The following is a 72,089-nucleotide window of genomic DNA, read 5'->3' as shown; positions in this document are numbered from 1 at the left end:
TATTTATAACATCCAATTGAAAAACGCAAAATTATATTTACAAAAATATTTTTTGTCATGCATCCGATTTCACCGGATAGATGCACACGCTTGATGAAGCTAGTTTGTCTAGCGAAATTTTGAGTATATCTATAAAAAATCTAATAGAACTTTTTTAATGTATCAGTTAGCGTGTTTAAGTTATATTCTTAGACATTCATATATATATTTCTGTGACTGCATCTTACTATCCTTTGCGATAGATATTTAGCTATTCTGCAATCAATACCAGCTTCATGCCTAATATAATATGTACTGTGTTACAATTCTAGATTCTACTGACGAGGAAAGGTAACACTAGGCCATCGAAAGCTGAATTATTAGTTAAGTCTAGGTAGCCGAGTGGACTAGAGCGCTGGACACAGTGCAGGCGGTTTTGTCTCGATATCCCAATCGCATGAGTTCGAATCCCGGCGAGGGAAGAACAAAAATTTGCTTCCCCAAATGTGCCGATTTAACATTGTTGTGCTGATATTTAGAGTAATTATGAATATATATATATATGTTTGTGCTGTATTTAAAACCCTTTGACAAGAAATTTGTTTTGCATGCACACGTATAAAAATTGCGGTTTTTATCCAACGCAATCATAGGTTTGAACGTTGTTTTCAATTTAGACTTGTATATATATAGAAGTCTATAAAAAGGACCAACCAGCAAATTTACTATGTACCGGATCGTCTAGAATAGACGATACTGTGCAGATAAGGAAAAAATTATATAAGTCTAGAGATTTGCACAACGGTACTAGTATAAGATGGTATTATACGAAGATGTTGTTATTAAATCGTGTAGACAAATATTTCGGCTTAACAAATAGCCTTCCTCAGTGTCAATAATTTTAACAATACTGATTATATGTATAAAAATAGCCCAGTAATACAGGTAAGTTTTGGTCTATTGATTTAATCCAAAATCCTGAACATCATAATATAAAACAAAACTCAATACTCAAATATACGTGACTGTGTATATTTACATCCCAAAATGAGTGAAAAATAAAACTTAGTATTTTTTTATTGATGCCGTTTGGATGATGTACATTTAGTTCCTTTATCCAAAAGCTTTCCCGACCCTGTCGCTGGGCATCACTCCAGTGAATGTTCTGTTCAATCACTAGGATCTTCATGCGGTTAAAGTCATCAAGTTTGTGACCAGACTGTCTGAAATGCTGAGAAACTGGGAGAAGTGGCTTCTTAGAGATATCACTCCTATGGCCATTTAGGCGTTTGTGGAAAGGCTGCTTTGACTCACCAACATATTGGAGGCCACAAACCAAACATTCTAGAATGTTAATAACATTCATACTTTTGCAGTTAACATTGCAAAATATCCTATAGTTATTTTCGGTTGCCTTACTGTGAAAAGTTGATGAGTGATGCATCTGTAGGCAGCATTTGCAGCGTTTTTCATCACACGAACGACATTCTCCAGAAGTACTTCTATTATCAGACACTTCAGCCCGCACCAGCAGGTTCCGCAGACTATTGGGTTGCCTAAAAGCTATCATGGGAGGTTCGGGAAAAATCTTGGATAGTTTGGAATTCTTTTCAACTGTTTTCCAATGCTCACGAATGACACTGAAGCTGTTTTTGAGAGATGGGTGGTAAGTAAGAACACATGGAGTCCTTTTATTTTTCTTTTTATATTTGTATTCTAACAGTTTACTCCTTGGAATAGTTTCCGCTTTCTGAAAACCTTTTTGGATAGTTCTGTGTTTGTAGCCCCTTCTCTTCAAGCGGGTTTCGAGTTGACGTAGTTGTTTTTTAGTTGTTTCTGTGTTGGAACATATTCGCTTGACTCTGAGTGCCTGACTGTACGGGGTGCTCTTAGTACAATGAGCAGGATGGCAACTTTTAGCGGACAGATATTGTTGAGTGTCAGTAGGCTTAGAATATAGATCAGTGGATATGATGCCATCTGTGAGCGAGCTGGAGGTATCGAGGAAGGTGATTTTGGATTTAGATTTCTCATGAGTAAATTTGATACTTGGATGTATGTTGTTGGCATGAGTGATGAATGTATCTAAATCCTCGTCACTTTTATTCCATTTCATATCCACATCATCTATAAATCTAAACCAGGAAATGTGTTTTTCGATGGAAGATTCAAGGAGTTGTTTTTCTAATTTGCCCATAAATATGTTGGCATATGATGGAGCCATTTTGTTGCCCATAGCAGTTCCATTAACTTGCAGATAATGATCTCCATCAAAAGTGAAGTTGTTGTTTTTAAGTACCAGCGTGAGCATTTTGACCAGGCATTCAGTAGGTGGAAATTTCACTGGTCAGGAATTCCAAACTTCATTACATGCATCAATGTCATCTGCATGTGGAATATTCGTGTAGAGGGAGGTGACGTCCATAGAGACAAGTGTCGTGTCGGAGGGGAGTGGATTTAAGGCCTGCAATTTTCCAAGATAATCGGTAGTATCTTTGATGTGAGATGGTAAGTCTTCAACATGTTGACGAAGATGGAAGTCAACGAATTCCGATATTTGTCCACACGATTTAATAACAACATCTTCGTATAATACCATCTTATACTAGTATCGTAGTGCAAATCTCTAGACTTATATATACATATATAAGTACTTTTCACTTCCACAAATGTCCACCCAGTAAATGTATTGTCCACTTCACCTACACTCAGTATTTGTTTGTTTTATCAATGAATATATCATTTTCCAAGATGAATGTTAAGATTTTCACGACAATTGCATTCTGTAATTTCAAACTATTTTTGTCTTCTTTTATTACACAGGAGTGTGCGAGGGTAACTCTTTATTGGTAATTATGAGAATTCATCACAACATTAAAACATATACTTAAGCTTGTCTTATAATACAATTTCCGAAACAGAAAAATTTACAAATTAATTATAAACACAAGTTTATCCGTGTCTTATATTTCTTCATGTTTTAAATTAACATCATCTGAATCAACATTTAAAACTTGCATCTCATTATTTTCCAAAATGAACGGCGAAAATCTTTATTTGTATAAGCATAGATAATAGGGTTAAGGGTCGAGTTTATGTATGTCATCCAAAACATCACCGTATATAATAACGGTGGTACTAGATCAGGATGGAACGCGTATATATCCCAGGTGACATAAAACGGAAACCAAAATATAAGATAACTTAAAACTACATATGACAAGGTGATGAAAATTTTTCTCTCTGATTTGTTATACTTTACTTCATCTGTGGTGTCTTTTGTATCATTGGTCCATCGATTTTCACGTTGCATTCTCTGCGAAGTTTGAGATGATGACGTTGACGTCTGCTGATCTGAAGCAAGGGGTCGATAATCTTGTGAACTGCTTACAAATACAATCTGGTTATTTGTTACGTTTTTGTCATGTGACTTTGTGGTATCGTTTGATAATTTATTTTGCGTGTTTATCGTGGGATCTTGTATTTTACTATTGATACTGCTGACTGTGGTGTTATTTGTGTAGTCTTCATTTCTGGTAGACCTGACGTTCACGTGGTTCTTAGGTTTAATTTTTCCTCTTTTCCTCATTACAGCCAAAACTTTGATGTAAGAAATCACCATAAGGGAGCATGGTAAATAATGACCGATCACATCAACTACAATTATAAACTCCCTGTTTTCATTTGGTTCCCAAATACATGAATATTCTTCGTTATGATTCAGTCTATCTCCAATGAACGGTGGAGTCCATATCGTAAACACACAAACCCTGAAATGAAAAAAAGTCCATGAAAAAGCGATCTTAAATAGTATTTTTCATTTCCTATGAACAAGAATGATTTGTTTTATGGAACATTCTATCTTTAGGATATCCACATCTTTCCCTGTAAACTGATATCAAGGACTATATTTCAATATAAGCCGAAATTTGAAAAAGATTCAAATGTAGCGTTTTACTGAATTGGTGAATCTTTTGTTCATTCTTTTTTGTTTTATTCTTTTTGAAAAAAAGCATTTGTGGTATGTGAGTCTTTTTTATGAATTCATTATAATTCATTATAACATAAACGGTACCAATTTTTCTGCACCAGATGCGCATTTCGACAATCAATGTCTCTTCAGTGATGCTCGAGGCCAAAATATTTGAAAATCCAAAGCTTATTAAAAATATGAAGAGCTATAGGCTAAAAAGGACCAAAAAGTATAGCAAAAGCTGGGCAAGGAATCAGAGCTTTGCATGAGGGAGATACATTCCTTAGTTTTAAATAATTTCCAAAATTTTTAACAGCATATTTTGATAACATAAAATCCGTATTTTCATGCCAGTACCAAAGTACTGGCTACTGGGCTGGTGATACCCTCGGGGACTATCAGTCCACCAGCAAAACATATGCTTATAAATTCTAACTTATTCCAAGAATCTGGACATGCAAAGGCGATTAGTATGCCAAAGGTTGGTTTACCAGTATAAAACTCAATAATCGTCAGTAACTTGAGCTCACTATATGCAAGGGCATTTGACAATGAAGAAAAAACTGTATTCCATGAAATATTCTTAGTTTGGTCAAATATTTGCTAAAGCCAAACGATCAAAATCTGGGACGTCCAACTGTAGATCATTTAAGTCATTAAGTTCATAGACATATCACAGCTAGTGAGTGTACTATGGTTTTTGTCAAATTTTGATATAAAATGGCGAGATTCAGAATTGCTTGTGGAAATGTACGTAGATACGATAAATGTTACCAACACCATACATTGTGTACTTATAACTTTTCATACAAAATGTATCTAATATTTACTTCTTTGATTCAAATGTGTTGATGACTTTTCTTTTTTTCTTTCTTTGCTTCTTTATTTCTTTGTTTCTTTGTTTCTTTATTCATTTCTTGATTTTATTCATTTGTCTATTTATTTATTTATTTATTTATAAAAGGGACAAAAGGTCAACCTTTCAAAGTTTATGGTTTATAATAGTTTTATAATTGTTTTGGAGATCGTGGTAACATTTGTGTACATCTTTGAAATGACGTCTTGTATATAAAAATGGTATAGCAACAAAAAGAATATTCTTATTCATTATGGCAAAACTTGCGGAAGTGAAGAAATAAAATTGATTTGTGGACATTCGAAGCAGATAATAAATTTTATACAAAATATCGCCAGTAGTAATTGATACGTTAGTAGCCGTTAAAAGGAAAACATTTATTTAATTGTCGGGCTTCGTATACGTGCAGAACCTCAGATTACAAATATATGCAATATTATGAGGAGGATACGGCTAGAACAGAGGTTCATTATAATGCCATAAAAGTATACAACATCAACGATAAAGATAAATACTAGAGGACAGTCACACTTAAACCTAAAAAACTAGATTGTCATAATCAGTTTTAGTATAAAAAATTCTTGACGATCTTCTGTAATCCTATTCACCATCAGAAGTATATAACTAGGTCTTTCCACTTTTGCATGGAAAGAACTTTAACATGGAAAGACCTTTTGAGTGTGTTCTGATTGTTTTTACTATTAGGTCTTTCCACTTTTCCGTGGAAAATATTTTGGTTCTGTTCTGATTTTTTTTCTTCCGCCTATTTTTTTCTTGTGCTGTGTTGTTTCAAAAGATGTCGCTTAGATATTTTGTATATGATATCGTACAGTTTATACACCTTTAAAACTGACCCTTTTAAACCGAACACTTTTCTTTGTGAGAATTATCTCCCCGAATACTGTTTTTCTTGTTATGACTACTCCTTCGCAACCGTAAAAGAAAGCGACACATTTATTTTTCCAAATTTATCGTTATATCCTCAGCATGTTAATACGTTTGATTTTGACTGAAGAATAAGTGACATATAATTGTAACTGGAAAACTATAAGTTATAGAGACCTAAGGTCTTTTGATTTGAGGTCCTTGATGTATGACCTTGAAATTGAGGTCAAGGTCAAAGTTTAATTTGACGTTCTAGATTTTGACCTTTGCTAAAACTCATTACTACATGATAAAGTCATAGGGTCTTTTACATTGGGTTGCAGACATATGACCTTGAAGAAGGTCACCTTCGGTTATAAACGTTAAATAGCCATTTTCAATTATTTTTCAAAATTGATCGATACATCCTTAGAATGTCGAAAAAATTTGTCAGAAGCGATCCGGAGACTCTATATGAGAATTATCTCGCCTTATGCATTTGCTATAAATTGTATGTATTTGTAACTGGTAACTTTATTGATAGAAACCTAGGGTTATTTGATTTGAGGTCTTTTGTTCACCAAAAGAAAAATGAGGTCATGGTCAAATGTCACAATCATGTTCTAAATTTTGATTTTGGCTTATTATTGCTTCTCCTCAGAAACCTTATAAGATACCGACAAAATGTGTTTACTAAAGTGTTAGTTTTGACATGTCGTAACATCTATATTTGGTTAAAAGGGTGCGTCGATGACATTTAATAGGAGTTTCCTCCCTTCTTATGTCTAAAATTAGCTATATTGGGATATAACTTATTAACTATATATAAAAGGAACTTAGGGTCATTCGATTCGAGGTCCTTTCTTTGTGACCTTGATAATTAGGCCAAGGTCAAAAGTAAGTTGAAGTTCTAGATTTTGACCGTTGCTATAAATTCATATTTATGCGTAATAAAGCTGTAGGGTCTTTTGCATTAGGTTGGTAGACATATGACCTTGAAAAGGTCAGCAGAAAGTTACCTTTTATAAACAGGAAGTAGCTATTTCCTGCACTGATTTCATTTAAACGCACCTAGAACAATATATTTTTAGAATCAGTGTGAAGTGACCTATCAGATGGTACCAGAAGTGACATTTTTTAAAACCGGAGTTGGCATTTTATCTCCCTTATTTCAAGCAAAAGTAAATAGAAACAACATATTTTTGGTATCAGTGTGAATAAAGCTACCATATGAGACTTAAAAAAAACATTTTCTAAACCGAGGGTAGCAAATTATCTCCTTATTTCAGATATAAGTATGCAAAAACCATATATCTTTTTAACCAGTATGAAGAAACCTATGATTGGATGCCAATAGTATCTTTGAGTAAACCGCAACTGGTGCATAAAAACTGGTACCGTTAATGTTATTTGTTAATAATTATTTAGAAACTTAATGTTTACTCAACATTTACCCTCAATTATTATCTGAACAATTGGTTTTCAATAAAAATGCCTTTATGAGAAAATTTCTGTAGGGCTGCTATTATGAAACTCGTCAACGATAATTCTTACAAAAAATGTCGGATCGTTATGAAGAACGATGAAATATTAAAATATCTAAATGCACATATGACTCAATCTTAAAAAGTGTACAACAACGGAAAGAAACAGGGTTTTAAAAAATAAGAACATAGATTTAAAACACAATTCAATCATCAGTGTCAAATAACCCGGATGTCAAGTTGATTAAATATTCAAAATGAAAACAAAATCTTATAACAATTTTGTTTTTCTTTGATTTTTTTCAATGTTCATATTTTCAACATTCGGTTTCAATATTCAACATTAACATTTTTTACATTCGATTTATAATAAAGGTAAACATTCGTTTTTCAACATTCAACATTCGATTTCTATATTCAACAATTTATTTTTTTTTTCAACATTCGATTTCAACTCGTATCGTGTTTCGTCAACAGGAAATATTTTTGATTCGTCAAAAATCCTAATGCCTTCCTTTAGTCTTCCGTTTCATCATTTTTACCTTTTAGAAACTATGAAAGTAATAAACATCAAACGATTTAATTCAAACAAAAGAAGAAACTGTTGCGTGATGTATATCCGCACAATAAATCTCATTACACTCTACAAGTAAATCGTTCTTTTCAAGTTCATAAAACTTGAATCAAGTGAATTTGCATTAATTCGAAAGCTTTTAAAATCAACTCGGATGTTTTTTTTTCTATTAATCATTATGTTAATTGCGCTCGGTAAGCAATAAGAATACTGTGTATAGAATAACTGTCTTGCTTTTTATCTTCTTACTAAACAGAAAGATGAGAGCGAAAAAAAGATTAAGTTTCATATCAAATCCCTGAAAACTTTTTGTGTTTATTTCTATTATTATCTGTGAATAAAGGAAATGTCGGATAAACACCAAGGAGACAGCAACGTAACAACAGTTCACATCAAAATACATTAAGAGGGCCACAGTTCGACTTTCGAAAATGGACGAGTGACCACACATTTTTCATTGTCTTAAAATTTGTAATTCAGATTTTATTTGGTTGAGATTTTCAAGAGTTTTTGTGATTTGTATATTTTCTTCCAATTTTTGAATTTCATTTACCAAAGCATTTTCCAATTTATTTGTTTCTTTCTTTTTATATGATGCAAAGGAAATTGTTTTACTTCTAAATTCGGTCATTAGTGTTTCTAAGAACAGTTTCTCATTTATTGTGAATTGAATATCTAAGCAATCCACTTGATCTAGGGTGTCTCTATTGTATACTAAGGTTACATATTGATCCTTTGTCTGTTTTCTTTTTTTCTTTGACAGTTTCAATATATTCTATATCATATAGTAAACTATTTTTAAATTTCAATAAACGCTTCCCAATATTGAAATCACTTATTTTAAAGTGTAAAACTATTGGTGAATGATCAGATCTATAGCCGTTTTGAATTTCTACTTCTTTTAACTTTTGATAGAAACTCCGAGATACAAGAAAAAAATCAAGCCTATATAGCTAGCTTGCTTCAGAGGATTAATTTTTCTCCACGTAAATCGCTTCTTACCTGGGTAGAATTCTCGAAATGGATCGATAAGATCATAAGTTTCAATAAGTTCAAAGACTTTTTCTCTTGCTCGCGGATTATTTATATTTAGATAGTTGTAAGTATCTAATGCCTGATTTTAGACATTATGTGCGTTCAAAAATACAATGGACAGAAGAAGGAGAAAGATCCTCCAAATATTTCCTAATTTAGAAACTAAGAATTTTTTTAGTCAATAATGAAGGTCTTTGTATAAACAAACAAGAACAGATTTTAATGGAAGCCAAAAACTTCCATAAGGACATATATTCAAAAAAGATACAGTAGAAAATGTTGATCCCAATAAGGAAATTCCATATTTAGATGTTCCAAAATTAACAAATGAAATAAGGAATACCATAGAAGGGGGAAATTTCTTCTTCAGAATGAACAGCAGCTGTTAAAAGAATGAAAAATAAAAAAGTCTAGAGGATCAGATGGATGCACCATTGAGTTTTTTAAATTCTTTTGGATAGATTGAGGCGAATTTGTTCTACGGTCAATCAACTATGGGTATAATATGGATGAAATGTCAGTATCTCAAAATAAGGGGAATAATCAAGACAATATATGAAAAACTGGCGACCTAAGTCTATTAAACACAATATATAAACTTGGGTCTAGCTGTATTGCAGAACGATTGAAGTTTATCTTGTCACTTCTTATAAATAATGATCAAAGAGGGTTTATTCCTGGAAGAGATATTGGTGAAAACACGTCTTATTGTCTAGATAAATTTATGATATTTTATTGTATACAGAGGAAAATTACATACCTGGTATTCTCCTCCTTGTTGATTTCGAAAAGGCGTTTGACTCAATTTCCTGGAGTTTTATCAAAAGCGTATTGGACTTTTTCAATTTCAGACCATCTATTAAACATTGGATCATTACTTTTTATACTAAAATTAAATATGCAGTAACTGAAAATTGCCATCTCTCAGAATTTTTTGAGATTCAAACAGTGACCTGGTGACGGCAAGGTCTTTTTGAATGCTTTTTCATGTTTAAATCGGATTTAAATATAATGCGAACTGGAACCTTACGTGAGGAGAAATTCACGCTAAAGTAGGACATTTCCTAGATGAGGGGTCTGTAGAAGCTACACTTAGAGAACGGTAATTATTTATTAGCTGAGGGGGTGTGTTAAAATTTTTCACATTAAACATTTTTGTTGGCAACTCCCCACCACCCTCCCCCCTAATTTTTATGAACCACATAAAGACCCCTTAGAACATAGTTTCAAACGTCAGACCCCCCCCCCCCCAACAAAAATCCCTATCGATTGTGGGGAGAAATTCTCACTATAGTAGGACATTTCCAAGATGAGGGATCTGTAGAAGCTAAACTTAATATAATTTGCTTGAGAGCAACAAAAACAGCGGAAGGAGGATTTGACCCGAAGACAAAGGTACAGAGGTAGTGCATGTAGGTATAAAGTTGAAAGGAAAAGGGATTACCATTTGATTTTGGGGAGGAGGATTTTGAAAATGAATATCGTATCCACTGAATAGAATAAGCATGCGGATAGCAACAGATGAAAATGAATAGACAATCCGCAAAAATATCAAATGGTCATCTAGGCCAAATAATTATCACGTCTTGAACATGTTAAAAGACCATTTTAATTTTTTTTTCTGTGACGCCTTCCTTTGGACTAATGGTATTCTAATTATTTGTCAATTTGTTATACCTTGCATAAATGTTATCTAATGTATGGACCAAGTATGTGTTTTCGTATGAAATGATGGAAGATTTTATTGACAACGGAATAAATAATTCTGTAGCCTATAATTGAATGCACCGAACATTGAATGAATTCATTAGAGATTTAAAAGTATTCTGATTTTTTTTAAGCTTAAAAAAATATTTATTTTGCAAAGATTGTTGAAAAATCTCTAAATTGTATCATTAAGACTCTTTTAATATTTAAATTTAACTAGGTTTTATTAACATTTCAATTTTCACCGCATGAGTGAATTGAAAACAAGCTAAATTGTCTACATCTCAACTTTAATTGCGACATTCTTGTATACTTATAAAAAATAATGACCAAATCAAAGGAATCACTATAGATGACTTAGAGTATCTCATTTCACAATATTCTTATACTTGATGGATCACCAGAATCTTTGAATGCATCTCTCCGTACTCTAGATAAATATGCAGATTTTTCAGGCCTTTAAATAAATTTAAACAAGATCAAGGTTGCTTGGATTGGGAAGAAAAAGTTTAACCAAGAAACTATGTGTGTGAAGTGGGGATTGGAGTGGGGTTCCAGCAGATTTACACTTCTTGGGATAAATTTCTCCGTGGATCTTAATGAAATTGAAATTTTAAACTATGATCCCAGGATGAAAAAAATCGAAAATACTTTAAAAACTTGGACAAACCAAATACTCTCCCCAATTCGAAAAATAACAGTGATAAAAACACTTATAAAATTAAACCATTTATTCCTATTCATTATTATACCCAGTCTAAATAATGCAAAGCTTAAATATCTTACTGACAAAATATTTTCCTTTATCTGGGATAACAAACCAGATAAAGTTAAAAGAGACACTTTATCCAAACCACACTTTGCAGGAGGTCTAAAAATGATAAACATTGAAAACTACATAAAAGGTTTAAAATTAACTTGGATAAGAATAATTAATAGAAATAATTCAAAACTAGTGTAACTATTCCTCGTTTTAGAAAATTAGATTTTTTTGGAAATGCAATTTCTTGGCCCTTATAAAAAGCAGAAAAATCCATTTTGGAAAGAAGTATTTAATGCTTGGAATGATATTCAAAATATACAAAATAATTCTCAAATTACCACATTCAATATATGGAAGAATGGTGAAATATAGATTGGTAATCAATCAGTTTTATATAAAGATTGGACTAAAATAGAAATTTGACTGATAAATGACTTGTAAGATGAATGTGGAAATTTCATGACTTTTGATTATTTAAAAATGTATACAATATCAAAAACTAATTTCCTTACATATCAAGGCTTAATTTCTGCAATAAAAAGTATTTAAATGAATATAATATACGCCCCAATGATTTAGTGAGAGAAAACGGTAAAGTTTTGCTTTCAGTTATAAAATTATTTTTTTAAATCCCTGAGAGGTTTAAAAGATATGTATAATATTTTAAGTAGTAAAAAGTCAAACCTTAAACAGAAATGATAACAAAAATGGTCCTTAATTCTAATTACAAACTACAATTGGAAAATATCCATATATTGCCCTTTTATATTACCAAGAATTCAAAACTGCAGTGGTTTCTATTCAGAATAATACATCGAATTCTAGGCACGAATGAACTTCGATTTAAAATAAATTTAAATTGAAAAATACAAATAAGTGTAGTTTTGGTTGTGGAGAGGTAGAAACAATAGAACATATATTCTGGATTTGTCTGTATATATCGAAATTATGGGAAGACCTTAACTCCTGGATATTTGAGAAGATAGAAATAGAACTATCTTTAAATAAAGATTTGGTTTTATTTGGTATTCTAACGAAAAAGGATAAAAATGACATAAGAAACTTGCTAATTCTGTTAACAAAATTCTATATTAATAGAAGCAAATTATCATTGGAACAAACCAATATGATATCGCTAAAAAATTATTTAAAAGAAAACTTATTAATAGAAAAATATATTTTTTATAAAAATAAATGACTCAGTAGGGGGGAGAACTGCTGTAACCCCTGGACTCTTTTATTGTCATAACAACAAAGATAAACAATAGACACCATATGTTGTATAAATTATGAATATGGACTATCTATCTGAGCAACCTTTGTCTTGCAATCATACTCTGCAATGTATCAAACTATTTCAGCTGTGTCTATTTTTATATGTTGTATATCTTCTGTGTTTATATTATATTATGCAGAAAATTTGTATAACTTACTATTATGTTCATGTGCAAATAAAAAGAAACTTCATTATAAAAAAAAAATAAAACATTGCTTCAACTTGAGAAAAAAAATGGACGAGTGCCTCAAACTGAAATTTAAACAAGCTGTAATTTTATTAAATTCAACAAAGAAGACCAAAAATAATTCTTAATAAAAAGAAAACACAACGCGGTACAAGCAGCTGCTGACAGGATTTTCGATTTCATAATCACGTGACGGGGTCGGCTAAAAAAAAAAAAGTTAATGTTTTCATCCTTTTTCTTTTATCGCAAACTCCGGAATATCGAACGATACATATAACAACGTTCAATTACTGTCTAAAGAGCCGAATGAACGACCGAAAGCGTTTACAGTTTAGCTAACAATATCATTTGTTTGTGTTATTCAGTTTTTTAATTTTTAATTAATGTTGAAATCGATTGTTGAATGTTGAAAAACGAATGATGAATATTAAAATCAAATGTTAAATGTTAAAATCGAATGTTGAAATATAAAAATAAGATGTGGTATGATTGCCAATGAGGCAACTCTCCACAAAAAGTTTAAATATTGAATATATACTGTCATAAATCGAATTTTGAAATCGAATGTTGAACCGATTATTGAATGTTGAAATCAAATGTTGAATGTTGAAAAAACGAATGTTGATTGATTGATGGTTGCTTGACGTCCAGTGGCAAATATTTCATGTTTAGGACAGAACAAATTAATAATAAATACAATATGTAGGTCCTGTAAAAGGGCTTTCTGTGATAAAGGCACGTGGATAAAGGTCGGGGAAATTTGACTGCCACTTGAAAATGAGGGTATATTAGATAGGGACAGAAAATTTGACTTACAACAGTTCACCCACGACACTCTTTCTACACGGATTTAACGTTTCCATTTTGACCGGACGTAGCTGCGTACTTGTACACCCTGCACAGACAAACGGACGGCCAATTGAGCAGGGTTTTAATGCCGATCGGAAGACGATCTAAGCACGGTGACCATATTTCTAATCCCCAGTCACTCTTGTGGGCCGTTGAATGTTGAAAAACGAATGTTAAATATTGAAGTTGAATGTTGAATATAAAAAAAACGAATATTGAAAATTTGAATATTGAATGTTTAAATCGAATGTTGTTAAATATGAACATTAAAAATAAAAAAAAAATAATAAGAATTGAAAAAAAGGAATTTATAAAGAAGAAAAAAAATATGACTGTTGAATGTTGAATTTTCAATATTGAACCAACTTGGCATCCGTTCAAATAACACAAAAACAAAGCATAGATTCAAAAAGTGAGGATAATACCACAAACTGAATTTCTATGCAAGAAATTGAAGCAAAAACACCAAATACATATTAAGGTATATCCCAAAATATTCAAAGTTCATGCTGTACTCAAAAAGGAAAATAACCTCAGAATCCCGAGATTTCACTTGGAACATGAATTTCCAAACCCATAAAATATGCCACACTACGACTTAAAACTGATAAAACAAAATCCAAAGTAACCATATTTAGAACCCTTATGTTCAATAATGTATCATCCGTGGAAAATAAAGAGCATCTTGGCTTAAATATAAATGGCGTAATATAACAGAGTCAGCAGACAATTCAGCGCTATGTTGATAAACACATGTAATCCAAAAGGCGAAATGACAGCTTTTCAATAAAATATTGGCAAAAAAATAAATAGGACATGTGGTATCATTGGCAACGTGATGAAAATTCCCCCAGAAATCAAAAGAGGATATCTGACCCTTCTTTTAAATCCCCCAGAACTCAAAGGACGAGGATGTCTGACCCTTCTCTTGAAATCCCCCAGAACTCAAAGGACGAGGATGTCTGACCCTTCTCTTTAAATCCCCCAGAACTCAAAGGACGAGGATGTCTGACCCTTTTCTTTAAATCCCCCCAATAACCAAAGGACAAGGATGTCTGACCCTTCTCTTTAAATTCCCCAGAACTCAAAGGACGAGGATGTCAGACCCTTCTCTTTAAATCCCCCAGAAACCAAGGGACGAGGATGTCAGACCCTTTTCTTTAAATCCCCAAGGACTCAAAGGACAAGGATGTCAGACCCTTTTCTTTAAATTCCCAAGAAACCAAAGGACGAGGATGTCAGACCCTTTTCTTTAAATCCCCCAAAAACCAAAGGACGAGGATGTCTGACCCTTCTCTTTAAATCCCCCAGAACTCAAAGGACGAAGATGTCTGACCCTTCTCTTTAAATCCCCCAGAAACCAAAGGACGAGGATGTCAGACCCTTTTCTTTAAATCCCCCAGAACTTAAAGGACGAGGATGTCAGACCCTTTTCTTTAAATCCCCCAGAAACCAAGGGACAAGGATGTCTGACCCTTCTCTTTTAAATTCCCCAGAACTCATAGGACGAGGATGTCTGACCCTTTTCTTTAAATCCCCTAAAAACCAAAGGACGAGGATGTCAGACCCTTTTCTTTAAATCCCCCAGAAACCAAAGGACGAGGATGTCAGACCATTTTCTTTAAATCTCCCAGAAACCAAAGGACAAGGATGTCAGACCCTTTTCTTTAAATCCCCGAGAAACCAAAGGACGAGGATGTCAGACCCTTTTCTTTAAATCCCCCCAGAACTCAAAGGACGAGGATGTCAGACCCTTTTCTTTAAATCCCCGAGAAACCAAAGGACGAGGATGTCTGACCCTTTTCTTTAAATCTCCCAGAACTCAAAGGACGAGGATGTCAGACCCTTTTCTTTAAATCCCCCAGATAACCAAAGGACGAGGATGTCAGACCCTTCTCTTTAAATCCCCCAGATTCAAAGGACGAGGATGTCTGACCCTTCTCTTTGACTCGATAAAAGACAAATCATTGTATTTCAATAGCATGTGTGTAAAGTGTTGATAGGAGATGGCACATTTGAATACATTACGCTAGAGCAGTCAAAACCACAACACCTACTGTGGCTTGAAATACACAAAGTTACTAGTCCAGCTAGGCTTAGTCCTTGACGCCCGACTTTAATTGTTTCGTGTGAAGTTACCTCTCTCTTCATCTCCAATGGACACGTACACAACTGAATATTGAGTACAGCTGAACACTGATTTCAAGTTATTTAAGATTAATACTACTGTTATAGTTGAAATGAAGGGAACGTGACTTTCCTTAGACTTCAATGAAAACCTGTGTCCAAATGTTTCATGCCAAAGTATGCCAGTGGTTAGCACATAATGCGTTTTTGTTTTAATAGAATCTCGAAATCATCATTCTTATAGAATTTAAAAGATTTGGCATTAAGTTGGCAGAGCAGAAGAAATATAAAAGTAGATCAATTTAAGCGGCAAGTGTCTCGGTCAGTCGGTACAAAATTAGAATTTTTATAAGGAATCCACCATGGAGTATTGCTTCCAAGGTTGTATCAAATTTACGCGTTAGTTTCAAAGATGATCAAAATGAAAACTGTCAATCGACGGATGAACGGACGAACAACGGAAGCAAAACTGGAAAATGTACAGATGTATGCTTCTCCTTGGTATTTGATAAGTTTTGAATATATTGAAACTGTTCAACTATTCATCGTTAACGACTGAAAATAGGGTAATTATTCGCTTATGTATAACGAAACGGAAATGCACAACCAACAATAGCATTAACGGTAATAAATTTAAACATTAAATGCATTAGGGTATTGTTTCTTGATAAAGTAAATGCGTAAGTAGATTATGTCGCTGATGTATAAATAAATGCGTAACTATGCACATGAAATGGAATTTAGGTTTCTCACTACTTTTCAGTCGTTATCGAATACAAAGCATGTCAAGTGCCCACGTTATTTAGTATACAGCTATATCTCATAGTATAAGTCTAGTATAAATACAAAAAAAAGTTGGGTATTATATTTTTATTGAAGTCTATGAATTGATAACCCATTCAAGTTGTCTAGACATAGATATTTATGAATTTTTAGATTTTCTTGGTTTTTTTAGATATGTGTATAGTGTTATTTTACATATAAGCCTTAAAGTTAAAAAATACTCTAAAAGGCGATTTCATAAAACCCAGTGCCGAACGTTTGAATCAATGTCAATTACTGTGTTCCGATTTTCTTGTCGGACATGGGTACGGACAATATATTGCCTTATCACGTTGTTTGACCGATCCTGTGATGGTCTATCTTTGTACCTTCTAGTACCTTATGGGCTTCCCCGGGAGTGATCACAGTTTAAAACATAGTTCACCCTAGAGGTCCAACTTAACAAGTCAAAGTAAGATAATGCACAAATGACCCGATAGTGGACGAAAGTATACATATTAAAAAAACGGATAAAAATTTCCGGCTAATTAATTGGTTCTTCAGGCGCACGTTTCGTCTACATAAGACTCACCAGTGACGCTCGAATCAAAAACAGTTGGAAGGCAAAATCAGTAAAGAAGTTGAGGAGCACTGAAAACAAAAATTCCAAGGCAATGTATGCTTGGGATCAAGTTAATGCAAACTAAAGAGTAAATGCATACTTACCATACAATGGCTATCATAATGATCGTCTTCTTAATTGTTGAATTATTTCGGTAATGGATGGGCCATGTCACCGACCAGAATCTGTCAATTGAAATGGCGGTCAAGGTGAATACCGAGGCAAAAGTCATGGCATAGTCGGCATATATCCAAAAGGCACACATGGCTGGTCCAAAAGGCCAGTATCCTAAAACTGTATCTATCGTGTAAAATGTCATGGCTGTTATAGCTACTAAAAAGTCCGTTATTGCTAGATTGAATATAAAATAGTTGAAAGCTTCCTTTCGTAGCTTTGATTCTTTTATGAAAGCTAGCAAAACTATTAAGTTTCCTATAATTGTCACGAGAACTAAAGTTGTGAGTGTAATGATAATGGTTATATTTTTACTAGAAGGAAGAAATTCTGGAAGGTCCTCAGTTTTATTGCTCATATTTGTGTAATCCTTCCTTTCCAGTTGCGGGCAGCTTTCTTTATCTTACTTGCTTGGCTCAAAGCCATTTTCAATTCTTTTCAATCCGTCCATTCATTAAAATGTAATTATGTAGTTTACAGTTTTATAATTTTTTTTCAATAACAAGCTGGTATGTTGATCCTCCTATGAGTTCAGTGAATCAGGTATCTTCTGTCTTTTAAGATCCTTACATTGATCGATTCTGTTCCGGAACTATTTTCCCTTACTCCATTATTGTAGAGTAGTATGCGGATCGGAGATAGAACTGCCGGGGAGTATGATTGTGATGCTGTGTTATTATTGGTTTTCAAGATAATGAGTGAAATAATAAAAGTTCGGAAATACTTTATACCTAAGCTGATTGATCTAGTCGACTAGTATTCAATATCCTTCCAAAGGATGTTTAATTTCGTAATTAGTTTCTTTGAAAATGTCGTAATTTCCCATCTGAAATAACATTTTTTTATTATTGAAGGAACTTTTAACTCGAAGCAATATTTTCAAAACGAAAATTTCATATGTTTTCCATAAGATGATGCCATTGGTATAAATATTATAATTATATAACTTTTATTTCCATAAAGTCATTGGAAATAGTAAGAAGGTAATAAAACAAGAAACAAATCATGTTTTGACAAAAATAGTCAATTAATAGTAAGTTGTCACTATAACAGAAGAAAAAAAAACAACATTTAAATCAATTTCCAAAACAATGAATATTCCTTGTGTTTAGGAACAGCGATAGACACATAGTTTAGTTTATATCAATTTTTATTTGCTCAAAGATACAAAAAGGATCGGACACAAGTTTAACTAACTTATGAAGTCTTCTCCTTTACATAATATTACAATAACAATTATACAGAGCATGCACAGTTCAGTATATATATATTAAAGGTAATAGTAAAATGAGGCATTTGCACAGTCTGAGAAAAAAAAAAAAGCCAAACACAATTAACAAGAAAAATGAAAGAGAATTGAGAGAAAAAAAAAGAAAAAATATAAATATAAGAAAAAAAGAAAAAATAAGAAATCACAAATATAAAAAAAAATGAATAAATGAAATTCTGTGGACACGGTGTTTTTGTTTATTCATATCTTATTTGATTATACTACAAGGAATCTTTTTGATTTTTTTATATATTCAAAGACTTCTTTAAAGATTTCACAGTTTTCCTCGTATGTTAAAGTTTGGCTACCCTCAGTGAGCAACTGTAGATTTATTGTCACATTATTACGATAGACATATTGGTGCTTTAAATTATGAGTATTTACATGTATTTTGTTTGATAAACTGTTATATTCCCAACAGTGTATTCATTGAAATTCTTATTCTCTAAAGTACTAACATAATATTCAATAGTTCTGGAAATAAGTTGTTTGAAAAATAAGAAGGTGTGGTATGATAGCCAATGGGACGCCTCTCCAACAACTCTATTCCGACATATGTTAAGAATGAAATGCAGCAAACCACTTTGATTATGACATAGTATTTATTTACTCAGCTTCGATCTTGATTTCAATAACTTCAGGCCTTCTATCATATAGTATCAATCTAAAGAAGGATCAAGATACTAAGAAGTAGTAGAGGGGGCTATAAAACATTAAGATTATAAGTCGAAGAAAAACACATAAAAACTTAGCCGTAAGAAAAATACAAGCAACAATCCCCAAGGCAATGCACACAAAAAACTAAAGATTGTGCAAATTGAAACTGAGTATACAAACAGATGCTCCATTGGCGGCAGTTAGTTCCTACTCGGCAATTGACAACTGTCATGTAACTTATATTAAAATCCATTGATTATTCATAAACAGTAATGGTGCATCATGCAGCGGATGAGTAAATATATTTTTTGTGTAACTTATCGAATGATCGAGAATAAAATGGTATACTAGATTAACTTTTTCAAATGTAAGTATATTTGCAAGTCCATCAACATCATCAATGACTGTCTTGGTATCATTTCAGTGTTTAGGCTTTAAATAATTAGGTGATGGCAGATATTTTGCCATCTCTATTAAAGAAGGGGTTTGATCAGAGCCATTATTTGGCCCCTTAAATTGCAAAAATGGTAAAATTACTTTAGCCTTTCCAAATTATGTTAATTCTATTGATAAATGAACAAATGAATATAATCTGGACACTTTAGTGCAGAAAATTCACTTGTAATGTCACTCTTATGTCATAAACATATTTGAGCTAAAATTACAATTTTACGCACAGTTTTTGGACAAATTAGATATGAGCAGCAGCCTTACCAAAAAAGATATTTTACACACATTTACATCAATGTAAAGTACATATTGTAAAAAAAATATATTTTTGTGAAAAGCTGTTGCTAAATTTTAATGACAAGATCTCAAAATGAGGCTATTTTGGTAATGACAAGATATCAAAATGAGGCTATTTTTGGCAGTTTATCCAGTTTTACAATAAATCTAAGACGTTTGAAGTCTAATGCAAATATTAAAGACAAAAAATCAAAATATTTTAATACTGGTGTATGGCAGACAAATGTCTTATGAACATCTCCATACTGGTGTATGACAGACAAATGTCTTATGAACATCTCAATACTGGTGTATGGCAGACTAATGTCTTATGAACATCTCAATACTGGTGTATGGCAGACTTATGTCTTATATACATCTTAATACTGGTGTATGGCAGACTAATGTCTTACGAACATCTCAATACTGGTGTATGGCAGACTTATGTCTTATATACATCTTAATACTGGTGTATGGCAGACTTATGTCTTATGAACATCTCAATACTGGTGTATGGCAGACTTATGTCTTATGAACATCTCAATACTGGTGTATGGCAGACTTATGGCTTATATACATCTTGATACTGGTGTATGGCAGACTTATGTCTTATGAACATCTTAATGATATTATTTGGTAGATTTATGATGCTTTTTGCTTTTCCAATTCAAGGGGCAAAACAAGTGGCCTTATCATACCTTCTCCTTTGCACCCGACGTGCCTATTGTAAAGACACTTGTGTATTTGTGCAAGCTGTAGGCTGCCAATAAGATGTGTGTTGTTGCCTATCAGGTAAGTGTATGTGTGATTGTAAAGACACTTGTGTATTTGTGCAAGCTGTAGGCTGCCACTAAGATGTGTGTTGTTGCCTATCAGGTAAGTGTATGTGTGATTGTAAAGACACTTGTGTATTTGTGCAAGCTGTAGGCTGCCACTAAGATGTGTGTTGTTGCCTTTCAGGTAAGTGTATATGTGATAGCGTTGATGCATTGTTGTTTCATTGACGAATAACATTTATCTATTATTATTTATCATTGTATGTACTTTATAAATATGTTATTATTATTTTGAGGACTCTCAGGAAGATTAGTTTTAACTAATGGGTTTATCCTCTTGAAATAAGGATTATTTATAATTTATTTATTTTATTTATGTATCTATTATGCAAAGTGTCGTTTGTCTCTTGTCGTTTACTTTCGCGTTTGCCTTCCTTCGACATACCTTTCTATTGCGTCCTGGTTTTTTACTGTTTATTGACGTGACATATTATAACTTTCAGAAGAGAAAATTACAGATAAGAAACGTCTGCCCGAGAAACCAAATAAAAGTTATTTTACAATTACTAATATCCTTTGATTGATCCCAAGATTATACATAAAGAACTACATCGCAAGCTCAGTATGGAACAATACTTGAGCGTTTTAATATTAATGAATTTTCATAAAAAAACGGTATTTTCGAGTGATACTTTCGCTAAACATATTATGTATCATATTTTTTTTATTTTTTTTCCTTGGGTTGCTGTTTCATTTACGCATGCCCCACATCTCCTTTAATTCAGACATATTTCTATTAGTTACAATAATGTGTTGTATGCAAATATCTGATTTCTGAAATTTCATTTAAGCAAATACACAGACAAAAAAGGTAATCAAAAATGTTACCACAGATAGTGGTAAATGGGATCAAAAACAAACTTTAAACAACTTCATCCCTCGGCCCAACTTCAATGCCAGTGAATATGAACCTACACTCTACATATATATTCATGTTTATTTTTTTATTGGTGTTTTTAAAAAATCCTTTTCATAACGTTTAAGCTTCTGGCGTTGCTGCTCCTAAACTAGATAATAAGTGGCTGCTTAGATGATTAACAAACTGTCCACCAGCTTGGGAGGCAAGTGCAGTTCCGTGTTGTACAACATTTACTAAATGTGGCTTTATATTTACCAGTGTCTGGTCTGTAATAAAATAGATATGGATGTTAAATACATGAAATGAATTGGTTAAATGATTTGATCTTTTTTAAGTTTTGGAGGGGGTCACTGAATATGAAGATCAGCAATCGTCCATTAAAACTTATATGGAATGAGGGGAGGGGTGAATAAAACAAATAGCAGCAGTCGTTCATTAAAAAATCTAATCATTTGTGAATGCTCATATGGTGAAAACTAAGCATTAATTAAACGAAATAATCATTGGGCTATTTAATGGCCATTTCCAACTGATTTTTACAGTTTTACACTTTATTTTCATGTTGTGCTGTTACACCACTGTTCCAGGTTAGGAGAGGGTTCAGCGCTCGCAAACATGTTTAACCTGGTATTTTTTTATGTGTCTGTCCTTAGCCTGCAATTTGGTGGTTGTCGTTGGTTGCTGTCTGTTATATTTGTTTTTCGTTTGTTGTTTTATCATTAATGACCTCGCAGTTTTTTTCTTATATATTTTGTCAAGTTAAATCCTTTTATAGCTGACAATGCAGTATGGGTTTTGCTGTACGCTTACAAACACGTCACCTGGTAGATAGTTGTATCCTTGACAATCATACCACATATCCTAGCTTTTATATGGAATATAGGAGTCACTGCGACAATTCAATATTCCTGTCCTTGTTTAAGACGCATCCTGGTGAAAGTTATCATCGGGTTTTATCTGCCAATAGTAACACAATGGGGAAACTAGTGGAGAAGGACCTTTCCGTGCGGAGCACTTCAGATCAACCGGTCTCATATTACTTGTTCTTTTTTATATAGCCCCTTTCTTATTACTTACGTAAAACATCAGTTACAGCATCTTTCAAAGCAGCAAGTGCATTTTGTCCGTGTTGTAATAAGGCTGCTCCGGAGGTTTTCAAAGCGTCAACGTGAGGTTGGATGGCTGGGCCGACATCTGTTCCTGTTTGCTTTACTACGGTGCCGAGACCATTGACAAGCTGAAATGGTAAGAATGTTCATATAACTACATTCGAAAAAAAAACTGCAAGTGGATGGAATAACCCTCTCATGACGCTTTACTTGAAATCTCCGACAAATACTATGTACAATGTATTAGATTTACTCGTAAATAATTTAAAACTTTGTGGTAAAGAGTATTTTAAATAATACCCAACTTAAAGTTTGTATATGATTTCCAACTTCTGTAACTCGTCTACTATATAATGAATCGTGAATCTTAACTATGAACAGAATGTATATTTAATTGAAGCGATTCGTAATTCAACTTATATAGTATAGTTATATGACTCACGTTTTTAGCTGCCTCAAGATGAGGTTGGAAAAATTGTGCTAGATTTTGTCCAACTTGTCCGAGTAAATCAGTTAAAGCATTTCTTTTGTTAAGATTAAGGGATTTTCCCAAACTCTGTTGAATTTCCTGAATAAGTTCTTTTAATAATTTGTTGGACACTGTATTGTGCGAGTCTGAAAAAACAACATAGGAAGTCAAAAGCAAAATAGAAACAAATACAAAATATAAAAAAAAACTTTTTTTTTTCTTCAAATACCAATGCTGATAACAGTACAACTGCATAAACACACATGCATATATAACAAAGGAATAAGGTATTAGCATAACTATAAAATAAAGAATTTCATCAAGACAAATACAAAGTAAAGAGAAGTGAATTTAGAATTAGATATGTTTTTTGATACATAAAGTTTATTGACCACACAAGGCTGTTATCATTCCAAGACGACGGAGAACATGATGATCAGGTATGATATTGGTGTTTTTGTTTTGTTTTTTTTTAATTTTAAGTCAATGGGGAATTCAAAAATAATAGGAAATGCTTTATCTTTGAATATCGAACTGAATACATTCCTATCTTCAATATCTATGGCTCCATAAAGTCACCTATTTCGCTCATTTTTTGCATAGTCCTAAATAAAATCAGACAACAGGTGTTCCATTACCAGTTGATGGGCAGGAATTAGTGATATTTTGGGCCATTGGTCAACAATTCACGAAGATTATTATGATTGACAATCGAAAAGTCATCTGCCATATCCATGAGACTATATTTGTATGTTGACGATGAACAAATACATGTATAAGGTTTAGAATTAAAGTCCTCAATTATATTTGAAATTTCAGAATATATGGATTCCTTTATTCCGTCTTTAATGGTGATGTAAGGATATTTTGGGGAAAAACGAACAAAGTGTAATATTTGAAAACAATATTGATTCAAATAAATAAGGAGAATAACAAAGATGTTATAGACGATATACTTACGGACGATTTCATCAACAGCTTCTACCAATTTTGTAGGATCGGTACTATGAGAGAGAGCTCCTAGTTTTGTCAAAGTATCAATGGCACTGTTGAAAGTTGTCTGGTATTTTCCTAATTTGTCCGCAAGGATACTTTTCAACTCAGCTTCAAGAATTCTTGAATGGAAAAAATAGGTAAAACGAGTAATATATAAAAAAATTAATGAATTGCAAGGGCTCAAATTCTGTTTGCCGAAAAATAAATGCCAAACTCAAACAAGAATACAATCATAAAAGCTTTCAATACGGATGCAGCTGTATGTAGTCAGTTGGCAGGATCATTTCTTCTGTAGGTTTCTTTTATCTTTGTGAAGGTTAGTCATCAGACCGTTGCGAATACATGTAGATACGATTGTCTGCGAAATAAATACAGGAGGGTCTGGTTGGGTTTAAAGAGTAGAGAATAATGGGAAAACAAAAAAATGAGAAAGATGGGATGCTAAAATATAAAAAAAAAAATATTAATTGTTGGTTGTTTAAAGTCCAGAAGCAAATATTTCGTGCATGTTCAGTACAAAAAAAGAGGACAATGCCAAATGAAATGAAAGAATACGGAAATGAAGACCACCATCCAGACCCTCACACAAGAGAAAGTGACATATGTAATAGATCTGACCAATGGAATTAGAGAAGGGGCATTAATTACGAATCAAAGATGGTGTACGTCGTTAATACTATATTAACATATGAAATATCATGTTTTTAGTTGCCGTCGCTTGATTTTTATGTGCTTTACAAATCTAACTTTTTCTAGCTATAAATAATAAACAAGAAATTTAAATACGCATTTCAAATCACTCATAATGAAAATGCATGAACTGATATGACTGAAAAAGTATTCTGCATATCCTTCAGATATTGCGATTGTAAACATGTACCAGCTCTATCTTTTAATCTGTTTGTAGCGCGCTTGCCTTGTAAGAGGTTTGTTATGTTTTCTTATCCCGGCCGTGTAATACCAAATCCGTTAAAATTGGAAAAAAATTGTTTGCTCAGAGTCTGGATTCACATGTCTCCTTATGGGATAACATCTTTCCTGTTTGTCTTATATAATATGTATTGATGGAACAATATAATGTTTTGAAAACTATTCTCTTGATAGGTTTAACAGAACTTACTGTGCTTCTAAATTCCTCTTACTACCAGCAGGAGTCACCTGGGTGTTTTGTAAAGCTTGCATGCCTCCTAACAATAGACCTAAAACAGCGTTGTATTTGTTAAGAGAATGCATTTCTAGTGGTGCAGTTTGAAAAAAAGGATTTTCGTATTAAAACAAAAACATTTTTCTAGCTTTTGTTTTGTTTTTTAATATTTTCCTCTGTCTTCCGAGTTTCTATGCTTTAACGCTTTGTTTTGCGTTTTTAACGTTTTTGTAGTTATCAGGTTTAAAAATTGAAAAGTTCGTTGCGTCCGAAGAGCCTTTCTGAAATATAATCGTTAACCAAGGCGGCATTATGAAAAGTGGGTAAGGGTTATTTTCTCAGGTTTTTTTATACTTTTAAATTTTCAATTATGTTTCAAAATGAGTGAAATGAACATGACCCTTTTGTGGTCAGTTTCAAAGCATTCCAAGTATTTTTTTAATGTTCATGTTTATGAAAAAGGAAAATTGGTTATGGAACACGAAACCGTTGCAAACGTTTTTCGGGCCACAATGCAATGTCGGTTGTGCTGTTGCTGAAATTCCATACAAAACAAGTTCTGACTCTTAAGCTCAATGATGTGAATATAAACATTAAATTGAACTAACTCATTTGTACTGATAATGAATTCTTACTTTGTACAGTCTGACCCAGAAGGCTCGAGCCTTGTTCCTTCAGTGAACCCAAAAGTGAGGTCCCTACTTGCTTAGCCTGTTCACCAACTGTATGGAAGGTTGCTGTGAATGCATCTCCAACTTTGTGGAAAGTTTCTTTCAAATCATCTAACAGGAATCCCTGGCTTCCGACGGCCAACACCAATACAAGAAAATAAAGCTTCATGGTGAAATCTAAAAAAACGAAAATTTGTCTATGGTGTTAGATAAATGATTTAACATATTGCATGTCTAAATATGTTTAACAAGCCTTGGTCGCCATTTTACATTTCTAAGTATGTAACAAGCCATGGTCTCCATTTTTGTCAAGGTAACTGTTACACTGCTTAGTTTTGTGAAATATCTATATTATATAAGACGTATCTACTATTCAGTTGTGTGTATTGGTTTGTTTATTATTTTTTTCGAAGACACTACGCCGTAGAGGCTGTGTGCTCCATATGGGTTCCAGCTGGTCTTAGACAGATTTTGTTTTTATAGACGTTTATTAATTTTTTTTTCATTTATTCATTACTTTTTGTTGGAGGAGGGGCTTTTCAAAAAGTATGTCTTTAGTTTCCATAAACGCGTTTTTCTAAACCAGTTAAAGCAGGTCTGAGGTAATATTTTTTTAATGTTAAGTGTATCCGAAAAATTGTACGCGATAAAAATGCAAGTACACCCTTGCTAGTCGTTTGATTTACCTCCAATATTTTATCTAATCTATATGGGCATTGACTACTAAGTCGGCTCTTGCTTTGAATTGTTTAAATAAATATATATAAACTTACAATACTTTATAATGAATTGTGTGAAAAGTTTTCAAACAATATTCACATTTCTAAAAGTGTAGTAATTACATATGATTAACGTCCTCTTACATGTAGTTACATGCAGAATAGTTCATTAAAAAAAAGATAAAACCCGACGTAAAGAAAAATCATAACATGTCAGAAATGATTCTAAACAGCTATTGTAATACTTCAGGAAAGTGTCATATGCAGTTTACCGTTTGTTATTACGCTTACAATTAGCATTAATTCTATCAAAGTAAAACTATAGAGTTCCAATAACAAATATCTACACATGTATCATATCCAAGTTTGTTTCTAACTTTCTTTTGACGTGTCCGAAGCCTTATAAATCCCAACAAGCAGAATAATGATTTACCTGTACTGAAATCTTGAAGAATAGACTTGATCCGTATCGTCCCGTCTTTTATATATCATTATTTGGGACCAAATTTGCATATCATGCCAGAATTTTGCTTATCTTTCGTAAAGAATTTGATCATGCGACTTCAACTTTCTTATGATATTTTGGTAGCCGGTACATACATGCGCAAACAACTGAATTTAGTAAACTTCTAGTTCAATTATTAAAGTCAGACCTCCATCAGAATATCGAAAAGAAATCATATTCTTGAGAAAAAGTAAAATAGGTGTACTTAAACTCATATATTTGATGTATAGATTGCAAGCAAATTAAATTGGCAATTAAACCAAGAGTTTCAAGTGTTGAAGTTCAAATAATTCCTTCCAAAATTTTACGGACTCCATTACGAGTGATGATGACGGATATGTTCCAATTGTCGTAACTACAATCCCGTGCTCTTTTCTCGAATGTGACCTACCGAATTATACTTATCACCGGGGTTCGTACTTACATGAGCAACACGACGGATGCCACATGTGGACCATGGTCTGCTCACCTTTCCGGAGCACCTGAGATCACCAACTGATTTGGATTAGTGTTTTGTATACTGTTGTCTTTTTTTTCTTCTTTTTTTGTCATGGCATTGTCATTTTGTTTTCGACTTATGAGTTTGAATATCTTTTGGTATCTTCCACAACTCTTTTCAAATGTGCAAAACTTCAAATAACCTTATTCAATTTGTCTATTACGAAACGAAATTAATGCATTTATTAAAATGTGTGAAAATACAGAGATACTGCAAGCTTATTCAACAACTGCATGCTTGTTAGCATAATGGACATGTAGAAGGTACGTAGCATAAAATATAAACCCATACATTTGTCCTCTCATAGATTGTACCACATAAATTGGTTTTTTTAATTGGTTAATTTTGTTGTTGGGTTTCTGTATCATTGACGTTATAAATCATATATATTTAACCTTTATTAAGAGATCAATGTATTTTCTGGTCAGGTAGGAACTACTATAATTATGTATTTATCTGTGATCTTTCACGAGACCTTTGAACATGATCGGTCTTCTCTCGTTCGGTTAACATTTCTTGATAACAAGACATTTCTAGATAAGACATGATTTCATGATTCTTTATTATTACCATGTTCACAAAGGCGGATGTTTGATGCCAGTGTTCTACTTTCTGAACAATGCGCAGTACACATGGAAACAAGTTCTGTATAGAAGTTCACGTGTCCTCTTCCGCTATAGCACGATCATAACTAACTAAAACATTGTACTGGTCAAAGCTCCTTCAGTCAATTTATTACAATACTAGCTAATTAAAATCTGACGCGTGTTCATGTGCCTGTCATGGAACCATGCAAGTATTTGTCTTTACACGTAGTTATGTCATCATATAATCTATTTCTTTAAGGAAGTGTTGGCGGTATCGTAGATCTTCGACATTCTCTTCTAAAATTCTTCACTCGTCTAGATTTGGGCGATGTATTTTATATTGTTGGTGTTAATGGTATGGTAGATCTTCTTTTTGAAAAGTACCCCCCCCCCCCCCCAAAAAAAAAAAACAAAAACAAAACTAGAAATTAAAAAAAAAAAAAAAATTAATAAACTGTTCTATACATTTTACTGTATTAAATATACATTTATGCAATGTATAAAATCAAAATAAGATGTTAATTCATATCAATGAAATTGAGAATGGAAACGGGGAATGTGTCAAAGAGACAACAACCCGACCAAAGAGCAAAACATAGCCAAAGGCCACCAATGGGTCTTCAACACGGCGAGAAAATCCCGCACCCGGAGGCGGGCTTCAGCGGGCCCCTAAACAATAATGTGTACTAGTTCATCGAAATTGGACGTCACACTAAACTCCGAAACATATAAATGAACTAGAATTAAAAAAAACATACAAGACTAACAAAGGCCAGAGGCTCTTGACTTGGGACAGGCGCAAAAATGCGGCGGGGTTAAACATGTTTTGTGAGATCTCAACCCTCCCCCTACACCACTACGTAGCCAATGTGTGAATTTTTCCCTACTGAGATTATGAGGCAAAGTGGTATATAGTGTAGAAAAAATCAAAACTTTGAACAGATTCGAAATCACCAATATGCAAATTATCAAGTACTTCCAACATATTTTTGACAATCCAAAAGTAATTAATTCCACTATTTTCAAAGGCCTTATTTGAACAATTCATTACCAGGTTTTGATTGTGCCAAGTGTACTAGTAAGTAGAATAGACAGTTTAGTAGTGGAACAATGGCTTGAAGACGAAATAAATCTGTATGTGTAAGGTGCTTTGTGCAGCTTCGGAAGCCAGTACAAATATGTAGCTGAAGCCCGCCTCCGGGTGCGGGATTTTCTCGCTGTCTTGAAGACCCATTGGTGGCCTTGAGTTTTTTTCTGTTCTTTGGTCGGATTGTTGTCTCTTTGACAAATTCCTCGTTTCCATTCTCATTTTTATATCTATGTCGAATCATCAAGATAATTGATTTGGCGATATATTATCTAATATAGCGCGTCTTGATGGTAATAACACTTGCTCCACCTCCACAGTTATTGATCTTTACCACCAGAGCTCTAAGCTCCATCAATGGAGCTTGGATCTCTTTTCTTTGGGCCCAGAGCCCTTTCAGTGGAGACAGGAGCCTGAATATATTTTTAAAGAACTACGAAGCGTATATTGTTGAGCCTGGAGCCCAACGATAAGATAGGTATGGAGCACAGAGTCCTTGTTTTTCCCTGAAAGTAGTTAATAACTAACGATCATTCTTACAGAGTCCTTAAAAATTAAACCAAACAATGCACACAAATATATAAAAGATACGTCTAAAATAATACAAATATTTCAAACACAGGCATATATATATCTTCGTTATGGAGATTGGAATTTTGAAAGAAAATTAATAAAAAAGAAAGCAGCTTTATTTCCATAAAAGTATTAGTGATATGAAATGTGAATATATAATGTGATGATGTATGATATGAATGCACTCAATAAATTCTCAGAGGACACGCTATAACAAATTACCAATCATCAGCCTAAGATACATGAATTTATTTTTATTAGTTGCTTTGAACTAGCTGTCAGTAACTGCGAGAACTCTCAGATCTGTACTTAGTGTCCTTTTTGTTGTTAGGGATGAGTGATGGATAAATACCCTGTCACGTCCTGTCTGTGTTTTTGTTTGATGTTTTTTCTGCTTTGTATCGATCTGATGAGTGAAGCCTTTTTCAACTGATTTTTATAGTCTGTTCTTATGTTGTGCTGTTACACCACTGTCCCAGGTTAGGTGGAGGGTTGAGCGCTCACAATGTTTAACCCTGCCACATTCTTTATGTGCCTGTCCCATGTCAGGAGTCTGTAGTTCAATGGTTGTCTTTGGTTCATGTCTGTCATATCTGGTTTTTGTAAATTGTTTTGTTATAAATTAGACCGTTAGTTTTCTCAATTGAATTGTTTCATATTTTTCATGTCGGGGCCTTTTATAACCGACTATACAGTATGGGTTTTTCTCATTGTTGAAGGCCGTGCGGATGCCTATAATTGCTTTCATCCACTCTATTTGAACTTTGGTGGATAGTTTTCTTATTGGCAATCATATCACATCTCCTTATTTTTATGTGTACCAAAAACTGCACGAATTAAAAAGTAGTTGTGTTGTTCACAACAACGAGAAAAAAAGTTATCTACAAATAAACACAGCCACGTACACACAAACCATAGCAACACCCCCACACTTATGTTAAACATACTGTCTAAACAAGTGAAGAAATTAAATAGAGATTATCGAAGATGTACCATAACATTAACACCAACAGTATACACTTCATCGCCCAAATCTAGACGATTGCAGAATTTTAACAGAGATTATCGAAGATCTACCATAACACTAACACCAACGATGTGTGTTTTACAAATTACAATGTACAAACCTTAATAAATTTTTTGTCTTTGTTTGTATCATAATTACTTATTTTGTTTCTGTATCTCACACCAAAATTTGCAAGCGATGCCATTCAAGAAAGCGTCAATTTTCTAGTCAAATGTAATAATTATTGATCTTCATTGTTTCATGTCGTCAATGTCGGAGCAGGAATCCAAAACAAACCCATGTTTACCTGCATCATATATTTGAGACTTCATATGTCACTATTTTTACGTTTTATTCGTCTTTGGTTTTTTTTATGAACAATGTGATATCTCTTTACAGCCTACTGATGCTCATGGGTTGTTTTACGAGTAATGGGTTTTCGGACTTGCAGTAAAAGAGAGACGAAAGATACCAGAGGTAAGGAGATCCTGGTCCACATGTGGCACCCGTCGTGTTGCTTATGTTATTACAAATCCGGTAAATAGTCTAATTCGGTAGGTCACATTCGTGAAAAGAGAAGGGTATTGTAGTTACGACATAAGGAACATAACCGATACCATCTGTGAAACGGTTATTCCATAACGGTCAACCAACTCGTGATGGCGTCCGTAAAATTTACGAAGGGATGATTTCAACTTCACCATTTGGAACTCTTGGTTTAATAGCTTCCTTGTGAGTAGCAATCTTCTATCAAGGAAAGCATGATAGGAAGTACAAGCCCGGGAATATCGTATCAATTGGGAGATATATACTCCGTATGCAGGCGCTGCTGGAATGTTGCTACATAGAAATGGAAAGTTCACAATTGGGAAGCTGAAATCATCTCTTTTGTCGTAAAGTTTTGTTTTCAACCGACCCTCATTGTCAATTTCTAGATGTAAGTCAAGATATGAAGCAGACTTAACTGTATCTGTAGTATCCTTTATCTCTAGTTCGATGGGATAGATTCGTTCAACATAGTCACCAAATTTTGTATTATTTAGTGAGAGAACATCATCTATATAGCAGAACGTAAAGTTAAAGGATACTGCTGACTTCTTATCTTTCTTCCTAAGAAGTTCCTGTATGAAGTCAGCCTAATAATGATAAAGAAACAAGTCGGCAAGAAGAGGGGCACAATTGGTTCCCATTGGAATTCCGACAGTCTGTTGAAAAACACGTCCTCCAAACGTAACAAATATGTTGTTCTTTACATAGTAGGATTTATCCCTCCCCAAGACAAGATACTTGTATCTACGTTCGCAATTCTTTTTAATGAAACTAAGTAATACCAACTCTTTCAATTTGTCTTTTAGTTTAGAATGGGGAATACTTGTGTAACGTAACACATGTCAAAAATAATTCCGTGCAACTAGTTTCGTATAATGTATGAACAAAAGGAGACAAGAATGTTTCTTTAAGCATTTTAATTACTTACAAGAAAAAATCTGTGCACGGGAAATCCTATTTGTATGAGCAGTATTCATAGAAAAAGATAATTATTTTGTAAAATAGGATAATTAATTTCATCCTGCTTTAAATGCCGATAAATGGAAGTATAAGGCCGTGTTGATATTGAACTTAACTCAGTGTAGTGTTAATGTCCTCAAAGCGTAATCGAAACCCTACTACGTTTCCATTGATACATAGTAGTTTGAATCATGTGTTTATTACAGGCAGTCGATATTAAATGAAGGAAGATCTGTATTCATTTCACTGTCTGGTGTCAAAGACAACTTCATTATAAGTTCTTAATATAAGTAATCGAGATAACCGGTCCCCAAATTGTATTAACGAAATTCCTGCTGCCTCTACCTATTGAAAACATTGTAGATCTATTTATGACATTAATTTATATATTTTTATGTTTTGTTGATCATTTATGCTATTTTAAGTTTGTCTCTATCTATTATAATTTTAAAGATAAAAGGCAAACTTGGAATTTCTTTTCTCGAAAAATCGTCATTAAGGGCAATAACACCTATCATAAGTCGCCTTACAGTTTCGGCGTAAATAAACAGTAGGTAGATCTCATCATTTTGAACATTTCTGTTTCTGTTTAGCAATGTCGGCCATCTTAATTGGTGGGTGGAATCATCGGACACATTTTGTAAACTAGAGTTAACGGACGACGACGCATGACGGACGCCAAGTGATGAGAAAAGCTCACTTGGCCTTTCGGTCCACGTAAGCTAAAATGTGATTATTTGGCCTCTTGAGTACCTTGTATCTTTTCTATATGAAATAACGCTAACAATAAGTCTTTTCTGAGAAGTACCCTTGAAAAATTCATACTTGACCACACTCATCATTGGGGTATCTAGTATGAAAAATGTGTCCGATGATCCTGCCTTCCAACCAACATGGCCGACATGGCTAAGAATATAACATACGACATAAGGCTAAGAATATAACAGAGGGATACAATGCATGTTTTTTCTATTATCTCGAAAACCACTATAGATAGAGAAAATCTGACAGGGGCTGAAATTTTCAGAATGTTTAGATCTATCAGCTGCCCGTTTACACCAAACTTCAGACGACTCCTTATAGGAGTTAATGTCCTTAAATGAAAATGTGAACCATTCTTTTGCCTATTATCTAGAAAACTATGATAGACAGAAAGAAACTAAATCCGCAAAAATTATCAGCTTGACAAGATCTACATACAAGTCAACATGGCCGAAATCCTGGGTCAACTCATTATAGGAGTTATTGCTTATTATGTCTAAAAATATAATAAATAAAGAGAGCCTTGAAATAGCAAAATTGAAAGACAAGATCTACAAATGTGTTAACAAGTCCGAAATCGTTGGTCGACTCCTTATAGGAGTTATTGCTCTTAAAGATCTATTTTACAAAATTTTGCATTGTGGGCTCAAATATAATAATAGGTAAAAAAAATTATAAATAGGAAAAGATCTGCAAATATATCGGCATGGCCGAAATTGTCATTCGACTCCTTATAGGAGATATTGTCCTTTCTTGGTGATTTGGACTCAATATCTGTATATTATGCAAAAATTACAATAGTTTAAGAAAAATTGTAAACAGCAAAAATTAGGAACAATACGAGATCTACAAATGAATCAACAAAGCTGAAATTGTCAGTTGACTCCTTATGAGTTGTCTCCCTTGAATGACGATATTTTTTTCTTATTTGTATATGGAAATAAAAATAAAGTAGATAGAGAGGAACCTTAAACAGACGAAATTGTCAGTAAAACAAGATCAACAAAAAGAGATCGTAATCATGAATTATAGTCAAATCTTTAATGATGCAGAGTGACCATAATTGTTGAAAATGCACATTGTGAGCATCAGGCTCTTTAGAACCTCTAGTTTATTACCCCAGCCTAGTAACAACGGTATATATAGTGATCGTTGTGTATATTACTTGTTTGTTTGACTGTTCTTCCGTCCCTTTGTTCGTTTATTGTGAATTCTCTTCGATGGTTCTCTCCGGGCAACCTACTTCCTTCACCAATAAAAACTGTCCGCCTCGATAGAGCCATAAGTACTGAAAGTGACATTTAACACCAACAGTCAATCAATCAATCAAGTGTTTTGATTCGATCATTAATGGTGAGTTTTATGTAGACGAGACCCATACCTGGCGTACTGAATGTATGAAGTCAGCCTAATAATGATAAAGAAACAAGTCGGCAAGAAGAGGGGCACAATTGGTTCCCATTGGAATTCCGACAGTCTGTTGAAAAACACGTCCTCCAAACGTAACAAATATGTTGTTCTTTACATAGTAGGATTTATCCCTCCCCAAGACAAGATACTTGTATCTACGTTCGCAATTCTTTTTAATGAAACTAAGTAATACCAACTCTTTCAATTTGTCTTTTAGTTTAGAATGGGGAATACTTGTGTAACGTAACACATGTCAAAAATAATTCCGTGCAACTAGTTTCGTATAATGTATGAACAAAAGGAGACAAGAATGTTTCTTTAAGCATTTTAATTACTTACAAGAAAAAATCTGTGCACGGGAAATCCTATTTGTATGAGCAGTATTCATAGAAAAAGATAATTATTTTGTAAAATAGGATAATTAATTTCATCCTGCTTTAAATGCCGATAAATGGAAGTATAAGGCCGTGTTGATATTGAACTTAACTCAGTGTAGTGTTAATGTCCTCAAAGCGTAAACGAAACCCTACTACGTTTCCATTGATACATAGTAGTTTGAATCATGTGTTTATTACAGGCAGTCGATATTAAATGAAGGAAGATCTGTATTCATTTCACTGTCTGGTGTCAAAGACAACTTCATTATAAGTTCTTAATATAAGTAATCGAGATAACCGGTCCCCAAATTGTATTAACGAAATTCCTGCTGCCTCTACCTGTTGAAAACATTGTAGATCTATTTATGACATTAATTTATATACTTTTATTTGATTAAATTCTTCAAGTGCCAGTCTGTCTTTTCTGTATTTTTATCATACAAAATGTTAATAGTTTAATAGCCTTATTTTGCGTTACATTTTTCATTCGTCATTAAAGTGCAATAATTTGTATACAAAGTCTCCCTACGGTTTCGAACATATTCACTATTCACTGATGTGTATATCTTGTCTTTCTGGCAATTTTTTATGTATAAAGTTATTTGCACCTGTCCTAAGTCAGGAATCTGATGAACAGTAGTTGTCGTCTGTTTATGTAGTTTATACGTGTTTCTCGTTTCTCGTTTTTTTATAGATTAGACAGTTGGTTTTCCCGTTTGAATGGTTTTACACTAGTAATTTTTTGGGGCCCTTTATAGCTTGCTGTTCGGTGTGAGCCAATGCTCCGTGTTGAAGGCCGTACCTTGACCTATAATGGTTTACTTTTATAAATTGTTACTTGAATGGAGAATTGTCTCATTGGCACTCATACCACATCTTCCTATATCTATATCTATTTATTATTGTTTTCAAGATAATAGGCAGAAATGCAAAAAAAAAAAATCATTTAAGGGCATCCGTCGTCGTCCGTTAACTTCTACGTGAATCTTCTTATCTGAAACTACTCGGCTAATTCGAAACAAACCTAAGCACTAATCATTGGGGTATCTAGTTTGAAAAATGTGTTAGATGAACCTGCTTTCCAACCAACATGGCCGACATGGCTAACAGAGGGGTATGAATTTGAATGCTTTGAAACTAATCACAAAAGGGTCATGTTTAATTTAATCATTTCGAAACATAATTTTTTTTAAAACATAAAAAAACCTGAGAAAACAACCTTTACCCTCCTTTCATACTGCCACCTTGGTTAACGCTTATGTTTCAGAAAGGCTCTTGGGACGCAACGAATGAATCAAGTGTTATTTTCAATAAACCTGATGACCTCAAAAACGTTAAAAACGAGAGAAAAAAAAAGCGTAAATGACAGAGTAGAAAACCTCAAGATGTGAGATTTTCTAGCAAAAATGTTATTAAGTTTTTACCACAATTTCATCCCAACGTTTTCATAAAATTGTTTGTTGACATCTCAAATAAATCTTGGAAGGAAAAACTAGCACTAGAATATCTCATTATCGGAGATATGTAAACTCCATTGTAAACAATTTTCATGTTTCACGTCTAAAAATCTGTACATGTATCAGACCTTTCATGTCCTATTTAACAAATAATTACCTAAATATTAACGAAGGCATATATCTTCGTTACGGAGATGGGAATTTTGAAAGAAAATTAATAAAAAAAGAAAGCAGCTTTATTTCCTTAAGAGTATTAGTGATCTGGTATGTTAATATATGATGTGATGATGTATGATATGAATGCACGCACTAACTTCTCAGAGGACACGCTATAACAAATCATCAACCATGTACCAAAAACTGCACTAATTAAAAAGTAATTGTGTTGTTCACAATAACAAGAGCAAAAGCTATCTACAAATAAACACAGCCACGTACACAACAAACCAAAGCAACACCCTCACTCTAAAATAGCCATCTTAAGTTCAACATACTGTGTTTCATACTGTCTAAACAAGTGAAGAATTTAAACAGAGACTTTCGAAAATCTACCATAACACTAACACCCAAATCTAGATGAGTGAAGAATTTGAGACTAGGATTTCTTTTCAAAAATTGAAATATATGTATAATAACGATTGCAAATGGATCTTTGGGAAATTGGGAAAAAAATGATCAATGGTCTGTTTTAAGAAACATCTATTTTGCTAGGATTGCAACAACAACAACAAAAACGATGTTATAGATACAGTATGCTATTTCAAATTGATTCCCGTTTTTGTATCTGCAGTAAAAACTCATTATTTGTGAAGGTGGGGGGGGGGGGGCGGGGTGCGGGGGGGGCTTTTTTTTTAGAAACATCTTTTGTGCTAGTGCTTCCATGAACATTGAATGTTTCTTTTGTGAATAATGTTATATCTCTTTACAGTCTACTGATGCTCATGGGTTGTTTTAAGAGTTATGGCTTTTCGTACTTGCAGAAACACATGTCACAAACATTCCGTGCAACTAATTTCGTATAATGTATGAACAAAAGGAGACAAGAAAGTCTTCTTTAAGCATTTTAATTACATACAAAAAAAATCTGTTTACGGGGAATCCTATTTGTATGAGCAGTAATCATAGAAAAGGGATAATTATTTTGTAAAATAGGAAAATTAATTTCATTCTGCTTGAAATGCAGATAAATGGAAGTATAAGACCGTGTTGACATTGAACTAAACTAAGTGTAGTGTTAATGTCCTCAAAGCGTAAACTAAACTCTACTACGTTCCCATTGATACATAGCAGTTTGAATCATGTGTTTATTACAGGCAGTCGATATTTAATGTTAAAATATAGGAAAGTGCTCTCGACCAATGAAATTGTAGGATTTGGTGAAGACTGAATGAAATCATGTTCTTAGTAAAGGATTATCCTATTGTTTAGGCCTACTTACAGTTCAAATCAAAGCGTTTCTATAAATGAGTTACAAATGCCCCGAATCAAATTTATCAGCTTGAAAGAATTTGTGATTAAAACTGACTAAAAGTTTAATTTTGAAACAAACAAACAAATCAATATAAGATGAAGTTTACCGTTGCAGTAACATTGGTATCGTTAATGTTATGAAAATATTAATATCTTCAAATTATTACTGGATCCGCGGTTGGTGAGAATAGTAATTTCCAATATTCTGATAAAATTCTAAAAAAAGGAATTTAGTTTAACTTTTGAATATATTTTAAACTTTTAAATGTTTAGTTGTAACTCAAATTTTGAACTGGAAATAAACAAAAAGATAATTCCTCGATAAAGTGTACATCCATACTCACAATCAGGAAACATTTCTTACCATTTCATGTTGTGTCATCTAATGTCTAAAACACAATCTATAATATTTTAAAAAATTATAAGAAAGTCCTTACGTCACTAAAACTAATCCATAAATGAAATGCCTAAAAAAGAAGTCATGCATTAATTACAAACATTGCACTGACAATGAAACTAGTTCTTAAATACAACCAAGCAGGCCAATCAAGAGATCATTTAAGCCTTGAGCACTTTACAATATTCTAAGTTTGTAAGAGAATGATAATCCCTTTCTTCACGATAAGTACCCGCTAACGCTCGTACTTAATCATGAAAAAGGGATAATCATTCTCTTACATATACAAGGAAGATCTGTATGCATTTCACTGTCTAGTGTCGAAGACAACTTAGAATATAGCAAAGTGCTCTCGACCAATGAAATTGTAGGACTTGATGCCTCTTAATTGTGAAGAATGAATGTAAATCATGTTCTTAGTAAGGTATTATCCTATTATGTGGGTCTATTTACAGTTCAAAACAAAGAGTTTCTATAAATGAGTTACAACTGCCCTGAAGCACATTTATCCGATTGAAAGGATTTATCACACAGTGATTGAAACTGACTAAAAGTTGAATAGTGAAACAAGCAAAACACTCAAAATAAGTTGAAGTTACTGGTGCAGTAAAATTGGTAACGTGAATGTTATAATGAAAATATTAATAACTTCAAATTGCTAAATAATTAAACAATATCAAAGCATTTGCAAAAAGAAAAAAAGAAAAAAAAGCTTTGAAATAAAAAAAATACCTTAATTTTTAGCTTTCCAAAACTTTGATCACTGGATCAGCGGTTTGGAAGAATAGTTATTTCCAATATTCCGATGAAATAAAAAATAAAAACAGGAATTTAATTTAAGTCTTGAACATATGAAAAACTTTTATTAAAAGGCATTTTATTTGAACATTTCCCTGACATAATGAAATAGTATTTGATGTTAAAAGCCGGACCAAAATATTGGCTGTTAAATAAAATTTAGTTGTAACTCAAATGTATCAATTGATTTGAACTGTAAATTAAAAAAAAGGATAATTCCTCACTAAAATATTACATGATTTACATTCATACTCACAATCAGGAAACATATAAAATTCCTACATTTTCTTTGTTCTGTTGTGTCACCTAATATGTATAACGCATTTTTTTTTTAAATATTTCCCAAATGATAAGAAAGTCCTTACATCACTAAAACTAATCCATTAATGAAATGCCTAAAAAGGAAGTCATGCAATAATCATAAACATTGCACTGACAATGAAACAAATTCTTAAATACAACCAATTAAGAGATCATTTGAGCCTTGAGCACTTTATAATATTCTAAGTTTGTAAGAGAATGATAATCCCTTACTTCATGATAAGAACTCGCTAACGCTCGTACTTAATCATGAAGAAAGGGTTTCTATAAATGAGTTACAAATGCCCCGAATCACATTTATCAGCTTGAAAGAATTTGTGATTAAAACTGACTAAAAGTTGAATTTTGAAACAAACAAACAAATCAATATAAGATGAAGTTTACCGTTGCAGTAACATTGGTACCGTTAATGTTATGAAAATATTAATATCATTAAATTATTACTGGATCTGGTCTCACAATCAGGAAACATATAAAATTCCTACATTTTCTTTGTTCTGTTGTGTCACCTAATATGTATAACGCATTTTTTTTTAAATATTTCCCAAATGATAAGAAAGTCCTTACATCACTAAAACTAATCCATTAATGAAATGCCTAAAAAGGAAGTCATGCAATAATCATAAACATTGCACTGACAATGAAACAAATTCTTAAATACAACCAATTAAGAGATCATTTGAGCCTTGAGCACTTTATAATATTCTAAGTTTGTAAGAGAATGAAATCATGAAGAAAGGGATTATCATTCTCTTACATATACTTAATTATAAGTCCTCAACTATAACTATAAGTAACCGAGATAACCGGTCCCGAAATTGTATTAACGAAATTACTGATTGGTTTACCTTTTGAAAACATTAAAGATCTATTTATGACATTAATTTATATGCTTTTATTTGATTAAATTTTGCAAGTGTCTATCTTTTCTGTATTTTTATCATAAACTAGAGGCTCTCAAGAGCCTGTGTCGCTCAACTGATTCTACTTTGGTTTTGGAAATCATGTAAAAATAGATTAAAATCATAACAGATACCCTAATAATGATTGAGGCCAAATTTGGTTTAATACTGGCCCTGTAATCCTCTAGAAGAAGCTATTTTGTATGTATTTCCCTAAGAGTCTTATGTTAAACTAAGTCCCCTGCTGGCGGCCACCTTGGATGATGGTTCGGCTACAAAGTAACAACACTTGGTCAGCACCTCATTAGGAACATTCATGCCATGTTTGGTTTCATTCTATACAGTAGTTCTCTAGAAGAAAACATTTGTATGTATTTCCCATAGGGTCCTATGTTAAACTAAGTCCCTCTCTGGCGGCCATCTTGGATAATGGATTTTCTACAAAGTAACAACTCTTAGTCAGCACCTCATAAGGAACATTCATTCCATGTTTGGTTTCATTCCATTCAGTGGTTCTCTAAAATAAGACATTTGTATGTATTGTCCATAGGGTCCTATGTTAAACCAAGTCCCCTGCTGGCGGCCATCTTGGATAATGGATCGGCTACAAAGTAACAACACTTGATCATCACCTCATAAGGAACATTCATGCCATGTTTGGTTTCATTCCATTCAGTGGTTCTCCAGAAGAAGTTCAAAATGTAAAAAGTTAACGACGACGACGACAGACGACGGACGACGGACGCCAAGTGATGAGAAAAGCTCAATTGGCCCCTCGGGCCAGGTGAGCTAAAAAGGCAATAGTTTATTAGCCTTATTTAACGTTTTATTTTTCGTTTAACTTTTATTTATATTGGGCGAATGTGTCAACTTTATTCGGAATTAATTATCAAAGTATATAATAAAGGACTTTTCTGTTATCTTTTGTAGTCTTCAAGATAATGAGGAAAAATGCAAGAAAAAAGTAATAATCGTCATTCGGAGTGCAATAACTCATTTAATGAGTCGACCAACGATTTCTGCCATGTTGTCTTATTTGTAGATATTGTCTTGCTGATGATTTTAGCAAATAACAGTTTCTATCAATTCTATTTTTCAAGATAATATACAAAAATGGAGAAACAAAAAAGGTAAAATCGTCATTTAAGTGCAATAATTTGTATACAAAGTCTCCCTGCGGTTTTGAAAATATTCATCTTGTCTTGCTAAATTTTTATTTATAAAGTTATATCTATCTAATATTGTTTCTAAGATGATAGGCAAAAATGCCCCAAAAAAACCTTTGAAGGGCAATTACTCATAAAAAGAATCGACTACAAATTTCGGCCATTTGACTTATATATAGGTCTTGTTTTGTTGATCATTTATGCTATTTTAAGTTTGTCTCTATCTATTATAATTTTAAAGATAAAAGGCAAACTTTGAATTTCTTTTCTCGAAAAATCGTCATTAAGGACAATAACACCTATCATAAGTCGCCTTACAGTTTTGGCGTAAATAGACAGTAGGTAGATCTCATCATTTTGAACATTTCTGTTTCTGTTTAGCAATGTCGGCCATCTTGATTGGTGGGTGGAATCATCGGACACATTTTGTAAACTAGAGTTAACGGACGACGACGCATGACGGACGCCATGTGATGAGAAAAGCTCACTTGGCCTTTCGGTCCACGTAAGCTAAAATGTGATTATTTGGCCTCTTGAGTACCTTGTATCTTTTCTATATGAAATAACACTAACAATAAGTCTTTTCTGAGAAGTACCCTTGAAAAATTCATACTTGACCACACTCATCATTGGGGTATCTAGTATGAAAAATGTGTCCGATGATCCTGCCTTCCAACCAACATGGCCGACATGGCTAAGAATATAACATACGACATATGGCTAAGAATATAACAGAGGGATACAATGCATGTTTTGTCTATTATCTCGAAAACCACTATAGATAGAGAAAATCTGACAGGGGCTGAAATTTTCAGAATGTTTAGATCTATCTGCTGCCCGTTTACACCAAACTTCAGACGACTCCTTATAGGAGTTATTGTCCTTAAATGAAAATGTGAACCATTCTTTTGCCTATTATCTAGAAACTATGATAGACAGAAAGAAACTAAATCCACAAAAATGATCAGCTTGACAAGATCTACATACAAGTCAACATGGCCGAAATCCTGGGTCAACTCATTATAGGAGTTATTGCCCCTATATGATGATTTTAATTTTTAATTTTTTGCATGTTTGCTTATTATGTCTAAAAATATAATAGATAAAGAGAGCCTTGAAATAGCAAAATTGACCAGCAAGCCAAGATCTACAAATGTGTTAACAAGTCCGAAATCGTTGGTCGACTCCTTATAGGAGTTATTGCTCTTAAAGATCAATTTTACAAAATTTTGCATTGTGGGCTCAAATATAATAATAGGTAAAAAAAAATATAAATAGGAAAAGATCTGCAAATATATCGGAATGGCCGAAATTGTCATTCGACTCCTTATAGGTGATATTGTCCTTTCTTGGTGATTTGGACTCAATATCTGTATATTATGCAAAAATTACAATAGTTTAAGAAAAATTGTAAACAGCAAAAATTAGGAACAATACGAGATCTACAAATGAGTCAACAAAGCTGAAATTGTCAGTTGGCTCCTTATGAGTTGTCTCCCTTGAATGACGATATTTTTTTCTTATTTGTATATGAAAATAAAAATAAAGTAGATAGAAAGGAACCTTAAACAGACGAAATTGTCAATAAAACAAGATCAACAAAAAAGAGATCGTAATCATGAATTATAGTCAAATCTTTAATGATGAAGAGTGACCATAATTGTTGAAAATGCACATTGTGAGCATCAGGCTCTTTAGAACCTCTAGTTTATTACCCCCAGCCTAGTAACAACGGTATATATAGTGATCGTTGTGTATATTACTTGTTTGTTTGACTGTTCTTCCGTCCCTTTGTTCGTTGATTGTGAATTCTCTTCGATGGTTCTCTCCGGGCAACCTACTTCCTACACCAATAAAAACTGTCCGCCTCGATATAGCCATAAGTACTGAAAGTGGCATTTAACACCAACAGTCAATCAATCAATCAAGTGTTTTGATTCGATCATTAATGGTGAGTTTTATGTAGACGAGACCCACACCTGGCGTACTGAATTAGATGAGTGGTATTTTTATGAGTTTTTACAACCACTGAGTCGGTTCCAATGCTGATGGACCTTTCGTCCCTGAGTGTATAACCGGTCAAGAAATCAGCTTGCATGTGCTTATATGAAAAATCATTGATGTTTTCGTTTTTCTGTAAATTTAAAGTTCATAAAACGCTATTATTACGATCATCATTGAAACACTTAAGGTTTTTCAACCCTAGACACAGATAGCCTAAACAATATTTGGATCAAAATAAAAATATGAAGAAATGGTATGATTGTTAATGAGACAACTTTCCACCAGAAATCAAATGACGTAGACGTTAGCAACTAAAGGTTATCGTACGGCCTTCATTAATGAGCAAATTCCATATCGCAAAGCAAGCTATTAAAAGTACCGACATAACAAATGTAAAACAATTCAAACGAGAAAACTAATGGCATGTGTTATGTACATAACAAATCTTCTTTTTTTTAATTTTAGGATTTTAATTGTCTTCATCTTCGTATTTGTAACTGCTCGATTCGCGCGACCTTTTAATGTGTTACGTGCTGAGGTAACGTGTAGACGGAACGCGCATCTGACGTCTATAACTATATGGTTGGCATTTATGGTGCATTCTATTCATATTATTATAGAAAATACCCTTTGAATAAATTATTCAAAAACTTTCATTCATTAAATGAACTATTAAATGTATCTTTATCTTTTCTCTGTGCTGAATCTGTTATATGCTTTGTTTCTCTTATACTGATTTTTCAAACATTTCTATTTGGAAAGTAATAATTTGAGTATTGCATCAGTTTTATTTATTGTTATTGATAAATCATTAAGAATGTTAATTTTAGTCAGTAGATATTCAAGCAAGAATGCAACATATATATTACATTACAAAAAGTCATCATATAAAATAAAAACACTAAAACATGAAGTGAAAACAAATATTTGTGCATTACGATTTGAGGTGCATTACAATTTGCTGTGCATGACAATTTTTTGTGCATAGCAATTGTTTGTGCATTACATTTGTTTATGCATATCATTTGTTTTTGCATCACTATCATATTCAAAACAAAGGACATTTGCTTAGCAAAAGACTAAGTAGAATAAGAGAAAAAGAAAATAACGATGGTCCTATTACTGAAGATTCTGAGGTTATATCTGCCATTTGTAATGTCTCTTCTATCCATTCATTTACAAAAGTATCTAAAATACTCATGGGAACAGCGCCATGTACCAGAATAGTTGAATGGAATTTCTTTATGTCAAATTTTGATCCTGAAATATAAACAGATGATATTATTTTCGGGTTGTTTTTTATAACGACTTTTCATCATGAAAATATATAATGATATTATTCGGAATTAGCTGTTGTTCAACAATTAAAATAAATGACATGAAACAAATACAAATTAGAATGAGAGAGGTTTAAAGTAGCAGAATATTCTTTGTTGTCTCATTGACAACATATTTTTTTAAAGATTTCTACAGATCAATCTAAATAAAATTTATCTTATAGCAGTAAAGGGTTGATAGCTCTCAATTTATCTGATAGCAGTAAAGGGTTGATAGCTCTCAATTTATCTTATAGCAGTAAAGGGTTGATAGCTCTCAATTTATCTAACACCAGTAAAGGGTTGATAGCTCTCAATTTATCTTATAGCAGTAAAGGGTTGATAGCTCTCAATTTATCTTATAGCAGTAAAGGGTTGATAGCTCTCAATCTTATAGCAGTAAAGGGTTGATAGCTCTCAATTTATCTAATAACAGTAAAGGGTTGATAGCTCTCGGTTAATCTAATAGCAGTAAAGAGTTGACAGCTCTCAATTTAAACCATAAAAGATAGATAATCACCAAGGAATTATTTTAAATATGCAGTGTCAGTTTTTTGTTGTAGGTATTGACAGTTTGACTGTACATTTTCGTATATACATTATATATGTTTATTATCCTCCTAAATGGACTAAAAGTTGGGTTACAATCCTTGGACAAGGGAACCTAAATTATATAATTGGAATAAAACTGGTGTTACAATCCACGGGGAAGTCGATATTTATCAGAGTTTAGATGGTTTGTTCAGGCTTATTTAGTGTTGTTGCTCTCAACAGTTATATTTTGACCTGTTATTATTATCTCCAACATACCTAATAAAATTTAATTTATAAAACATTAACACTCTTGTATTCACTATAATCGGTATTATAAATTGTATTAACGTCACAAACCTAAACGTGTTTCTGCTTTCTTTCTCAACTCTTTTATTTTGATCTCTCCTAATTTGTACGCACAAGCTTGTCCAGGCCATGTGACATATCTATCAACCTCAATCTCGGTTGCTTCCCTTGCATAGGCTGTGTAATTCATCATATATTCAACCGCTTTTTGTCGATCCCATCTACCAAGACATCATTAAATGATATTTACATCTATTTATATTTATATCCTAGCATGATTGATTGGTATTTAATGCCACTTTCAGCACTATTGCGCTATTTCGTGTAGGTCTGAGTTATTAAAGATGGAGGATACCGGAGAATACCACCGACCTTTGGTATGAAAACTGACATTCCTAGTCAATTAATATTGGAGTCGAAAGTGCATATATATATCTCCTAGCATAATTGAAGACTAATCGTAAAACGTTTTAGTACAAAGTGGTATAATCGATCCTGAACTATGAACGGAACAGTATTACAGTTTAATATATCCTTAACTTTAAATATTAGTGGTTTTACCTTTCACTTAAATAAAGTAACTGCTCCGTGAGATTAGCATCACAAATTTACAATTTTTCTTTACATGTATTCGGGTTATGTATGTAAATAGTTTTTTTTACAGATCCGTGAGCAAAACAGTTACCCACTCAAAACAGTTACCCACTCAAAACAGTTACCCACTCAAAACAGTTACCCACTCAAAACAGTTACCCACTCAAAACAATTAAAGTTAACTTTTGCTCAGCTTACTCATAAACAAGCCCGTAATATTTACTTACCCATAATGATGAAGACCTGTGTCAACAACCAATCGACAAGCCCGTAGTATTTCACCACTGTAACGTCCTAACCTTAAAAAATATCAGAAATATACAACCCATAGTTAGTCCGTTTACAGTGGGTACTTTTTAATAAATTGAAGATAAAGATTTTTCATTTGAGTTTAGAAAACGATGCTGTTGTAATTTTCATACTTCAAATATTTTAGAACGTACTTCAAACATTCTATAACAAATTTGCCTAACATTAAATGATAGCTAACTGAAAATATGTTTTTCCGTATCCTTTAGATTTTTGAACTTAAGTATTATATTATTGTCACTTGGTTTTACCAATATCAAAATATCAATCGATATTATTTTCATCGTCGCTGGAAGAGATGTAACTCGAGCTTCATTTCTTCTCGTAAATCGACTAATCAATTTTTTGTTTTTAAAATAAGTTATCAAAGATACCTGCTTATAATGAGTACATAGAACAGGCATTCAATCTACACAAGACTCATCAGCTGCTCTTGGCTTCTTATCTGACTAGCGGCAAAATGGTAACTTACATTTCATAATCATCTGCATATAAACCCATTTCTACGCATAGATACACAGAATACAATGATAACTTACATTTCATAATCATCTGCATATAAACCCATTTCTACGCATAGATACACAGAATACAATGATAACTTACATTTCATAATCATCTGCATATAAACCAATTTCTACGCATAGATATTCAGAATACAATGATAACTTACATTTCATAATCATCTGCATATAAACCCATTTCAACACCTAGATATTCAGAATACAATGATAACTTACATTTCATAATCATCTGCATATAAACCCATTTCAACACCTAGATATTCAGAATACAATGATAACTTACATTTCATAATCATCTGCATATAAACCCATTTCAACACCTAGATATTCAGAATACAATGCCCAACCCTAAAAATTATGAAAAATGACAATAAACAAAACAAGGCATGTCACTTATAGCATGCAGATGTTCTTTTTAATATTATATTTCCTTTTGACCGAAGGAATCAGAATATTGTAATTTGCAATTACCCCCTGTTTTAACAGTATAAATAAATAAAAAGTCATAGATACAAAACAATGTAAAATAGCTTATAATACAGTTAAGCTTTTATAACATCGTATTAAACTATTCAGTAGAATTTAGTTATTCAAAATATTAGTAATGAATCAATTTCGGAACGTGATAAAGTATGCGAGATTTAAAACATCATAGCTGAAACCACAAATAAGGAGATGCTCTAACAGTATTTATGGGTACATTAGCTAGGATTTAGACACATAAATTGAAATTTGACTTTTTTTTGTTTCAGACATTTATAAAAGCGGAATTTTTTTTTTTTTTTTTGGTATAAGCAACCACTGCGGTACAATTTTGTCAAAATAAGCTGAATAATATCGCTACCAATAATTCAACCACATTTGAATTCGTATTTGACATGCAACCTTCAAATTTACCCTTAGCTGTAGACGGGTTACGCATGTGCTAAGCGTGTTCAGTTATTAAAAAGAAAAGAATGTCAACATGGAAATGTGAAACAAGGGATCAAGCAAAAAGAACCATTTGGTTGACTGATTCGGTCCACAAAAGTATCATCCATATACAGATAAATCAATGATTTACATTTTTCTTCAATTTATGGCAAGAAATCAAACTGCTCTAGAAAAATTGCACGTTCTTGTCAGTCTATTTATATTTATGTTTAAATCGGGTTGTACATTTGTAACTTCCGGTCCATTTCCTGTCAGAAAAACATTGAAAATATCCGATTGTGCATGGTTTTGAACAAAATGACCTGAATATTCTTATCCGATTTGCCAATATATTCTTTTATCCGATATTCGATTACACGATCAAATTAACATTAAACATATAGGGAATGGTTTGGTGTTTTGAAATAATATTACAATAGCCGATATATTCGTTTAGCCGATATCCGATTAGGTGGAGTCTACTGAATGACCATCGACGGTCTTCGGAGGTCATCTTGATTGTTAATTCGATGGCGTCTAGTCTGAAATACGCACGAAGTGTTGATACATTGTAACCAAGTCCATGCATTGTTAATTGCTTCGGACTTTTTGCAATTTGGATATACGTTTTAGTATGTTAAAAATTAAATATAAGAATTTAAGTAAAATCAGTGATCATGAATTTGACAGCTAAAGCACCTTTAAAAAGAACATCAACAGCTGAAATAGTCCTACAAAGTAACTTAGTTTCTAACTCTCGCGAATAACAGGGGTAAATTCACAAACAATTTCATTATATGTAATCCGTGCAAACATTAAAATTTTCAATGAGCCTGGCGGTTTCTACAAGAAAGCTAAATTTAGAAAAAAAATATTTACTTTATAAAGGACGGCGATAAAATCAACAAATGTTCGAAAAACGTTATTTGAAGGAATGAACGTTGACAACAACTCTGATGTCTGCTTTGACTCATTTATCCTTCTCAGTTTTTGTACAAATCGCAGACATGTTTTCTATAAATTGGCCTTTTGGAGCCACAAAGATGATTTTGCTTATTACTATATATAGAAATAACCTCTGAATAAGCTGAATAAAACGGAAACCAAAATGGAACATCATAAAATGAAATTTCTGTATGTTGTCTGTATTCCGGTAGAGCTGCCTTCATTGCATAACTATGCTGGAAAATAAAAATTTTAAAAGTTACTGCTAAAATATTTTCAAATGGAGGATCTTATTTTCCTCAAACAGCTCATTTATAGTTCCCGTCAAACTGTATCTTCTTTTCATATACATTATCCATTACGTTTTGCGTATGATCTAATATAATGCATGGTTATCGTACTGTACAAAAAAAAAAGAGTTCAAGAAAGTCTGGTGTCACCACATGTATCATAATAATCGGTCAGGTAAAGTCTTAGAAGGAGACGCTTACCCTGTAAACACAGTCTTTCTCGTTTCTTTGTTGTTTATGCTTACCCTGTCGACACAGCCGGTCTCGTTCCTTTGTTGTTCATGCTTACCCTGTCGACACAGCCGGTCTCGTTCCTTTGTTGTTCCTGCTTACCTTGTCGACACAGCCGGTCACGTTCGTTTGTTGTTCATGCTTACCCTGTCGACAAAGCCGGTCATGTAAAGTCTTAGCAGGAGACGCTTTCCCTGTCGACACAGTCGGTCACGTTCCTTTGTTGTTCATGCTAACCCAGTCGACAGCCGGTCAGGTAAAGTCTTAGCAGTAGGCGCTTACCCTGTCGACACAGCCGATCACGTTCCTTTGTTGTTCGTGCCTACCCTGTCGACACAGCCGGTCTCGTTCCTTTGTTGTTCATGCTTACCCTGTCGGCACAGCCGATCTCGTTCCTTTGTTGTTCATGCTTACCCTGTCGACACAGCCGGTCAGGTAAAGTCTTAGCAGGAGACGCTTACCCTGTCGACACAGCCGGTCACGTTCCTTTGTTGTTCATGCTTACCCTGTCAACACAGCCGGTCAGGTAAAGTCTTAGCAGGAGACGCTTACCCTGTCGACACAGCCGGTCACTATAAGTTATCTACGTTCATATCTACGGATATGAACGTAGATAACGAATTTATCCCCGGTCTTAGTCTAAATCTGGCGATTTTTAGAGAAATTCGATCACAAAGTTTAACGTGAAAGCAAAGTTTTTTTAATTTGTCAAGAATTTCAATAACGGCCGGGTACCAGTCTATAACGTCCGGGGATATGGGTTAGCAACATCCAGGGGCTATGGGTTTTGTAACGACGTGCGTTAACCAATAAAACTCCTAGAAATATACTAAGCCGGGGATAAGTTCCTTTGTTGTTCATGCTTATCCTGTCGACACAGCCGGTCTCATTCCTTTGTTGTTCATGTTTACCCTGTCGACACAGCCGGTCTCGTCCCTTTGTTGTTCCTGCGATTCTCTCAGTGTTTTGTTCGTTAACTACTAGATTTGTACCTTCCTGGTCGATTTCTAAGATTTGAACATCGGTAAACTACTATTTAAGCACAATAACCAACAAACAAACAAAAAAATAAAACTGTTCGTTTTCAAATCCATTTTAAATCCCCGATTCGCAGACATTTTATTTCAGAATTGCCGTTAGTATTGCTCTCTCACATTGAATAGCAGTGCAAAATCACACTACTGGTACTGCAAAATCACAATCCTGTTACCGAAATATAACACTATATCACATTGTCAGTACCAAAATACCAATGAAATTCGGTATTAGTAAAAGAACATCATAACTACAGGTACGGAAATTATATTTTAAAAAGAATGAATGAAGTGTTTAAGTTCATAATTTATAAAAATCCTTGGCAACAGATACTTTTTCGATTACTTAGTACTTTGTTTTCGGAAGTTTTACGGACGTCACAATGATTAAGGTGACCGTTATAGAATTTCTTTGTCACAAATGACCACGGTTATGTTGAAATTATCAAATCTATTATAATTCCTTCCTCTTTCCATCGGTTGTTACATCACCGAATGATTATATCAATGAAGTTGTACTTGTCAGGAGCAGCTTGACAGGTGTCATATGTGGAGCAGGATTTGTTCACCCTTCCTCTAGGTCTCGTTTGCTTAGTTTTCTATGTAGTGCTTTGTGGAATATTATTTTTCGTTTCGTCGTTTTTTCGGTTGCTTTTTTTTTGTTGCCATGGTGTTGTTGGTTTTTATTCGACTTGGTAACTTCTGCTTCTTTTGTTAATGAAAACAACCAATGCCATTGCCAAAATGACATTGGTTTAGTTGTCATAAAACATTTATTTGTCCAATGGTTTTAACCTGCTATCATTATAAAAATAAGGAAATGAGGTATGATTGCCAATGAGACAAATATCCACCAAAGTTCAAATGAAGTGGATGCAAGCAATTATAGGCAACCGTACGGCCTTCAACAATGAGAAAAACCCTTACCGTATAGTCGGCTATAAAAGGCCCCAACATGAAAAATATGAAACAATTCAATTGAGAAAACTAACGGCCTAATTCATAACAAAACAATTTACGTAAAACAAATATGACAGATATGAACCAACGACAACCACTGACCTAGAGGCTCCTGACTTGGGAAAGGTACATAAAGAATGTGGCGCGGGGGGTTAAACTTGTTTGATAGCGCTCAACCCTCCCCTAACCTTGAACGTGGTGTAACAGCACAACATAAGAACAAACTATGAAAATCAGATGAAAGGCTTAACTCATCAGATCGATACAAAGCAGAAAAACGTTTAACATAAACACAGACTGGACGTGGCAGGGTATTTATCCATCCATTATCCCTAACAACAACAAGGACACTAAGTACAGATCTGAGAGTACTCTCAGTTACTGACAGCTAGTTCAAAGCCAATAACAACTAATGAAAAAAATCATGTATCTAAGACTAAAAATATCAATCAGTACACATCCAACATCCAATGCATTTAGTGTAAAGACGTCATTAACAGTCAAAGAGAAACATGACCTTGTACAATGCCAAAATAAAGGTATCGACAGATTGTAGTACCGTTAAAGTGCATATGTGTATAACAAAACTACTTATTATGATTTTACTTCACTGGTAACAAAATCAATACTTATACCAATAAAAACAATATTCAAAGATCTAATTACAGTGTTGAATTGGTAACCTTTTAGAATAAGTTTATTTAAAGAATTGATAAGTTTACCCGAATCATCACTGCTGTATAGCACCATCAGAGTAACTTACTTGTAAATGATGCCCTGGACTTGCCTCGTGTAAACTAAGCGCCATATAATCAAATGTTGGACTGAAACGAAAGAATTTTAGTTTTTACCAATGTAGGTTATGAACTGGTTTACCTTCGCAAATACTTTAATGTGCATACCAAATTAATAAAATGTAGGTTATGAATTGGTTTACCTTAGCAAATACTTTAATTTGCATACCAAATTAATGATAAATTCAGTACTTCAATTCAATATTTATTTAAATCTCATCTCTCAATAATAAATGTCATGTTACTATTAGTATTATTTAAAGTCCGTTTAAACATGAAAGTTGATTGCTGAATTTACTTTCAACTCTTTCAGGAAAACTGTTTTATTTGGATTTTATATAACTGCGATCATTTCAAGTCATTAAAGAAATTGAGCCACTAAACTCCCTAAAGATACTTTAATTTTGACAGAATGTACTGTAAAAGTAATGTTACCTCTCTGACGGTCGGATGAGATTGATCCAAAATACGCCTGGCCTCGTTTCCGAAGCTGATGAATACCCTCCACCTGGACCATCATACGTCATTTCCTTTATTCTAAATATACATTTTAGTTATTTATAAACTAATACAGTTTATTATGTATTCATGCAAATTTGAGAGAAGATTTGAGATTTGAGATTATAGTTCAGCTATTAACAACAGTGCTAGGGAGTAAAAAGTGCATAAAGTATTTCATTCCTCTTTAAGTGATCAAATATTGCAGACTAAAATGGTTTACGTTATAATTTACTAATATAGTAACATAAACTAGACTAATTTTACTGCACCAGATCATACGCATTTCAATAATTAATATTTCTTTAGAGATGTTCGAGGTCGAAATACCTTATACAAACCCTTAAGATCTAATAAAACAAAACAAAAAAAAAAGAAAATCCGGATCTGAAAAAAAACATCAGACTTATGCATAAGGGAGATACATTCCTTGTATAAACTGAAGTGTTAAAAGCTAACAAAAACACTTAGAAAACATGATGCAGATGACAATGTATCACTTAGTCTGGTCTTCTGGTCAAATATCATTACTTTCTTTGAACACAAATATACTGTTAATACCAAAGCTTGTCATGTCGGTCCTTTTAAAGCTTTTCACAGTATGGGTTTTGCTCATTGTTGAAGGCCGTGTGGTAACATATTGTTGCTTTCATCTACGACATTTTCTTTTTTGAGGATAGTTGTCTCTTTGGCAATCATACAAAATCTTTTTATCTTATAGTACCATTAAAGAGTGATTAAGATCCACATATACATAAGTAAAGGTTTTTGATGGCTTGTATATTTGTAGAAAAATAATAAAAGCTTATTTCATTACAATAGTCTTTCAGAGACATTAGAAATTTTTTATAATCAATGAAAACCTTTCTACAATTCGAGCTTTATAACTTGTTCGATTTAAAAAGAATGACTGCTTACTGTGAAGAAACCTCAGGCTACTTACAGTAAAAGGACTTCAGGGGCTACTTACTGTAAAGGGACTTCGGGCTACTTACTGTAAAGGGACATCAGGAATGTTCTCAAAGTAATCTTGAAGTTTTGGAGTTATCTTGCTGTAAACAATGTCCTTGTATATTTCTAGTATTACACTCTGAAATGAAGTTTGGTGCTTTACAATTTTACTTTCTTGACTAATTTTTAAAGGATTTCATGCTATCAAAGTTAAACTAAAGCAGCATAATTACTCTCCCTTGATTTGGGACAGGTGAAAGATTATTTGTACCAGACAATTAATGATTCCTTCAATAAAGTATAATTACTCTATAATAAATGCTTTTTTGGCCTTTTTAACTTTTTTGATCAAGCGTCACTGCTGATTCTCTTGTAGACGAAACGCGCGCCTGGCATATAAAATTTTAATCCTTGTGTCTATGATGAGTTTATTTATGACAGGTACTTGTGTAAGATAGAAATGGTGCTGCAGAAATAACACTTTTTATAGTACAAGTGTACTTAAATCAATTCGTGTTGGTGCACTGTGTTCTTTATTATTATATGCACTTACAGTATTCGTGTGATAAAACCTTGAATCATTTTTCAACACGTCAAAAAACTCTTTGACAGTACCAGTAAATCCTAGTCGTCTAACAAGCTGTCAAAAAAAAGAAATATTTTTTTCTGACTCCAACAAACTATACTGTATATATAACGTATAACAATGGAACGATCTGATTATGATGAAAATCAGCTGTTTCTTTTCTCCTATTGTATGCTTCATACTACGCAACGCACTAAAATTATAATTGTAGACAAACAATTAGCTAATTTTAATCAGATTAAAAATGAAATAAAATATAGTCTATAATAATTTAAATGATCACCTGTAATAGATGTATATATTTATATCATAATTTCAAGTGCAAAGTGAGTATTCAATGTACATTATAAAAATAATGAGGTGTGGTGTGATTGCTAATGAGACAACTATCCACCGAAGTTCAAATAAAGTGTAGGTAAGCATTTTATGGTATACTTGTCATTTTTTTCTAAATAATTCCTCGATAATATAATACTATTTAGTTTCTATATTTTGTTTGATGTTTGTTTTCGTTGTTTATTTTTTTATTTTTTATTTGTTTATTTTTTGTATATTTTAATTTTTGTATTTTTGTACATTTTTATAAGGGGGATCATGTCTATATTATATATCTATGCTTTATATCATGTTTGCTATGATAATGTCATACCCTGTATGATTGATATGTTACTTTGTTTTACACATGCATAAATGTTAATTGGGCTTCTTCAAAAGGTGCAATAGATCGAGGGTGAGGGTGTGTGCTTCGTTTAGGCATTTGCAGAAGATAAGAATTATCACTCTTTTTCAGTGTAATAATTAGAATGCATATTCTTACCTTGACCATTTCTGAGTGTATGCGTTCAACTTCTTGTAGACCTATTTGGTGGACTTCTTCGGGGGACATGTCATAGGAAAGATGCCATCTTAAACATGCCTGGTAATAACGTTTCCCGTCGGCCATGCTAGAAAGCCCCAGGCCAACTCTTGTATGCGGCATATATTCCTGTAAAATCACCAAAAATAAAGATTTTGTTTCTATTCCTTTATTTGCCATGTTAATCGCCATGTTGATTGGTCGTTTTTTAAATGATCTTTCTTTTAATGAAGATGATATTTAAAAAGACAAAAAAAATAATGATTTAGTCTTCCTACATCACTTAACAACGAAAAAGACTGTGGCCAAAAAGATAAGATCAATTTCACTTATATTTGTTTTCTCGTTGTGTCAATGTGTTGATGACTGCCAATGAGACAACTATCCACCAGTGACCATAGGGTGAGGCTGTAACTTCAATGATGAGAAAAACTGATACTGTAGAGTGACATAACAAAATATGAAACAATTCAAAATAGAAAACCAACGACCTGATTTATGCTAAAAGAGAGACTAAAGATACCAAAGGGATATTCAAACTCATAATTAGAAAACAAACTGACAACGCCATTGCAAAAAAAATAAGAAAAAAAAACAAACAACATTCTACAATACACAACATATAAAACTAAAGACTGAGCAACACGAACGGGGATCATATCGGATGTTCCGGAAGGGTAACCAGATTCTTCTCCACGTGTGGCACCTGTCGTGTTGCTAATGTTAGTACCAATTCGATGATGTCACATTCGAGAAAAAGAGAACAGGATTGTGGTTTAAACACCTACTATAATTCACAAGTCAGAATATATTCTGAAGGAGGTAATGATTTACAATCCAGAATATATACTTACATCAATAATGAAACTACGAAGTGTTCTGTAGGCTGTTATTGTTCTGTTGGTTGCTAGCAATGTCCTTATTCTTAAGTCAGTTCTTGTATAAAAGAAATAACAGAAACATTTAAAAATACATATAAACATACCTACCAATTAAAGTGTCAGAATGTGGTATGGTCCTCCACGAAAACATATGAACACATTGTGTATAGAAGTAGACATGGCTTCAACATGATTTATAATATATATCTTTTATAATTTTTCCGTTTATTAATTGAAATTTTTAAGAAACCAAGGTTTGAACAACCTAAGGCAAAAAGGTATTCAAACTCCCCTTTTCTTCATGTAGCTCATTAAGTATTCAAACTCTCCTTTTCTTCATGTAGCTCATTAAGTATTCAAACTCTCCTTTTCTTCATGTAGCTCATTAAGTATTCAAACTCTCCTTTTCGTCATGTAGCTCATTAAGTATTCAAACTCTCCTTTTCTTCATGTAGCTCATTAAGTATACAAACTCTCCTTTTCTTCATGTACCTCATTAAGTATTCAAACTCTCCTTTTCTTCATGTAGCTCATTAAGTATACAAACTCTCCTTTTCTTCATGTAGCTCATTAAGTATTCAAACTCTCCTTTTCTTCATGTAGCTCATTAAGTATACAAACTCTCCTTTTCTTCATGTAGCTCATTAAGTATTCAAACTCTCCTTTCTTCATGTAGCTCATTAAGTATTCAAACTCTCCTTTTCTTCATGTAGCTCATTAAGTATTCAAACTCTCCTTTTCTTCATGTAGCTCATTAAGTATTCAAACTCTCCTTTTCTTCATGTAGCTCATTAAGTATTCAAACTCTCCTTTTCTTCATGTAGCTCATTAAGTATTCAAACTCTCCTTTTCTTCATGTAGCTCATTTTAAGTATTCACCTCGGTTTTTGTGGGTTTGAGTGTTCCTGGTAAAGGTAAGTTCAGGAAACAGCTTCAGACGCACCAAATTTATAAAGTGTTATTTTTTCATTTTCAATAATATTCATAAAATATACTGACGGACTACACTAGATTATTCTTTTTAATTCTCATTTTCAAATATGCAATTGTTGTAAAATAAATGTATAAACATAAATTTCATTTATTACCCCATTGTCTAAAATAAGTTTTGCGTTGAATTGATTACGTCATGTTTAGTCATTTCAGTATTTGGGAAACATTTATGGCGTAAATCTGTCTGCCATGGCATTTGACGACTTGAAAAGAAGTTGAATATGTGTTGCGTTTTAAAGTCCGTCAGTATATGTTGAGTATACTGTCATTTCGTTTCAACACAAAATGTTAAAACTACACAATTTAGTGTTATAATTCAAATAAACAACTGTACTATAAAAATTGGTAACAGCAAAGATAATCGGAACTTGGTTCATAATAAGAGACTTTCTCTAATACCAACAGAAACCAAAACTACTAAAAGACCAGAACTATTTTGTAATACGTGCATATTACAAAGTATAGAAATATCAATTTCTTTACATATTGGCAATGATCTTAAGGCATAGAATGTATGTGTAAAATTATTCTTGAATTAAACTCACTTGTCAGTTTCGTCAATATTATCAATGACGGATAACGTGTAATTTATACCAACAAAGAACGTCGAATCACTCGGCTCTACCAACAATTCATTTATATCATCTTTTACTTTGTTCTGAAATCATTGTAAGATAACAAAGGGGCACATGTACACTTGAAATTAACAAATATAACAAAATTACAGTTATCAAAGACACGTTGTACCAGTTTGTTTATCGGAATTGTAGTGCAGTCCATCGAGATTACCATTATAGGCCCTAACCATACAGTATTTTCTGTCGGGTTATCAAACATATGTCTTAATTAGACCGTTGGTTATCTTTTAGATAATATTGGATCTGTATCATGCCAAGAGATTGTCGGGGAATTTATAACAGTATTTGTCATATCCTTTGCCAATGGACGAGGTTATGCTTTTTTGGGCTTCTTTGTTAAATATTTGTTTGTTTTTGTTGTGATTAAGATTGTGACACGGTGTTGACTGCTGTACCCCTATTTTGACATTTTTACCTATTATGTCTGTTTGTTTTATTCACGCATCGTTGTCAGTATAATGGAATTTGATGCGACTGTCATACAAGTGAGAGGTTTAGCGCTATAAAACCTGGTTCAATCCACCATTTTCTACATAAGAAAATGCCTGTACCAAGTCGGGAATATGACAGTTGTTGTCCATTCGTTTGATGTGTTTGTGCTTTTGATTTTGTCATTTGATTAGGGACTTTCCGTTTTAAATTTTCCTCGGAGTTCAGTATTTTTGTGATTTAACTTTTTGCCTGTTATAGTTTTTAATATGTTAGTAACCCCCACCGCTTAGTTCTTTGGTGTATAGATGACATCTGGCAAAACAATACGCTCAAACCGGTGCTTCAACTTGAAATGAGGTGTAGTGTCTGCGACATATTGAAGCCTCGCTATGACCTTGAGATGAAGAATGGTATTTAAAGCGACCAAAATTCCTTTTCTTTTCGTTTTTTTTTCGAGTGCTTGTTCTGAATTTGTGTCAAGGATCAATCAGCCATATACTATTTTTCATTATATTAACATTATTTTTTTTCTCTCACGAGGTTCATGTGTTGTGTTATATTTTGACAGTCATGACGAGAGTTTTACTTCTTTAGGTAACTTCTCGTGTGTATTACTTAATTTTCTATATTTCTGTATTTCCTTTCCATTATTGATGCACTAATCTGTAGATTTAAAGTACATATATATAAAGTCATCTGTTAACAATAAGAAACCCAAAGCGCTTACATCTTACATGTTATCAGAGGCGCAAAACAGATACATGTATGAAGTCAATCTGTCGTAGAACTGGAGAGATATAACACGAAAATATAATAAGTTCTCCCAACATTTTGAAAAATTCCAAGAATCGGCAGACAGAAATAGGTGTCTAACAGATCCGAAAAGCATTCACACGGTACATGTCATTTTTGCTACCAATGTTAAAAACTTTTATGCCATAAATGATGAAGTTTGATCACCAAATCTCTATACAACTATCTTAAAGTTGAAAATAAAAAGTTAAGTATGAGTATAAATACTTACAATTGACACAAAGTTGTATGTTCTGTTCAGCTTAATTGCCTCTTTAAAACTATTTATAATTTCGTTTATCTATAAAACGGAAAAGAAATTTAATTAAAGTTGAAATTCATATAACAACCCGATAGCTGTTATGCAAGAAACAAGTGCTGTGTAATTTATGTAAATAACACTTTTAATAATTTCGTGTTACGTCTGAAGCGGTTTTCAGAGTTAACCTTCATCGGGTAGAAATTCATGGAAGTATTAATATGAATACATAATAAGAGTAAGAGAGAAATTTTCGTAAATATTCTCCGTGATTTACACCTAGGATTTTAGATGACAGTTTGGTATTCCAAGAATATATTGAAAGTCTACAGAAGATCGTTAAACGTGACAATCAGACAATTTTTACATTTCCTTTATTATTTAAAACAGCATATAGTTGTGTTAGACATGTTTTCATAGCCTGTCGGAAAGATTTTCCAGCCACTTCTAATCTTCGATATGTACTGAAACCCAATCAGTTTTATGTAAGGTAAATCGAAAAAAAAAATTCAGAGCATCAGTTTTTTGTCTTCAATCTTTAAAATATTAAGCCTTGAAATAGGTAGGATATATATATACAGATCTTGCCAAGAGGAACTTTTGGTAACTCCTCGTAATTTTTAGGGCGAGCTCATTATAGTACAATATAAATTAAAGACTGAAGGGGACCGTTCAAAAAGACAATGAGATGGAGTATTGCTCACAGCAATGCAGGTTATATTAAAAAAAAAAGCATAACCCTTACCATGCCAACAACTGGTTTTAGAATAAATATGTTTATTTCCGATGCAAAGACCCTATGAGTGAATCAATATCAATTAAAAAAATACCATCTTTAATGACTTGACAACAGTATCGTAACTATATCCCTTGTGAATATGTCTGTTTAAAGGTTTGGTAAGCGTTTGAGGTGAATGACATTTTTGTGCTTTGTATATAATATTACCATAAAAGATGGGATGTGAAATACCTGAACATATAAGATGTCTGCACGTTGGTTTATATTAACGAATGATATCTTGTAGCAATGATAAAATTTAGTAAAAATTTTGACAAGTTTGTGATATCAAACACCCTGGTGTAATATTTTTTTTCAGTAATACAGAGATTTTTTCGATAAAATCCAATATATTGTTACATACACGAGCGAATCGAACAAGTTGAGATAAATAAACAGCATACGATGGTGCTGAGGGAACGTCAACATCTAAAAAAAGATAATTAACAATAGGAAATGAAAAATCATCTCTTCCATCGTAAAGTATAGTATTAATCTTCCCGTTAGAGATATAGATATCGAGATCCAGGAAAGGGCAGTGTTCATTGATAGTATTAGCTTTATTTAAAGTATATGATATATAAAGAACACAGGAGACCACATAAAGTGACATTCCTGATCTTTCAATGTACAAAATTACTATAGGAGAAAAGTATGGCTACAGATTCTATCAAAATATAATGGGACAGCTAATAATCTATTGTATCTTCTGAGAACCATAGTTAACTTAGGTGTTCTTTCCGACAGCTTATAATCTTTGGTATCTACTGAGAACCATAGTTAACTTAGGTGCTCTTTCCGACAGCTTATAATCTTTGGTATCTACTGAGAACCATAGTTAACTTATGTGTTTTATTTTGCTTTAAGCTACAGAACGTTTCATCTATTTTCTTCCAAAATAATCGTTTAAGAGTGAACCTATTCAATTTTATGCCAGAAACAGAAACGGATATTATACGTGTTGAAAGTGTTTTTGAGGTGGATTTTTTTTTTAGAAAAAAACCTTTCTTAGATTCATATATAAACCTTATCTAAAGGTTGTTCTTACTTGATCTGGAATATTATTGAGTCTAACAATGTAGTTCTCAAAATCTCCTCTTGACCGGGTTGCTGCCATTGCTGCTGAGTAATATATATGGATTCCTTCTAAGTTATTTATAGGATTTAATGCTCCATACCTGAAGTACATCAATGATTGAATAGGGTTACAGTTAATTGTACTTAATTCAAGAGTCCAGTTACTGATGAAACTAGTATTCATCTTTCAATTGACATGTTAAAAAATATCATTTTATCTTGGGGTTATATGCTTAAATGCAGCTACTTCAGAAAATCACAGTAAGAAAAAGAAATTGGTCTTTTTTACATGCATAATTGTCGTAATCAACAGATTATTTATGTCCATGTATCTGTCAGGGGACACAATAGAAAATGTTGTGTTTACAGAACCCTAAATCTTAAATCAAACACCCAGAAGGCACACAGTTTTTTTTTGTCTGTGGGGAACGACTAGCTAGACTGCGCGGGATGTATAAATACACAGCCACAATCGGTTGCATGGAATAGACGTTTACCTCGTAATTTTTTGTAGGGAACGCAACTTTCTCTCTAGCATGTTAAATGACCATTGAAACAAATTCTTGGGAGATTCAAGTCAAATTTCTGTCAAGACACTCTCGTTTTTAGTGACAGTCTAAATTTCCAACCTACTATCCAGGTCGACCAACTTTTTAAAGCCTAACTAATAATATATTTCAATAATTATAGTGTATACTGAAGATAGCTTTGAATAATCACATTAAGAATGTGGCTGGATTTATCATGTGTGTGATCGCTAACTCCCTATTTAGTGATGAAACACTACACGTCAACATTAGAAAAAACTGTAAAAAATAGACTTATAAAGACCGTGAGAAAACACAAAAACAACTAACTAAGGATAAAAGGACATGCAGTGTCGATTCATTTGTACTAGTCACTGAAAGCTTGTTTGAAGTTTTATTTATAAGTTTAGAAGGGAAGTTACAATGGATACCAATACAGACTAAATATAATATTCAACAGACAAAAGACAGGCGGAGACTTTTAGAATTATCTAAGGCATCAGATATAAGGTTCATTGACCTTTCTAAATCGTCTATTAAAGGCACCAGATATATTACATGTAGGAAAGGAACACTTCATCATTAGCAAAGTGTCATAAATATCTACTTACAATGCAAATTCGTATCCATTGATGTATGTTTGAAATGTGTCTTTAAGAATTAAGTAGTTAACTCTTTCTGATGGCGGTAAACTAGTTTCTTGTATAGTGTTAATATCATCTAAGAACTGTTGAACTCTGTCCTAAAACAAAAACAAAAATTATATTCGTCGTGTAGTCATATGGTCAAATCTATGGAAGAACCTCCTAAATTATTGAAAACTATCATTCTGCATTGACAATGATATCTTGGTGTAGACTTGATGCACCCATTCAGGCTAACGTTTCTAGTACTTGAAGTAGGGATTGATAAGTGTTTCTATTTTGGCCGAACGCATTTTATAACTTTTTACTTTTTCGAAATTTCTAATACTATAGTACAGTGTACGGATGGCTGAACGATATCTCAACCTTTTTTCTTAATTTGTGTATTCTTTTTTTCTTCTTTTTTAATTTTTGTTTGCTTGGTTTTGTTTGTTTGTTTGTTTGGGTTTTTTTGGGGGGAAGGGTCATGTTCCTGGTTTTGACATTAATAGAAACAGTTATACGGCGCACAGAATAATTTTAAGTTTTTCTAGTGATTTTCTTGGCCAAAAAAGTAGAGATAATAAAAGACAAAGTTAAGTTTATATAAATATTGGTTTCTGCATGTACAGAAAAAATATCATATTGCTGCAAACTATATCACTCTTTTAACAAAGATTTAAAGTTATGATAAGACAATCAGACTGTTTCAGTTTTTAATATTGCTTTTTTATCCGCATATGATAAGGTATGACATTTATATTGGTAGGATGCGTGTTAATTTTATGTTCAAATAATAAGATAAAAGAATTTACATTGGAATGCTAAGATGTTAGTATTGAAGATAAATTGATAATGTTGACTAAAACAATTTAAAATCTCAAATGGCGAATAACAATTAACGCATGATCATGATCATGACTATGAACGTTCTGCGCACGAGACATGGAAGACAAATCAATAAGACAGTAACCCAACATTACCAAGTACCCATGATGTTGTATAAACTGTCATTGTTTCTGGTATCATTTGATAATGAATGTCTCAAAAGGAAAAGTTCTGTCACGTTTATTTTGGGATTAATATGCTTTAACAATCATACTTACCTTTTTTTGTATGAAGTCTTGTACGCTATATGATCTTAATAAATCATTATATTCGTAGTAACCAAGAAATGTAGAATATTCTGGAGAATCTTTCAGACGCCATTGCCAATATTCTTCCTGAATCGATTCAATTGTTGGTACATATTGTCCGTCTGAAAGTAAATCAGTAACAATACAACTAAATGTGAGAAAGGGAGATATTGTGTATATGTCATAGAGGTCAAAACATATTCTAAAATTAAAAATAAAAACAAAAAGAACCTAAAAACAGCAACGCCATGAAACCAAAAAACACCTCAAGAAGTCAAAAAACAGTTTTCAGCAAAAGACAATTCTAAGACTAAGTGTCTTTATATGTGTGTTAGACTCAGTTCGACATCCGGTCTCTTCTCGACGTCCATTCCTCAAATCGACGTCCATTCCTCTAATCGACGTCCATTCCTCTAATCGACGTCCATTCCTCAAATCGACGTCCAATGTAAAGTCACGTTCTCAAATCAGTGTCCAATATTTTTACCCTCTGCTAGGCCTAATCGACGTTCATTCCTCAAATCGACGTCCATTCTTCAAATCGACGTCCAATGTGAAGTCACGTTCTCGAATCAGTGTCCAATATTTTTACCCTCTGTTAGGCCTAATCGACGTCCAATGTGACGTCATGTATTACCAGAACGACGTCAGATCGATCAGAGACTCCTCTCATCGATGCCCAATATCATTTAACCATTTATTCTATGCTTTATCTTTGTTTATATTATCTGTATCGTTTTGTCTTTGTGAAAAACTGCTAAAGAAACTAATTGTTTTCATGTATCAAACTTTACAAATGTCTTGTTCCTTAAAAAAATATTCATATAAATAAATGACAAGTGGATACATGAATAAAACAATGAGACAACCCAACGACAAAGATAACCGAAAGACATCTAGGGGGCAAAATACAGTCTCAAACACTAGACAGAATAAAGAAGTAGAACTACAATCAATTGTTGAAAAGTATTATTATTTGGACTATTTGAATCTTACATTTTTAACAACTTTTTTAGTTTTATTTTCAACCAACCATTTGCATTCGGAAAATGTTTGTATCAAATCATGAATATGACAGTTGTTTTCATTAAATAGTACGTTGTGACGTTATTGAGTTGTGTTTGTAAAAAGAATTTCGATAAGGTAAGCCAAATATTGGACGTCAACAAAAAAGACGTCGATTAGAGGGGCTTAGTTTTGGCCGTCGATTTGGAATCTTATTTTATTGTGACATCAGATTCGGACGTCGATTTGAGGAACGGACATCGATAAGAGACCAAACGTCGATCTGAGTCCTACATATTTATATATAACTCTAAATCACAATGAATTTCATCTGTTAAAAAATTTGTCACAGTAACTACAAAAGATCTGCAGTCAATACCAGACTCTACTAAACATAGTGGCGGGCCGAATTGAAATTATTTTATTGTTTATTGTACACAACAACTAAACAGAAACCCAACATTACAATCAACGATGTGTCAACATCTAATTTAATTCCCAGTATAGATCAAATTTTGTTAATCATTTGAGTAAGATCAGCAGAAAAGAAAGAATCATAATATCTAAGGCGATACACATCTACAAGTAGATCAATACTAAAAAATTATCATACCTATGAATGCTCGCAGTTACACAATGCTATAAGTAATTAGTCTTTTGATATATGCCGATTTACTTTTAAATAGATTTCATATAGGAATCTTGTTAACTGTATATACGTATATAGAATATTTACCCATAGAATTAAACGTGCGTCTAAAGTTTTTTTTATTACATAATTACCAAGATTTTTTGAGTTAGAAAAAATATGCTTGCTTGCATTTAATGTGGTTTGAACATAGTCTAGTGTTATTGTCTCATTCCAAAGATATGATTAGAAATAATAGGTGGCTAATTTTTAGCATGTTCCTTTTTATCTCAGCAAATACCTTCTTTAATTGTTTATGAAAACCTTTACTACAATATCACTAATAGCTTATTAACAGATTAAAGCAGACTGTGGCCTTATCATATCTTCCTGGGTGTGTCTGATTGGTATTAATACATACCATCATAAGAAAGATGATAATATCTTTACTTATTTTCTTGTTCTAATCAATTTTAATTACTATTGCGGAGTGAAACAATGTAAGTTTATATATTATGGCTTTACTTATTACGGATCGTGTATTCAATTCGCTGTAACCAGTACACATCGGTTGGCTTGACTTACGTGTCATGGGTTACTAGATCATAAGTACTTACCTACGGTGGTAATCAGGATGAAACTATTCAAAATCAAACTGACTAACAGTGCCTAAAAAGATTTATGGTGATTAGTAATTAAATCACACTCTCTATGTGTTAACGAAACATAATAGTACATCTGTTATACTCATGAGATTGTAATCATTTCTTTTATTATCAATTTGGCAACATAAAATCATACAATGCTGCTCTGTCTTTATTTTTTTTAAGTTGCGTCTTGTTGATTGTTTGTCTTTGTGTCGTTTGGTTTTTGCTATGTGTGGTCTGTTTCTTATTGACTTATGATTTTGGTACACTAGTGAATAAAAATAAGGAGATGTGGTATGATTGCCAATGACATAACTATATACCAACGAGCAAACGAACAAGAAATTAGCATTACAGGTCATAGTACGACCTTTAACAATGAGCAAACCCCTTATCGTATTGTACGGTTCTATGTTAACATAAGTAATTCAAAAAGAAATATAACAGCCGGATTTGAGCTAAGCACAGAAAACGAGATAAAAACATTAATGACAGATGTAAGTAACTAACGAAAATCACAGGACTATAGGATCCTCGTTTGGGACAGGCACCAGAGGAATATGGAATATGACTGGTTTAACATAGTCAGTTGTAAACATTTGAGTCTCTCTCTCCCTCTCTTCATCGAGTAACAACCTCCCTTCCACCCCTTCTATTCATTTGAATGAACAAGCTTATACATTTATTTACTTTGCAACGACTGGGGAATATGTAGTCCTTTGCGTACGACATTTTCCATCACGGCAATTAAATAATATCATTTCAACAGCCTCGAAGATTTTATATTCCGGATGTTGCCTCAAGTGTTAGTGCACAGTCAAATAAAAATATTGTTCAAGTAAAGTAAGTGTTCATCCTGTTGGTTTTTTAATGTTCAAGTAACACCCATACCAAATTACATTGACAGTGATGCATAGCCTATATTTTCTCTTATAAACATGTCAAAATTCTATCAAATCAATTTAGTGTGCCGTTGGAACATTCATCAACACATTAAGTAGATTTAAATTAAAATCTTATATTTGTATAACATTTTATAGCTTTATAGAACAATAATCTAATAAACCTTCAAATAATGTAATAAAAGTTAATAAAACTCAATCTTGCAAGTTCTTATGTTTTTATTACAAGTTACTGGCAGTGCACCATGAACTTCATCAAAACTATTTTAATTCAAGAGTGAACACAAGGGGCGTGTTCCCTTAAATGTCTGTAACCAGGTACTACACGAACATTTTTCTCTTTTCTTTTTTTACCTGTTATTTCCTTGTGGAAATTGTGCAAATAAATGATTAAATATTTTTAGTTGAAATAGAGGTTTTTCATCATTTTTGTTACCGTCAACCGATTCCTTTAGAATTTTGACATATTCTCAATTATTAATGATATTTGATCTAAGGACGATAAGACAAGGACATTAGCGGTGTCTTGAAACAATAAATAATATCATGATTTGGAGTTGGGTTTTGTTAGTGTCATTGGCAATGATGTTTGCCCAAAATATACACAGCGGTTTATTGCATTTACAACCTAAATGTACGTATATATCTAGTTTCCAACGAAGCTACAGGAAAAATACCTAATATTAAATAAAGTAGAAGTAGCATTTGCCAGTCTATTTTTTATTTCCCGTAACACTTAAAACATATTCGTTTCTAAAAATATCCTGTAAGATTTTAAAACTTAAACGATTCGATTTCTTTAATTTTCGTTTCGTTATGTAAATATAAATTGATCTGATCTTATCAACTACCCACCCCCCCCCCCCCCCCCCCCCCAAAAAAAAATACCCAAGATCTGCCAAATGAAACGTAACTTTGAAATGTAAAATTGTCAATGTTGGGCCAAAAACCAATAGCCAACTTTCAACATAACACATGAGCAACTGAGATTAAAAGCTTTTGATAACATGAACGTTTAGTTGACCTTTACTGAGACTTTTCATCATTTAATTTTATCACTGGCTAATTGATGGATATCATATTCCCTTCTCATTATCAGTATCAATTATATTATATCTAATAACCTTCCATATTTAACTCGTGTTGGATTTTTCTTAAAATGCTGTTTCTCCGTTGAATTATAACTCCTATCCTGTAAAGAGCTACATTGATTCAAATAACTAATGAACTGGAGTTAAACTCCTACCCTATAAAGAGCTACATTGATTCAAATAATTAATCAACTGGAGTAAACAGTGTAAAAATGCTGGAGTTTAGTTTTATGTATTAATTGGTTTCCACTGGATACACATTATCCACCCTCACTAGCCGACTTATTCGTGTATTAATTGAAAACAGAGTTTATATACAAAAACTTCAAGCAAGACAAAAATGAAACCTTCAGACAAATTCTATGACTTTCAGTTACACAATATTTCACCAAAAGGATAACAAGAATAGCCAAAAATTCCGGACAGCACTAAATACCTCACCAACCACCAACCCCGACTCCTACGAATGAATAATAAACATACAAAAAAAACTACTCTCAGATCTATACTTAGTGTCTTTTTTGTTGTGAGGATGTATAGATACCTTGCCACATCCGGTCTGTGTTTTTGTTGCTTGTTTTTCTGCTTACATCGAACTGATGAGTTTTCAACTGATTTTTTTGTGTGCTGTTACACAACTATCCAAAGTAAGGAAAGGTTTGGGAACCCTCAAACAGATTTAACCCCACCACATTCTGTATGTGCTGTCCCAAGTCAGGAGCTGACTATGCAGTATGGGTTTTACTCATTGTTGAAGATCGTACGGTGACATATAGTTGTTAACTTCTATGTCATTTGGTCACTGGTGAAGTGTTGTCTCAGTGGCAATTATACCACATCTTCTTATTTTTATATTAACAACAACACACGGTCCAGTGTGTTGTGATATAATTCTTAATTGAGTGGTTACATATCCTTTATCTCAGGGGTCTTAGAATTAAGAACATTAGAGAGGTATCACATATTCTAACTACAAATCATAGCTGCTAGTCTTTACAACAATTAATCTCAAACTGATAGTCTTAACAAAATCAGAAAATATATATTATGTCATACCATCTAACTACAAATCTTAACTGGTAGTCTTCATAACAACAAAAAATACATATCATGTTGATAAAGCAGTATCATGCCATCTAACTAACAACATCTTAGCTTCTAGTCTTTACAACAACGATTTTTACAAGTCTGTAACGTAACTATCAGGTTAAATGAATAGATAAAAAAAAAATTCCATGTGGCTACCAAAGAATTTAAATTTAAATTTGTGGTTTCCGATTAACAAACAGAAATAAACGCCCGCTGTAATGACATTTTTGTTGTTTTTGCCGTCAATGGTCGTATCTATCCTTCATCTATTTCAATCTTTCACATTCAGTCTTGTATACGGTTAAGGAAATTCACATCTATATAAAAATAAGGAGATGTGGTATGTTGCCAATGAGACAACTATCCACCAAACTTCAAATGAAGTGGATGTAAGCAATTATAGGCAAACGTACGGCCTTCACTAACGAGAAAAACTCATAACGAATAATCGGCTATAAAAGGCCCCTTGTTCATTTATGAACTGCAATAAGTTCTTAGAATAAGTAACTAAGTTCTCTTATTTAATATTAAAATGGTCCTTTGAAAAATCTTATTGCAGATTAATTGCTGTAACTCATATAAAGCCTCCTTCTGTAACGAAAAAGGAAATATATGCTAGATATTTTAACTGGAACTGTGATGAGATGATTAAAGCTGGTTCATGTCTGTCAAATGTGTTTTTCGTAAATTGAATTGATATTTATTAGGCCGTTAGTTTTTTCGTTTGAATTGTTTTACATATTTCTTCAGGGCCTTTTATAGATAACTTTATTTCGTCAGGGCCTTTTATAGATAACTTTACACTATACGATATGGGATTTTCTCATTGTTGAAGGCCTTACGGTGACCTATAATTGCTTACTCCCACGCCATTTGAATTGGTGGATATTTGTCTCATAGGCAATCATACCACATCTCCTTGTTTTCATAACTAGATATTTTGAGGACTTAACAAGAGACATCAATAAAATAAATAATCTGAATGAAAATACAATAGTACTAACTTCTGGCTTCCTTATAAATGCAAACCATGGCAAGTGTAATAGTCTCTGCATGTTACAGGGAAAAAACCAAAATGGTAACATCACTCAACGTCTAGATATTCTTACATTACATAAATGTTTCATCAGATTCCGTAATTTTGATTGGCAGATAAAACAATCGCAAGCCATTTCAAAAATGTGTTTAATTTCCAAAAATATAAAACATCTATGACTACACGTGTTCTCCATGATAATGTTTCAACAATGCAGAGTAAAACAAACGAAAAATGTTGTTATATCTCATTTGTACAGGTAGACATTCTTATTGATACAGAAAAGCCAAATTCCAGTGGAATCCAACCAAGGGCTTGTTGATGTTGACACTTCGACTGCCATTTTTTAACTGACAAACCGACTTCCGGCGATCGATAATATAGTTTGAATATTCGTGCTGTGCGCAAAACGAAACACCTCCTCTGGTTATATCTCATAGTTGCATAGAAAACGTATTACTAACGTGGTATTATTTGATTTTCTAGAGCCAGTCATGTTTTCCTAGACGGTATGTGACGTCTTTTCCGTTGGGTGTGAACTGATCGATATTTTGACTTTGATACATGATTTTTTAATTTTCTGTTACCAACTTTGAAATAGCTTCAATAAATTCGAGTACTCTCACGTCGGTACTTTGTGTCTTCGGTGTTTTTGTTAGGTTTTTTTTTCGTTGTATCGATCTGATGAGTCAAGCCCTTTTCTACTGATTTTTTGTTTAGTTTGCGCTTGTCCAATGTCATGAGCCTTTATTTTAGTGCATGTCATTTGCACAAGTGGTCGTTTGTTGCTGTTTATCATATTTGTTTTTCATTTGTTGTTTTGTACATAAATCAGGCCGTTTGTTTTTTCATTTGAATCGTTTTACATTTGGTTATGTCGGGAACCTTTATAGTTGCTATGCGGTGTGGGTTTTGCTCTTTGTTGAAGGTCATGCGGTGACATATAGTTACTAGCATTTACGTCATTTGGTTTTTATTCGTAAGTCATGCACATTTCAGTATAACTTACGATCACTTTAATCGTAAGATTGTTTTGTGAAAAGAGTCGCAGGTGGATAATTGTCTCCTGGGCAATCATACTACTTCTCGTTTTATATTACAGCATAACAATGTAATTATAGGTATTGAATGCATCGTTTCGTAATTTTATAGTGTCGTATTATTGAAGCGTTCTTCATGCGCATATTTTTAGTATGCTTCCTTTCAAAGAAATGTGTTTTGGTCAATAATTTTACACTGTTAATCAGTTTCGAATGAAACTTTTTTTCATTCTCATAGGTTTTCTCTTGTTTTCCACAGATTTACGATATCTGACATTTGGTAATTAAGTACATAGATCTTTATTATGTATAATTAGTCAGTATGAGTAATTCACTTAAAGTATTCATCAGTTTAATGTCTAATGTATTTGTGCTAATTCAGCAAATGTGAATGTTCATCAAGGTTACAATGTCTTTTAAAGACCTCAGATTAACTTTTATAGCTTTCTATTCAAATGCTTTTTGAAAAAATGTGATGCTTGACCTAATTCTTTGCTGTGAATAAATAATTGAAAATGAGAGAAAATTATGTATAACGGGTGTTAAAAACTCCATTCTTACAATTATATTCACCGATTAAAGAAAAAAATTACCTGTATTAATTTGAGTTCCATGTCCGTGAAGTATTCTCAATACACGACAGGTGCTTGGCGGTTTCTCCAGAATAAAGTCCCACTACAGGTGCTTGGCGTTTCCTCCAGTTTAAAGTCCCATTAATTTCTGTACGTCGCCAATATGTAATCATAAATTAATGTAAGTATCTATTACCACTATCCATGAGTCTGATAAAATTCATATTTATAATCCATAATGAATCTAAACGAGACAAGTGTTTTAACTAGAACAGATGATGCCTTTGGTAATATAAATGTATTAGGTAATTTTAATTGGCCTTTTTCATGCCTTGTTGAAAATACGAAATAAAACACAGAAGTAGTTTCATCCAGTTCTGATTTTTATATGACCCATAATTATATTTTTTAGCGCGCATTAAGATGTACACGTATGTTTCTTTGTTGCATTTTATACACTGAACGAATTAACCGTGTCATGAAGTTCTAACCTCAGTTCTTGTATCTGACAATATACCATGCTCTGACCTCGTGCCATAACATTTTGAATTATTTTTTCAGTCTATCATTAAAAAAGTTTACAATTATATCAAGTTAAAAAACTCAGCTTTGATATATAACAGGAACAGAAGAATATGCTTTAAAACTATTTATATTTTGAATATTATAAAACTGTGTACGCCATGTATACAATAAAACTAAATGGATCAGGAATATACTTCGTAGGTCTGGTGTATACACTTCGTTGGTCTGGTATATACTTCGAAGGTCTAGTATATACTCCG

General features: G+C 33.0%; 3 protein-coding genes across 3 annotated transcripts; all 3 read right to left on the bottom strand.

The window, feature by feature from the left end:
• Positions 1-2,986: 2,986 nt before the first annotated feature.
• Positions 2,987-17,750, bottom strand: LOC127699227 (D(2) dopamine receptor-like). The gene is made up of 2 exons (XM_052202982.1): positions 17,163-17,750; positions 2,987-3,749 (listed from the first exon to the last, which is right to left on the bottom strand). Exons 1-2 carry the CDS (start codon positions 17,588-17,590, stop codon positions 2,987-2,989), a joined length of 1,191 nt encoding a protein of 396 aa, XP_052058942.1. The 5' UTR covers positions 17,591-17,750.
• Positions 17,751-21,644: 3,894 nt separating this feature from the next.
• On the bottom strand, positions 21,645-26,163 carry LOC127699097 (uncharacterized). The gene is made up of 6 exons (XM_052202833.1): positions 25,934-26,163; positions 25,275-25,353; positions 24,119-24,273; positions 23,132-23,304; positions 22,658-22,817; positions 21,645-21,846 (listed from the first exon to the last, which is right to left on the bottom strand). The coding sequence occupies exons 1-6, from the start codon at positions 26,136-26,138 to the stop codon at positions 21,701-21,703; spliced, it is 918 nt and encodes a 305-aa protein (XP_052058793.1). The 5' UTR covers positions 26,139-26,163; the 3' UTR covers positions 21,645-21,700.
• An 18,123-nt stretch (positions 26,164-44,286) lies between these two features.
• Positions 44,287-71,740, bottom strand: LOC127737487 (uncharacterized). The gene is made up of 18 exons (XM_052248221.1): positions 71,326-71,740; positions 65,545-65,596; positions 63,265-63,416; positions 62,147-62,277; positions 60,980-61,109; positions 59,127-59,195; positions 57,578-57,690; positions 56,013-56,094; positions 55,120-55,287; positions 54,270-54,356; positions 53,761-53,855; positions 52,703-52,804; positions 52,237-52,297; positions 49,090-49,194; positions 47,385-47,449; positions 46,496-46,567; positions 45,726-45,895; positions 44,287-44,778 (listed from the first exon to the last, which is right to left on the bottom strand). The coding sequence occupies exons 1-18, from the start codon at positions 71,344-71,346 to the stop codon at positions 44,567-44,569; spliced, it is 1,887 nt and encodes a 628-aa protein (XP_052104181.1). The 5' UTR covers positions 71,347-71,740; the 3' UTR covers positions 44,287-44,566.
• Positions 71,741-72,089: the final 349 nt, after the last annotated feature.

This window comes from Mytilus californianus, unplaced genomic scaffold (assembly GCF_021869535.1).
Source record: "Mytilus californianus isolate M0D057914Y unplaced genomic scaffold, xbMytCali1.0.p SCAF_4, whole genome shotgun sequence".
NCBI classification, from domain to species: domain Eukaryota; kingdom Metazoa; phylum Mollusca; class Bivalvia; order Mytilida; family Mytilidae; genus Mytilus; species Mytilus californianus.
This window is presented reverse-complemented; position numbering and strand designations above follow the sequence as displayed.

What these genes read in the sequence shown, in the direction of transcription:
- LOC127699227 (XM_052202982.1), bottom strand. Translation starts at nt 17,590, where the DNA reads ATGAGCAATAAAACTGAGGACCTTCCAGAATTTCTTCCTTCTAGTAAA. An exon ending in ATTATGATAGCCATTGTATG is followed by an intron (nt 3,750 to 17,162) that starts GTAAGTATGCAT and finishes TTTTCATTTCAG; the next exon opens with GGTTTGTGTGTTTACGATAT.
- LOC127737487 (XM_052248221.1), bottom strand. Translation starts at nt 71,346, where the DNA reads ATGGAACTCAAATTAATACAG. An exon ending in ATTCCTGATGTCCCTTTACA is followed by an intron (nt 52,805 to 53,760) that starts GTAAGTAGCCCG and finishes ATGTATATTTAG; the next exon opens with AATAAAGGAAATGACGTATG. An exon ending in CTCATCCGACCGTCAGAGAG is followed by an intron (nt 52,298 to 52,702) that starts GTAACATTACTT and finishes CTTTCGTTTCAG; the next exon opens with TCCAACATTTGATTATATGG.
- LOC127699097 (XM_052202833.1), bottom strand. Translation starts at nt 26,138, where the DNA reads ATGAAGCTTTATTTTCTTGTATTGGTGTTGGCCGTCGGAAGCCAGGGA. An exon ending in AGCTGTTGATGAAATCGTCC is followed by an intron (nt 23,305 to 24,118) that starts GTAAGTATATCG and finishes TTGTTTTTTCAG; the next exon opens with ACTCGCACAATACAGTGTCC. An exon ending in TGCTGTAACTGATGTTTTAC is followed by an intron (nt 21,847 to 22,657) that starts GTAAGTAATAAG and finishes ATTTTATTACAG; the next exon opens with ACCAGACACTGGTAAATATA.